This window comes from Artemia sp. Qi Xiang Cuo, chromosome 10 (genome assembly GCF_049724085.1).
Source record: "Artemia sp. Qi Xiang Cuo chromosome 10, ASM4972408v1, whole genome shotgun sequence".
In the NCBI taxonomy this organism is placed as follows: Eukaryota; Metazoa; Arthropoda; class Branchiopoda; order Anostraca; family Artemiidae; genus Artemia; species Artemia sp. Qi Xiang Cuo.
The window spans coordinates 24,041,442-24,095,968 of NC_142803.1; the positions used below are offsets into that span (position 1 = coordinate 24,041,442).

At 36.1% G+C, this 54,527-nt stretch overlaps 2 protein-coding genes across 4 annotated transcripts; one reads left to right on the forward strand and one right to left on the reverse strand.

Moving 5' to 3' along the window:
* Positions 1-11,165: 11,165 nt before the first annotated feature.
* Positions 11,166-46,937, reverse strand: aln (divergent protein kinase domain 1C). Of its 3 annotated transcripts, none has more exons than XM_089096164.1 (3): positions 46,804-46,937; positions 21,815-22,087; positions 11,166-16,213 (listed from the first exon to the last, which is right to left on the reverse strand). In XM_089096164.1, exons 2-3 carry the CDS (start codon positions 21,941-21,943, stop codon positions 15,296-15,298), a joined length of 1,047 nt encoding a protein of 348 aa, XP_088952290.1. In that variant the 5' UTR covers positions 21,944-22,087; positions 46,804-46,937; the 3' UTR covers positions 11,166-15,295. The 3 variants fall into 3 exon arrangements, with proteins under 3 accessions (XP_088952290.1, XP_088952288.1, XP_088952289.1); XM_089096162.1 differs by lacking the exon at positions 46,804-46,937 and adding an exon at positions 46,355-46,401; XM_089096163.1 differs by lacking the exon at positions 46,804-46,937 and adding an exon at positions 46,342-46,397.
* LOC148947604 (uncharacterized) lies at positions 37,547-38,245 on the forward strand. The gene has a single exon (XM_089095948.1). The coding sequence runs from the start codon at positions 37,547-37,549 to the stop codon at positions 38,243-38,245; it is 699 nt and encodes a 232-aa protein (XP_088952074.1).
* Positions 46,938-54,527: the final 7,590 nt, after the last annotated feature.

The following is a 54,527-nucleotide window of genomic DNA, read 5'->3' on the forward strand; positions in this document are numbered from 1 at the left end:
TCATAATATTATATTTGTCGAGGTCAATCTTTATTACCACAATTAACATAGTCCTTTTTTTATCGCTACAAGCCAAGAGTTTGGTGCAATAATGTTAAACAAGTCAATTCCTTGTATAAGTTATATGGATGGATCAATCTTCTTTATTTTATCACAAAATTCTTGCCATATACTATAGCAATAATATATATTTTCCGGGTTCTCGAAAAACATTTTATCTCGGTTTTGAATTACTTTCGTCAAAAGTGTTGTTTTACAAGACATGGATGGTCGGCAAAGAAATGATCTGAAGGGTGTTTTAAATTGATACATACTCTTCCAATGTCAAAATGCAACTAACCTAACCTAACCTCAATCTGTTGAATAAATGCTCCAAAAATAAAATACATAGTTTCTTTAATTCACACACCCACACACACACACACACACACACACACACACACACATATATATATATATATATATATATATATATATATATATATATATATATATATATATATATATATATATATATATATATATATATATATATATATATATATATATATATATATATATATATATATATATATATATATATATATAATAAAAAAAAAAAAAAAAATATATATATATATATATATATATATATATATATATATATATACAAACAATTAAAAAAAACACTGGAATATATTTACAACATTACCAAATAAACACATGAATATACATTTACATTTAAATAGGCACTGGGGGAGCCCCAGCGGCCAGAGGGCGGCAGCCGCGGTCAAGAGGAGCCAAGGGCAGCGAGCGGGCGGTACGGCAGCCAGTGATAATAAATAAATAAATACTTATAAACATTTTAAATTACCACTTTGCGCAATGAAAAAAAAATAAATATAAATGACTAGATAAAAAAATGAACAATGCCGGGCTTGTGACGGAAAAATTATAAAAAATAAAATAACTAGATACAAAAATTCCGTTTTGAGCTTCTGACGGAAAATTTATAAAACATAAACGACTAGATAAAAAAGGTAGTGTTTAGCTACTGACGAAAAAACGGTAAACTTTTTGAAAGTACACTTCCAGACCGGGAAATACACCATGCAATACCAAGTCACTTCCATTTCGGATTTTAATTTTAACAACTGATTTTGGGCCTGGCGTTTCGCCAGTTCCGGATTACGAGACTCATCCCAGTTTGTTTAATCCATCTGAGAGCTGATGTTCTCTCCATTTTCCAAATCTTCCACTAAATTATCGGTATTAACTTTTAACATGATAATGAATCTGTATCCCCATAATAAACTTGAACTTGTCCCTCCCTCGGCCATTGGCGCTTACACACATTGTAATAAAACTCCAACATGAGTTTCTTCGAAATTTTTAAAATGGAACTGCCAGCGGCAATATTTTTAATTAAAATTACATTTCTTTCCTTTCTATTTAGTAGGAACATATTAGAGTCTATGATCGTGAATGATGTGAAGTTTGGATCTGCAATGATTCGGGCACATTTTTTGGGCCGGTCACAACGTCCCAATCACTCCTGTTTCGCACACTCGCGCATCTTACCAAAGGCCGAATTTAAAATGAGTTTAAATATCTCTTTTTCGACCTTTTTTCGCTTGAGAGCTTTTGTTGATAAAAGTGTCAACAAATGTCTTCATGTAAGGTTTCTGATCAAATTGGAGGATTCTAGGAATCTTTGTTACATTATAACCATTGGCAATCATCCACCGCAAAAGAACGTGGTATACAACAATATTCCATTTTGGCTCCAGGTGAGCAATAAGCTTTTGTTTTGAAGATGTCCAAAGCATGCCTTTATTTTCTACTAATGATAAATTGTAGGAATTCAAAGAGTCCCTAGGCAGTCTATTGATGCAGGGGAAAACAAAAGTCCTTTACAGAGCCATGAAGTTTCAGAGGTATTTCACCATCAATTTCAAAAAACCATCCTTGTGGTCCATTTTCCTCAACAGTTTGACTTGACAATTACCAATTGTCAAGCCATTGATAATTCTCACACGGAAAGTAAAAGTGAGACATTGCCAACGGATAAAGGGAATTTATATCCAAGAAAACAGAATCCGACTTTTCACTGGTGCGTTGTCCAGTCGGGTCAGTTTCAAGGATACGGTTCTCATGAAAAATATACCCTCCCCGCATGGATCTCTCTACAAAGAGGTGCTTATCCATGTCGATCAGATCTATTTCTACTCCATTTACTTTAAGAATTAAATCCATCACCAAATGAGGAGTGGAAAAATAATGCCCCAAATCCAACACAAATTCTTCATGACTTTCGTCCGTGTTTTTACAGACAATATCAAACAACGTCAGTACATCACTTGCCAGGTACATTTTACAATAATCCTACCCATTTTTACACCCTCCCTTTGTCCAAACCCTCTTGGCAAATTCATAATCAGTAGTGGTGCATTTACGATCGCGAAATGAATCATAAAACTCCGCGATGGGCAATAATTTTTCCTCGCTTAGCTTCGAGGCAGAACTGTAGTACTCGTACGGGTATATGCCCTTACAAGTTAATAAATCATACTGTTCCTCATCTGGAAAGTGCTGTTTGAGGAGGGAGAAATTATTGAAATCATTGCTTTTCTGTACTTGAATCAATTGACTTAGATATTTAGGGAAAAAACTAAAGGAACCAAGGGAAAACATTTTTTTCAAGTACGTATTACCATTCTCAACTGTTTTCTATTTAAATTCTAAGACTGGCAACTTTTCAGATGATTTCGGTATAATGTTATATGAAAAAGAACCATCTACCCATCAATAACTTCACCTTTCTGCAAGCGTGCCAACGCTGGTAATAGGAATTTCAAATTATAGTTTGATTTGTGCATAAAAACCGGTAAAAACTATTGTTGCTTAACATTTAAATTACACAATTTATGCACAATCTCCCGAAAGTTACTTCCCCTTGACGAACTCTCTTGGCATAAATGATCTTTATCACGCGATTTTCGCATCCCCCTCATTAAGTTTTTTCTTGCAAACCCAACCAATTTTTTATTTTTAATAGCCAACTCGTCCTCTGGTGATAGATTCATTGGATAATGTGAAGGGCGCAGCCGTGAAATTTTCTCATTTGCTGTTTTAATGAGAGCAACCATAGCTGTGCCAACACAATGATTTCCACCCAACGGCTCACAAAAATCTACCAACTGCATGGTGTTACATGAATCTCTCCGTGCTTGCGCAAAAGAGATCGCAATGGTCTTCATGTAAACCGGTAAAAACTATTGTTGCTTAACATTTAAATTACGCAATTTATGCGCAATCCCCCGAAAGTTACTTCCCCTTGACGAAATCTCTTGGCATAAATTATCGTTAACACGGGTTTTCGCATCCCCCTCGTTAAGTTTTTTCTTGCAAACCCAACAAATTATTTTATTTTAAATAGCCAACTCGTCCTCTGGTGATAGATTCATTGGATAATGTGAAGGGCGCAGCCGTGAAATTGTCTCATTTGCTGTTTTAATGAGAGCAACCATAGCTGTGCCAACACAATCTTTTCCACCCAACGGCTCACAAAATCTACCAACTGCATGGTATTACATGAATCTCTCCGCACTTGCGCAAAAGAGATCGCAATGGTCTTCATGTTTTTTCGCATGATTCAAATTTGACGGTTCCGACACATCCCTGAGAGCAGCCTCAATGTCCAATGTCACCTTGTTGATCTGCAACAGTGTGTTCTGAAAGCTTTTGAATCACAAGGTGGTATTGTCCCCTGAAACTGTTTCCACAGACTGGTAACTGTTTCCACAGACTGGTATCCATGACACTTGCAGTGTCTCAAATGATTTTTTAATTTTAAGTCTGTATAAAACCTAGACAGACACATTAGGCAGTAATGACAAGTCTTCTCTTGATTACAATTTTTACCTTCACTTAAAACCCTGCTAGTATGTGGAATAGGAAAGAAATGACCAAATGATTCAGGATCTTTGGCAGGTTCGTAGAGAAGCCATACCCAGTGTTTCACTGAGTCAATGGACAGCGACCTTACGGAATAGGTTACTCCTTTCTTATCACTTAGTCCCCCATCTTCATACTCTTCCTCAAATTGTAAAACTGTAATTCCACTTTTAAATGTTCATTTGCCATTTCAAAAATATCAATCCCCTTAAGCGTAACTAGGTAATGTCCCTTTGAACAATTAAAATTTACTTTTGGATAATCAGAACCCTCCTCACCATTGACTGCCCAATCGTCTAACATTTTCTTACTAACTCCTTGATTTGCCTCGGGCTTATGTCCTGGCACAAGGAAGGAATATTTGAAACACTCCAAGCCTTTGTCAAAACGAAATCGTTGTACACCTTTAGTAGCTTTTAAATTACTAGTATATATTTTAAAGTTACCCTTCCCCAGCCCGCCTCTTAAAGCAAATTCACTTTTAAATTTAGTAATGTTAACCTCTAATTTTTCAATAAATAAAATTACAAACCCGCTCCCATTGTCAATGTATCCCTCCATGGATACAGTAGTGTAGCAGAGTAGCTATACTACTGTAAACCTAACATCGGAGTGCTATTTTATACCCTGTGGAGTGCCACAAAGGTTAATACTGGAACCCCTACTTTTTCTTATTTATGTTGACCAAGTAAAATATTATTTGTCTGAAGCCAACCTAATACTTTTTGCAGAAGATACACTTCTTTTTGATGCATGTGAAGACCTACCTTTTTTGTTTACAAAAATGGAAACAGCTCTCACTGAATTTGTCTCATGGCTGATTCGAACTATTGAACACTGAATTACAGTAAGACAAATTATGTATTATTTTCTAGAATATTGTCAATTGAAACAGATCTAAAATTAAAAATAGCTAATAATGTTATAAATAGAGTAAAAACCAGTAGATATCTTTAATTTCTATTTGACAAGAATCTTTCGTGGAAAGAACATGCAAAATTAGTAGGTAATAAATTTTCAAGGTCCCTTGGAGTCATCCGCCGTCTTAAATTTCGTTTCTCCAACAAAATCCTTAAAATTATTTATTATTCTATTTTTCATCCCCATCTGTCTTACAGGCACTCCATATGGGAAATTAACTTCATTTCTTGTTATAAAAGAGTTCGAATCATCCAAAATAAGGTAGTTCAAATTATATCAGCTGTTCAACACACAGATGACATCAGTATATTTGATGTATCCAAGACTCGAGATTTCCAGATTGCAAATTTTTATTTCAAGTATTTCAATAGCCTCCTTCCACCTTCATTTCAAAATCTGTTTACATTAAAATCAAGATTTGGACACTTACGATATATGACATTCTTGTGACATAGTCCGAGAAGCGCCCTCTACGAAAAGAGCTTCTTTTTAATTAGATTTTTTGCACCGACGATTTGTAATTCACTCCCCTTAGACATCCGGAATTCACAAAATATAATATCCTTTAAGGGAGCAGCGAAGATTCATTACAGAAAAAGTGTTCAGTACTGTCCTCCTCTAGGTTTGTTTTCTCCCCATTTTTATTTTACCTTTTCTTCTCGTTCCCTATTGCTCTCTCTCTCTCTCTTTGTCTTTTTTTTTAACTTTAAAGTGAAACCATAGGTTGATTTATTTACTGGTTTACTTTTCTCCTCTTTTTTTCTTAAAGATAGGTTCAGTTAATTTGTTGTTTCTGTTTGATTTTAACTAATATTAGTTAGCCTAATGTCCTGTCTTAGGCAAGCATATTTTTTGTGCTTTCCTGGCAGGAATGTTATGTCAGTTATGTATTTTGTTTTTAAATAAGATAAATGTAACGAAAATGAAATGAAAGTATGCACATAACATGTTTTGATTCAGTTCAACTTTCCTCAACATCCTCTGTAAGCTTTACTTGAATGCACTTTCTCTTTTTGAACATTAAAGGTTAAACACGCCGTCTTTCCCAAATTGAATAAGAAAAACAAGTTTTTTTAACTGAAAGTTAGGAGCGACATTAAAACTTAAAACGAACAGAAATCATTCCGTATTTGAAAGGGGCTCCCCTCCTCAACGCCTCGCTCTTTAAGCTAAATTTTTTTATTCTTTTAAAAAATAGAGTTGTGAAAAAGAGTCAAACTTCAGCGTAAAGAGCGAGGCGTTTAGGAGGGGACAGTCCCTTTCAAATACGAAATAATTTCTGTTCGTTTTAAGTTTTAATGTCGCTCCTTACTTTCAGTTATAAAAACTTATTTTTTTATTTAATTTCTGAACGTTTTTAAATCAATGCAGGTTTTGATTTTGGCTCACCGTACATGAATAATTAAAACGGAATTTGCATATTAATTTTGCTTTTTTTGGCTAAAAGGCTTCCTCAAAAGTTGTTTAATTTAATTAACGAACGATTTTATAAGTAATAAATATACGTAATTTACGAATTAACTTACGGAATGAACTTCTATATTCGTATATTTTCATTACTTATATTAGGGGGGCTCACCCCCCAGTCAATACCTCGCTCTTTACGCTAAATTTCGAATTTTTTCCCATTCCTAAAGAATGACCCCTTAATAACAATGACCGTTAATTAGAATAAATAGCTCTTATGAAAGCAAGGCCGTACCGAGGATTTTTTTTCGGAGGGGGTTTTACTCAAAGATTTTTTTTCGGGGGGGGGGGGCTTTACACACAAAAAACTCAAAAAACACATACAAAATTTGTTTATATTCATTTTTGCTACTTTTTCACGTGTCAAAAAAGCATTTCGGGGGGGGGGGGATAAAACCCTCCTAACCCCCCCTCCTCTGGGTACGGCCTTGTATGAAAGTACTTAAACAAATTTAGCGTAGAGAGTGGGGTATTGACTACGGGGCGAACCCGATAACATGAGTTATAGTTTCTGTTCGTTTGAAGTTTTGATGTTGAAAAGTTTTCAGTTCGAAAACTTTTTGCAATGAAGCACTCTTCATTGCAATGTCCCTTCCCCCATGGAAAGACCCTCTCACACTACCCCCGATCCATACCCCCCCCCACTACCAGAAAAAATATCCCCCTGAAAACGTCTGTATACTTCCCAATATCCAATATTATATGTAAACACTGGGTAAAGTTCATAACTTTCATAGTTATGAACTATGAAAGTTCATAACCTTCCCCCGGGGACTGTGGGGATTAAGTCATCCTCAAAGACACAGTTTTTATATTTTTCAACCATGCTGAACAAAATGGCTATCTCAAAATTTTTACCAGGTAACTTTGGGGAAAAAATTAGCATGGGAGGGGGCCTAGTTGCCCTCCATTTTTTTACACTTAAAAAGGGCACTAGAACTTTTAATTTCCATTCAGATGAGCCCTCCCATGATATTCTAGGACTACTGGGTTGATACGATCACCCCTGGGGAAAACGAAAAAAAAACAACAAAAAAAAAACAAAAAAACACGCATCCGTGATCTTTCTTCTGGTAAAAAATACAAAATTCCACATTTTCGCAGATAAGAGCTGGAAACGCCTACAGCAGGGTTCTCTGATATGCTGAATCTGATGGTGTGATTTTCATTAAGGTTATATCACTTTTAGAGGGTGTTTCCCACTTTTTTCGAAAAAAAGGCCAATATTCTCAGGTGTGTAACTTTTGATGAGTAAAACTAAACTTAACAAAACTTAAATACTTGAAATCCGCATAAAAATCTGATTCTTTTGATGTGTCTATTGGTATCAAAATTCCTTTTTTTAGGGTTTCGGTTACTATCGAGCCGGGTCGCTCCTTACAGTTCGTTACCACGAACTGTTTGAAACCGATGTTATATACAAACAAGTGGCAAATTGTATAACTTACAGCCCTTTCTCTGGGTTGTGGGGGGGCAAAATCCACAGTATCCCCAAAAACATAGTTACTGAACCTTTCAACTATACTGAACAAAACGGTTATCTCAAAATTTGTATTGGATGTCTTTGGAGAACTAGTGTGCTTGGGAAGGGGTTTCTTGCTTTCCAGTTTCTTTTGCATCTTAAAAAGGGCACTAGAACTTTTCAAAACTAATCGAATGAGCTCCTTTGAAAGTTTCTAAGATAGCGCTGTGCTGCCTATGATATTACTTATATGCCTTTTTAAAAACATATATGTATACAGTTTTTCTTGTTTAATTGACCCGCCCCCCCCCACCACCACCGCCACCAGAAACATTCCCTAAAAGTTTCATCTTAAATGTTCAATCAGACGCATATTATTTTCCTATAAGGCTTTCCCCTCCTCAACGCCTCCCTCTTTACGCTGAAGTTCCCTAAGAGTTTCATCTGAAATGTTCAATCAGACGCATATGAATTTCCTATAAGGTTGAAAGGAAATCCTCAAAGATTGAAAGGAATTTCGTTCAGACATGGTTTTTACAAGTTAGAAAAATTTCAACTCAAAAATCCTATCATCCTTTCAGGAAAACCTCATAAGAATCCTTTCACCCCTTAAGGATTTCGAGAAAATCCACAACGTCTGATTGAACCTTAATAAACTTAGCCTCATTAGCTACAGCAATCGTAGTAGCAGTGTTAGTAGTATACATATAGTGCCTTTTAGTTAGTTCAAAGCCTGCCACAACATACCCTGAAAGCTCCAACTTAATAATGTGAGCTATTCCAGAGATATTACCGTTAAACCCTTTGGACAGACTACATGCTCACAGTTCGTTTCGATTTAGTTCAACATCCATTAAAATTCTTTGAAAGCTTCACTTTAGTACCCTTATATTCAGTAGTAGCAACAGTTGTAGTAGTAGCACAAGCATTAGTAGCAGTATACATAAAGCAACTTTCAGTTTTTCTTTTTTTTTAACATGCCCCTCAATACAAGCTCAAAGTTTCAACTTAATACCATAAACCGTTCCTGGGGCATACAACCTGTATGCGTATAGTGTGTTTTGATTAAGTTCAGCATTCCACAAAAATTTCGCCTTAATACCTTTAGCTTTAGAAGCAGTAGTACCATTAATAATAGTAGTAGCAATAGAATTAGTGGTAGCCATATCTTTTGTAGTAGTAGTAATAGTAGTAATAGTAGCAGGATGCAAATATTGCCTCTTGGTTAGTCCAACATCCCCAATAACAAGCCATGCAAGTTTTAACTTCATGCACAAAGCCGTTCCTAAGATATTGCTGATATGCCCGTTTGACACCCTACACGCACACTGCCTTATGTGATTTTCAACTTCCCTCCTTAATATTCCCTGTTAATTTTACCTTCGTGTACTTAGCCATAGTTACATAAATAGTCACAGTAGTAGTTGTAAAATTAGATGTAGGACTACTAGTGGTGTTAACAGTACTAGATCTAGTACCAGTAGCATTAAAATGGTGACTTTTGGTCAGTTGAACATCTCCCTCATCAAGCCCTGGAGGTTTCAACTTAATACAATTAGCCATTGCAATGATATTGCCGATATGCCCTTTTGATAACCTGTATATCCATAGGGTGTTTTATTTTAGTTGAACTTCCCTCTTGACACTTCCTGAAATTTTCCTTTTAATACTCTTAGCATTAGTAGTAGTTGCAATAGAAGCTGTGGTTAGAGTAGTCGTAGCAGCAGCAGTGGTAGTAGTGTTAGTAGTGGAGTACATATATCACCTTTTAGTCAATTGATCTTCTCCTTTAGGCATTTCCTGAAATTTCAAACTTAAGTCCAATATTCATTCCAGAGATGCGACCTTTTGACAATCTGCATGCGCATGGTGTTTTTTGATTTAGTTGAATTTTCCCCTCTGTATTTTCTTAAGTTTTCATAATAATACCCTTAGTCTTCAGAGTACTAGTATCATAGAAGCGGTGGTAATAGTACTAGTATTAGTAGTGGTTTATTAGTAGCAGCCATATTAATAGTAGTAGTAGTATGCACACGTTGCCTTTTGGCCACTTGAACATCCCTCTTATGATGCCCTGGAAGTTTCAACTTTATACGCTAAGCTGTTCCAAAAGCAATACCGATACGCCCTTTTGACAATCCGTATGCACATAGTATGTTCTGATTTAGTTCAATTTTCCCCTCAACATTTCCTCAAATTTTCACTTGAATGTCCCCAGCCTTGGTAGTACTCGCTACAGTCATTGTAGTGGCGGTAGCAGCATCGTGCAAATATTGGCTTTTGGATAATTGCTCATCATCGTTATTATTTCCTGAAAATTCCAAATTAATATACTCAGTCATTCCCAAGTTACGCCCTTTTGACAACCCGTATGTACATAACGTGTTTTGATTTAGTTCAACACTCCTCTCTATATTGTCTGAAAGGTTCACCTGAATGCCCTTTGCTTATTTGGACACTAAAGGTCAAACAATAAAGGTTAAAGCTCAATAGCAAATACTATATGTAAACATTGGGCGAAATGCATAGCTTATATACCTTGCCCCGACAGCTGTGGGGGGAAGGGGGGTTGACATCCCAAAAGACCTATTTATTGGACTTTTCAACAATGCCGAGCAAAATTCCTATTTTGAAATTTTGATTGAATGTGTTTGGGGAATTGATCGGCGTGGGAGGCGGCCGGTTGCCCTCCAATCACTTTTGAATCTTAAAAAGGGCACTACAACTTTCAATTTTCAATCGAATGAACTCCTTTCGAAGTTTCTACAACTTCTTCAATACGAAGTACATCGGTTAGGAAGAATAAACTATTTAACATTGTGCCAGCCTCGCTCTTTACTATTGTTTTACCTATGAAACAAATACCATGAACTGCTTGAGCTATGCTTGCTGCTATGAGCTGCTTATAGCAGCTAAACGAAAACTCGTAGGAAACCCGGATTTTCAGGTATGACTAGACCTAAAATAGATCAAGAGGGCTAAATATGTTTTCATTTTGGTGTCCTTGGTACTTTAAACAAGGGATAAATTGTTTCCCCATAGGCTTAGTCATTGGACCTTTCTGCTCTGCAGATCAAAACCGCTGTCTCAAATTTGTATTGGATACCCGTGTGGAAAATGGGACGTTAGAGAGGCTTGGTTGCCCTCCAGTCACTTTTGACTCTACTGTCTTTATATCTGTCTTCAGAAAAACCTCTCATTCCGCATTATTACTTACTCTTTTCCCTATCGTAGAAACTACTCATAACACGTACCAGGTCAGAAGCCCTAGCCTTATATTATCTATACCCACATTCAGAGTCTGTAAACCTGTTTATAAAGTAAACTATTTAAAAATAAATTATTCGAACAGCAGTACACCGAGTTAATGAAGTAACACGTTACAAAATGAACTTTATAAAAAATTGAATAACGAACAGAAAAGATTGTAATAAAAGGTGTAAAAACAAGGAAGTAATAAAAAGGTGAAAAAAATATAAAAATGGGGTATATTTTGGAACGAATGACCTCTAGCTTAAACGATACAGCTATATTTGATGGAAGACAGATGAACGGGATTTTTTTTCGGAATGCCTTATTTTCAGACTAAAATACACAAAATAAAAACACAAAAGCAATAAGGGCAATTCATACAATGAAACTTTCTAATTAACAAGAAATAAAATGGAATAAAAAACATCGTTAAAACCCGGATATTTAGAAATAAATGATAACTGGTATTTCTAAAATTAGGAGCCGATTATAAACACATTAGGTTCACAGACCTACAACTTCGAGAGAGAAATGGGGGCTATTGGAAAGGAAAAGGTGTTTTCTAAATATAGCTGAAAACAAATCCTTGTTTTAAAATTAATGCAACAACGTATAACTACAAATAGCAACTGGTGTGGGTACTAAACAGGGCAGAAACTTCGAGGGGGTGTGGGGGGGGGGGGGGTGTTGGGGGTCAACCCTATATGTGGACGAGATCTATCTGAAACAGGAATTTTTGGCCCCATATTAGTTTTTTTTTGTGTTTTGAGATTTTGTTCAAGATATTAGAAGAAGAATATCTTCCGGCTTTACTGGGGAGCGGAATTCCTCACGTCCAAGCAAGTTACTAAAAACAATGGACGCAAAACCTGGTTGAGATTCATAATAAAATCAAAACAAAACTATTTCAGGAACTAATTTAACATTACATCATTTCTAACACACAAAAAATACAATAGTTTTGAAAAAAAGAAGCACAATAATGCACAACTGGGCCTCTTGAGGAGGAAACATCCTGAGAAAACAATTCTTAGTTCATACTATGCAGAAAAATTAAAGTTAACACATTTTGAAGCCACTTTCACTATTATTCACCCCTCATCCCCGCCCCTAACGTGCAAATATATAGCCTAAATTATATATTTCTCATGCATTTGCCAAGAATCGTTCTCGTTTCAACTTAACAGCCATAAATTGAATCAACGGAGAGGAAAAACAAATGGGAAATATATAATTTGGGCTATATATTTGCAATTAGGGGGGAGGGAGGAGTAAAACATAGTTGAAACAACTTCAAAATGTGCCAACTATATTTTTATGTATAGTTGTGTTCAAAATGTGTAATGTGTTCAAAAATGTAATGTTCAAAATGTGTAATGTGCCAACTATATATTTAATGCCTATCCTTTTCAAGAGCCGTTTCCTTTTCAAGAGCCGAGCATTAATACCCATTTTTTAAAAACTAGAAATACAAATATGAACAGGACAAGTTACTGTGATACTTTTCTAAATACAATTTATGAATAAAAATATTGTGATCATGACAACATAACGTCACATACCAGTTAAAGACACCTAAAAGAATAGTTTTGACCATAAATATGCATGCACTGAAAATTTTGAAAATGAATAACTTCCATAAAAACCATATTGCCATCAAATTTGTAGTCGTCCCAAAGATGCTTCCACTGGTGAATCCACAACAAGACCCCGAAAAATCACCAAAAACTATAGCGTTTCGGCAAAAAATGCTAAAAATGAATTCTTAGTTTCGGCCGTCATTGAGAAAATATATGATTCTTAATCTTTAAAAATTTCGCTGGTATGTTCAAGATTTGCATTAACAGTCAGTAAAGCAGAAATAGGAAACAAGCGGAGCTACCGTTTTGTTTTATCTATTTTGATTTTTTAATTCTATCTAAATTTATTTTTTTTACCTATTATTAATGCATATCTGTAAATATTTCAACTATTTTTTTATTGCCATTTTTCTGTTTTTTTTTTATCTATTTTTGATTTTTTATTCTATCTAAATTTATTTATTTTTTACCTATTATTAATGCATATCTGTAAATGTTTCACCTATTTTTTCTATTACCATTTTTCTGTTATTTTTTGTCTATTTTGATTTTTTATCCTATCTAAATTTATTTATTTTTTACCTATTATTAATGCATTTAATGCACATCTGTAAATGTTTCACCTATTTTTCTATTACCATTTTTCTATTATTTGTGTATCTATTTTGATTTTTTATTCTATCTAAATTTATTTATTTTTTACATATTATTAATGCATATCTGTAAATGTTTCAGCTATTTTTCTATTACCATTTTTCTGTAATTTTTTTATCTATTTCGATTTTTTATTCTATCTAAATTAATTTATTTTTGACCTATTATTAATGCATATCTGTAAATGTTTCAGCTATTTTTCTATTTCCATTTTCTGTTATTTTTTTTATCTATTTTGAGTTTTTATTCTATCTAAATTTATTTATTTTTGACCTATTATTAATGCATATCTGTAAATGTTTCAGCTATTTTTCTATTACCATTTTTCTGTTATTTTTTTATCTATTTTGATTTTTTATTCAATCTAAATTTATTCATTTTTGACCTATTATTAATGCATATCTGTAAATATTTCAGCTATTTTTCTATTACCATTTTTCTGTTATTTTTTATCAATTTTGATTTTTTATTCTATCTAAATTTAATTATTTTTGACCTATTATTAATGCATATCTTTAAGTGTTTCAGCTATTTTTCTATTACCATTTTTCTGTTATTTTTTATCTATTTTGATTTTTTATTCTATCTAAATTTATTTATTTTTGACATATTATTAATGCATATCTGTAAATAATTCACCTATTTTTCTATTACCATTTTTCTTTTATTTTTTTTTATCTATTTTGATTTTTTATTCTATCTAAATTTATTTATATTTGACCTATTATTAATGCATATCTGTAAATGTTTCACCTATTTTTCTATTACCATTTTCTGTTATTCTTTATCTATTTTCATACTATGAACGTGATGGCTTTCACTATCAAAATACTTAATCAATAACCATACCGAGACAAAACAAGTTCAAATTAAAAATTTATAGAAAAAAAGGAACAAAATCATGGGGATTACTTAAAGCAAAAAAATATATATACTCAATCATTGTTGTTATTTGGTACTTAATAGTTTCGGCATATTTTACTACACAAAAATTCAAAAATATTCAATTTGAATGTCCATAATGAAAAAACTCCTTAGGTAAAATTACCAGTATATAAACAGCTTATTAATCTTTAGTTTATTTCCTCCAGTTGCCAGCTAATTAATGATCAATACAGATACAAAATATCTTTCCACCTTTCTAAATTATAAGACCATCAAAAATAGTACGTCTAATTCCAACCCAAGTAAAGCAATTCCATGCGTAAAACTAGGACATACTTTTGACAATAAAATAAAAATATCATGTCCCAACTCCTTGCCAATCCAAAAACAGTAATTAAAATAAACAAAAGAAACGTAAAAATAAAAGAAAAATAAAAATAAGAAGAAACGTAAAAATAAAATTAAAAGGGTGCATTCTAAGAGCAGAAAGACAAGCTACACCACGACGAACTAAGATTTTAAATTTTGTTAGAAATTTTATTACAATTTTATACATATATTATTATATATTATAATATTATATACTTTATTATAATAGTTATTTCGCAACGCACTGTTATAGGACCAGAGGTTTGGCAGTTCACTTTAGAGTATTCACCAGCTTTGAATGCTTTCTTCTTGTCTATTTTTGGAAGCCATTCGTCACAATTGGATTTAAGCGATAAGTGATGTTGTGATTTACATCCTTATAACTTGTGACAGGTTTGATTTATTAATATTCTCCAGTTCATACAGAATTAATAACACACATGTGAAAAAGTAATCATTCTTTCATGATTCAGACCAGAGTATCCTCGCCATCAACTATTAGGCAATATTTGATAGTTTTCAAACTTTGTAATAGTTTTTTATCAGGAACTGACACTTCTTGCCACCCCAATTTTACCAATTAAACTAATTAAATTACGGTACTTATTCTCATTGATTACACTAGAAAAAATGTCTAAGTATTGCCAACATTAGATGGCGTTGATAGTTTTTTTCTTCAACACTAGCGCCAGTTCCCACTCTATTAGGTTACCCGTATTCTTCGATTCAGGCGATTAAAATAATAAAAAAGGATGGTAAGTTTATAATCTCAACCTTCAACCATACTTAAAGCATTAATAAGATCTTCTTCAGTAAAAGTGCTATCATTTATGCACCGCAACAATATATCCCTTATTGACTTAGATTTATGCATTTCCAGCAAACCTCCCCCAAACCAAAAACCACCTATAAAAATATTTTTACAAATAACTTGTACATTTGTGGTAATCAAACTCTTACCACACTGCTTTGTATTTTTATTGCATAAAAAAACACAGTCAAAATAACTGCAATCTAAGTCTGTACTACAGCCTGAGCGAAGTTTTACATTTCGGGCTAACATGTCATAGGACAAGACTGCATCTAAATCAACATATTTCCATATTCCATTTAGAGATTCCCCAAAATGACTAGGTTTTACATCGCACAAATACAATTTTTCAGTATCATCTCTAACACGTATCAAAAATTCCGCAATTTTCTTAGCTATTGCTATACTAGAATTAATGTATTTAAAATTATTGAGCGTATCTACATATTCTACAACAAAAAGGGTCCCACAATGACCTAATATACGTGGAAATAATTCTAATGTTTCAAGCATTAACGACAAAACAAATTCATGATCATTAGCTAGATTCCACAGATCGTTACGTATCACAGGAGAAGTGAGATCATATGCGTGAAAATAATCAAATATTTGTTCTGTAGAGCTACCTGGAAAATCAATTCGTAATTTTGCTTCTAGAGTAGCAAGTAGATCATATTGATCAAAATCAGGATTCCAAGCTTCAACATCATGTAGAGAAGAAGTAGATGATTTTATGATAAAAATATTCGAGCCTGTTTGGGCCTTTAGTACTACTGATTTTCCACCATGAAAGCCATTGCAGGTTAAATGTATATCTTCTTGGCAAATGACTTCACACATGTTTCCAGATGTCCGGTTTTTCTGATATTCTGAGCACTAGAAAAAAAAAGTATCATATAATAGTCGATTGTGGGATTTTGTTGGTAATTTTCTTCAAACTGCCTTCATGAATCGATTTTATTGTATTGTGAATAATATTTCAATGGCTCAACCAGCCGGATAGAGAGCAGGAGGAGGGGGGAATAACTCCTTTTTTTGTCAGATATTTCCAAATGTTTCAAGTTCTAATGAAAAATCCTATGGAAGTCTATGTGAATTTTCGACAATCTTACCGTATGCGAGATGATAATTAGGCATGAAAGTTAGGGAATCAGATTATTATCTTAGTGTAATAGGGGAAGAAGAGAGGTCAAAACACCAAAAACACAATACAGTTCCAAGCAAACTCGCCCACCAAAAATTGCCTCACGGCTCTCCCCTGCCTGTAAGAAAGTGGCCATAAAATCTGGTTTCCATCCCCTTGTTTCAAAACATTCTAATTCGATCTTCCCTTCTTATGATTGGACCTTTGCGTAATAATGTACAATATAATACTGAATAGGTAGACAAGATTTTTAGTCTCAAAATTTTCCTTGGAATGGTATTACCTTTCGCCACTATAATACTGCTAAATGATTTTTTTTTTTTTTTTTTTTTTTTTTTTTTTTTTTTTTTTTTAGAAAGAGCTTGGCGTTTTCTCCTGGCAAGGCGAATACACCATCCGGTAAACTGCAATTTTATATTCTCATAAACAGATTAATTATTTTAATTATTTTTTAATATCTAATAATCAGAACTCCTAAATAAAAAAAATCCTCTACTGTGCGACCAGGCATTCCACGAATACTTATCCGACAAGCCCGATTACTTATCCCTAGTGTTTAACAAGACGTTATGACGTTAAACGTTAGGAGGGTTAACACTTGAAATGGTAAGAATTAAATGGTAAATCGTAATTTTTCAAAATTTGAGATTTTGAAAAATTTTGATGAAATGGTAAATGGTAGTCACACCATATGCAAACAAGAATTTCAATTTTTTCAAAAATGGAAAAAAAAATTATGGGATTATATGAAGACAACACGAAAGGACAGTAATTGCAAAATGTGGCACACCTTAGGGGATTTGTAAACAAGCTATGTTTACAGTGAAGAACATGTTGTTATTGCTGAAATTCGCCTGTTTGTCCATAGCATTTCAATTAACAGGTTGCCGGATAATTTTTTATTTTTTTGCTATCTTTTACAAATTACATCTGGTACTTAGCCAGACAAGTCGGATTTGCGGTGCTCGAACGTATTCTTAAAGCAAAGATCCTACCCAACTACAAAAATGCCTTGATTCAGACACCAACTGTCCTAAATTACCCTTATTATACAAGTAGTGGCGTCGATTAGGGAGAGGGTAGGGAATTTATGCCCCTTAGATCCCCCCTAGATTTTGAAAAATACCTTCTTTAGGGATATTTTCATTAAAAAGGGACTTTTGGGAATTTTAGTTAAAGACTTACTTCTTACTTAGACTTAGTTCCTCTCATGCCGGTTGGCGCATGAGGCGACAACGGTGCCTCTACACGACGACCTCTGAAGAGCGGCCACAGGTGAAGCATAGATCTACCCACCAGTTAAGCCTCCCTCTCTAGGCATCCGCCAAGCGACGCTTTTGGCCGTCCATGTATTCTAATGCCAGGGGAAAACCAACACCAAATATCATTAGGGACCCCGCCATCGCCCGTGTGGCCCCAATACCGCCATCTACTACCTCGAATTCTCTGAGATATCAATGTCGCTTCGTTTTTTCACATAAGAAGGTGTTTGTAATCCTGTCAGAGCAGCGCATACCCAGAATACCCCAGAGGCAATTGTTTTCGAAACCTTGTATTCATTTTTCAAGCTATTTTGTCAATGCTCATGTTTTGCATCTATACATTAGTACAGAGAGGACATTACTATATAGGAGTCGGACTTTGGAGTTTGAGCTTTAAAGAGCTTGCAGAGAAAAAACATCATTAAAAATAGCAAAAAAAAGACATTTTGCTCCGTCCCCTTGATACTGAAAAATACATTTTGCCCTCCCCTATTTTTCCGTGAATTGATACCCTTGTATCACTTAAATTAAAGACATAAAAACAAATCCAACACGAAAGAAATGCACTTGCAATTAGCTAAGCGAAATTGACATGAACTTCATTGCCTCAAAGATTCTACAAAAAACAACAGCACCTGGCTTTCTAATTTAGTTTGTTTGAATTGGTCAAATAGATAAGGTGCGTAGTAAATCTTTATCTCATTCTGTACTGTCGTTGATGTATTTTTTTAAGCAATGAGCTAGGAGAAACATAAGCATGATGGATTAAGTGATATAAAATCAGCCAGTTCATAAATTAGAAAAATCAAAAAATAATTAGGAAATTGACCTACTTTCGGAATATTTAGGAAAAAAACGAAATGACTATAGCAGAAACTCTGAGGAAGGGTATTGACAAGTCTTGCTTATCTTACTGAGGAGTCTTAGTTTTAAGACGCACTTATTAACTAGATAATTAATTAACCTTGACAGTTAATTTTGTGTTTCTCTTGAGCCATCTTCAAGCCAGAATTACATAATTTGGATATCAGCTGCAATGATAATCATATCCCAGTATTTTTGTATTATAACTATTTGGATACCAGCTGCAATGATGATTACAACCTAGTATTTTTCTATTATAAATATTTTTGTATTATAACTATTCGGATATCAGCTGCAATGATAATTACAACCTAGTATTTTTGTATTATAAGTATTTTGATACCAGCTGCAATGATGATTACAACCTAGTATTTTTCAATTATAACTATTCTGATGTCAGCTGCAATGATAATTACAACCTAGTATTTTTGTATTATAACTATTTGGATATCAGCTGCAATGATAATCACAACCTCGTATTTTTCTATTTTTGTATTATAACTATTTGGATATCAGCTGCAATGATAATCACAACCTAGTATTTTTGTATTATAAGTATTTTGATACCAACTGCAATGATGATTACAACCTAGTATTTTTTTATTACAACTATTTTTGTATTATAACTATTCGGATATCAGCTGCAATGATATTTACAACCTGGTTTTTTTGTATTATAACTATTTGGATACCAGCTGCAATGATAATCACAACCTAGTATTTTTCTATTTTTGTATTATAACTATTCGGATATCAGCTGCAATGATAATTACAACCTAGTATTTTTGTATTATAAGTATTTTGATACCAGCTGCAATGATGATTACAACCTAGTATTTTTCAATTATAACTATTTTTGTATTATAACTATTCGGATATCAGCTGCAATGATAATTACAACCTAGTATTTTTGTATTATAACTATTTGGATACCAGCTGCAATGATAATCACAAACTAGTATTTTTCTATTTTTGTATTATAACTAACTGGATATCAGCTGCAATGATAATCACAACCTAGTATTTTTGTATTATAAGTATTTTGATACCAACTGCAATGATGATTACAACCTAGTATTTTTCTATTAGAACTATTTTTGTATTATAACTATTCGGATATCAGCTGCAATGATAATTACAACCTAGTATTTTTGTATTATAACTATTTGGATACCAGCTGCAATGATAATCACAACCTAGTATTTTTCTATTTTTGTATTATAACTATTTGGATATCAGCTGCAATGATAATCACAACCTAGTATTTTTGTATTATAAGTATTTTGATACCAACTGCAATGATGATTACAACCTAGTATTTTTCTATTACTACTATTTTTGTATTATAACTATTCGGATATCAGCTGCAATGATATTACAACCTAGTATTTTTGTATTATAAGTATTTTGATACCAGCTGCAATGATGATTACAACCTAGTATTTTTCTATTATAACTATTTTTGCATTATAATTATTCGGATATCAGCTGCAATGATAATTACAACCTAGTATTTTTGTATTATAACTATTTGGATACCAGCTGCAATGATAATCACAACCTAGTATGTTTCTATTTTTGTATTATAACAATTTGGATATCAGCTGCAATGATAAACACAACCTAGTATTTTTTTATTATAAGTATTTTGATACCAACTGCAATGATGATTACAACCTAGTATTTTTCTATTATAACTATTTTTGTATTATAACTAGTTGGATATCAGCTGCAATGATAATTACAACCTAGTATTTTTGTATTATAAGTATTTTGATACCAACTGCAATGATGATTACAACCTAGTATTTTTCTATTATATCTATTTTTGTATTATAACTATTCGGATATCAGCTGCAATGATAATTACAACCTAGTATTTTTGTATTATAAGTATTTTGATACCAGCTGCAATGATGATTACAACCTAGTATTTTTCAATTATAACTATTTTTGTATTATAAATATTCGGATGTCAGCTGCAATGATAATTACAACCTAGTATTTTTGTATTATAACTATTTGGATACCAGCTGCAATGATAATCACAACCTAGTATTTTTCTATTTTTGTATTATAACTATTTGGATATCAGCTGCAATGATAATCACAACCTAGTATTTTTGTATTATAAGTATTTTGATACCAACTGCAATGATGATTACAACCTAGTATTTTTCTATTATAACTATTTTTGTATTATAACTAGTTGGATATCAGCTGCAATGATAATTACAACCTAGTATTTTTGTATTACAACTTTAAATTAGGTTAATGTCACTATGGTAATGTAATAGGGCAAACTAGGGTAATGTCACGCTAGCAACCTTGTTCATATACTAGATATTACTTTAAAAAACAATTACGGAAAAAAAGGTTTTAAAAGTTTTAAAAAAAGGTTTTTTATACAAAAAGTAAAGGCCATATTAAACTTAAAATCAGAAGAAATAAATTCCTATAATAATTCAAATCCAAAACAACCATAAATTACTATTAAAGAATAAATGAAACCCGAAACGTACAGAAATTGAATAAGCAATCATCGAAAAAAAACATACAACAAATACTATATAAATGAATAAATAAATCTTAAAACAAGGAAAACTTAAATTGAAACTGAAAGTCAAGATTAAAACGAACGAAAATCACTACAAACAAGAGTTTAAAGTTTAAAGCCTAATTATAAAAGGTACTTTACTAAAAACGAATTATATTGCAAATACTTTCTTTTGTAGTTATTATAACATTGAAATTAAAAATAAAACTGGAGTGAAATAGAAGCGAAAGACTTTTTATCGCAGTATATTATTAATATTATTAAATGAAATCTTGAGCTGACGAGCTTTCATCAATTAATATCATTATATATTCAACATTCAGTTTGATTATATTAGTTTTTTCCTATACACAAATAGTTTTCAGTATAGCACCAATGACGCAGCAGGCGTAGACTTTTACAGTTAGGGAAGGGGACATAACATTTTTTGTTACTTCTTTTTTCAACTCCTCTTCCCAAGCCCAGGAATTTTCCAATTAAAGTTTTGGCAAAAACGAAGTCAATCGGTAGGACCCCCCCTTAAAAAATTTCCCTACGAAACAAAAACACTACTTCTACTTGTAAAAAGAAAAACGTTGTGACTCAAAGATTTTCAAACTCAAACATTTTATAATATAGGCCAACTTTAAATATATGAGTACAAATATTACCAGCACACGCAAAATCTCCATTCCTTTCCTTTCACTACAGTAAAGCGACTGAAATCTTAAACATATCCAAGCAATGGAACACAGTGCAAGGATGAGTAATGCTCGTTTCTTTCGACACCTGACTACCATCTCATGTATTACCGTCCTATTCTACAATATTAGCATCAGAACATTGAACATGATTTGGGTTAGTAATTGTTCCGTCATAGAATCAGTTTTGTCAGTCAACACTTTTGTGAAAAGATGTGATGTTACATGCCAAATCTGAAGACACTAAAAAAATAAATATGATTACAGAGTGCATAATATAAAGTGTATGCGTGTGACCAAAATATATTTATATATATATATATATGTTACTGTGAATGTCCGAAATCTGGTGACTATCGACACTCACTGGTGAATTTCAACAAAAACATAGTCCTTTGGTGTATTTCCAAAATATTTGTTAAATATTATTATTTCTGACTTTCACCAGGAAATGTCGACATTCATCATACACTAATAGTGAATGTTGGGCATTTCTGAGATTTATATTTCCTTTTCTTTTCTGTAAAAGAAGCGGCTTGTACAAGAATTATCTTAGTGATAGATCATACAATGACAAAAGGAATGTAAAGAAAGTGGAGAAAGCATTAAAATATGAACTAAGGAGGGGTGAAGTGGAGGTTATGGATTAAATTGCCGCGGATCTAGAAGATGCAGCTAGACGGCATAATAGTAAAATATTGTACTGGCATGTTTATAAATTTAGAGGGAGTAGTCAGTCTGGACATGTCCAGTTAAAGATAAGAACGGGGCCACAATTAGTGATAATGAAAGAGTTAAAGAGAGATAGGCAAAAATTTTTGAGAATTTGCTAAACCGGGATACAGTTACTGGAAAAGATATAGAGGAGAATGAAAAATTTTGTGGTACTTTAGATGTAAAGGAAGATTTTTTTGTGAGGAAGAATTAGTGACAGTACTAAAAGGATTAAAAAATAATAAGGCTCTAGGTGCTGACAGTGTGGTAAATGAGTTTTTTTTTAATGGCGGCTCTGAGGTTAGAAATAAGTTGCTGAAGATTATGAATATGATTTTCGAAAAACGCGAAGTACCTACCGATTTCAGGAAAACCATAATGAAACCACTGTAGGTGATAAGAGTGAGTGTAATAATTATCGAGGCATTAGTTTGGTCTCTGTAGGTAGCAAACTACTTAGTAATATGATACTTTTTAGACTGAGAGATGCTGTGGATGAAGTTTTAAGAGAGGAAAAGTGCGGTTTTAGAAAAGATAGAGGATGTGTCGACCAAATCTTCACTCTTAGGTTAATAATTGAGAAGTACCTGAGTTATCAAACACCTTTGGTCCTCAGTTTTATGGATTATGAGCAAGCATTCAATTCTGTTGAGAGAAAAACTTTAGCAAAGGTCTTATCCTTGTATGGTATACCAGACAAATACATTTAAGTGATTAGTGCTATATACGAATATAACACTGCTACGGTTAAGGTAGGAAATGAGGTTAGCAGCTGGTTTTGTATTAAATCAGGAGTTCTGCAGGGTTGTGTTCTATCCCCTTTTATATGGATCATTTTGATGGATTTTGTCTTAAGAAGCACAGGAAAGCAATGGGAGACGATGGAATCAAATTGGGAGGAGAACTTTCCGGACCTAGATTATGCTGATGATTTAACCATCCTACATAAAAGTGTGAGCCAAATGAATGAACTTTTAGAGGTTTTGTGAATTCAGGGTGTTAGAATAGGCATGAAAATAGATGTTAAGAAGCCTAAGTCACGAAGGCTAGGAACAAGTGAAGTTGAAAAGGTGACGTTGTGTAACGAAAGGATTGATCAGGTGGACAGCTTCACTTACCTTAGTAGAATTATAAGTAAAGACGGTGGGAGCAGTGAAAATGTTAAAAGTAGAATAACCAAGGCTCAGGGTGTTTTTCACAGTTAAAAAAAAGTTTATAAGAACAGGAAGATAAGTCTGCAAACCAAAATTAGAATATTTGAAGCTACAGTGATGACAGCAGTCAAATATGTCAAATATGGCTCTGAAGCGTGGGCGCTCCGAAAAGCGGATGAAGATTTGCTAGATGTTTTCCAGAGAAACTGCCTGCGGATTGTTCTGGGTACCCGGCTGACTGAACGTATTTCAAACAGTAGGCTGTGCGAATAATGAGAGAAAGGTTGAGATGGCTAGTTCACATTCTGCAAATGAAAGATGACAAATTGCCAAAGATTGTCCTTTTTGGCCAACCGTCTAGGGCTAAACGAAAAGCAGGTTTTCCGCGGTTGGGGTGGAAGGATGTCATAAAGAAAGATTTAAAGGAAACAGGAACTTCCTGGGAGGGTGAAGAGGGAGGATTTGAGTTAACTGGGATAGAGGAGGAGCGTATGTGGCTGTGTTGGCCTCAGGCGGCTTGGTGGTGCAGCGAGTTGTTAGTAGTAGTAGTTTCTGTAATTCAGTCGCGATAGATTTTTCGCCGCTCTTTCTGGGAGGAATGACTAAGAACGTAAAACACAAAGTACATTTTTAATGAGAAGAAAAGAAAACAATATTAATCAAAAATTTGACATAGCACAAATTTTGGATATGACCTGATTGACTGTATTCTCTACCATTATCTGATTACAATATTATAACGTCAAACGTTTAACAGATCTGATAGCAATATTCGTAACGTCAAAAAGTTTAAATCCTCTGGAGTCCAAAGGTGGGTTGCACTTAATTTTGGCAGAAACCACTTCAGAAAGTATTTTTGAGCACTTTTCTTGAGAAAAATAAAAGCATTTTTCAAAAAAAACACGATTCATTGCAGCATCCATTCTGTATAAATCAGGGTATTGGAAAAAAATTAACAAAAAGTTCCTGTCACCATCAAACTTTGCATAAGACTGACACAAACTTTGCATAAAGACCGACAAAGCTGACTGAATCCAAGCAGAGCTTATTCGTTTTTTTCTTATAATGTTTTAGAGGTAATTACTTGGCTATAGGACAATCTCTTGAAAGGCTCTTCTGAATTAAATATTTAATATTTCGCAAACTTGTGGATCAATACCAAAGAAAACCTAAAAAAAAAAAAAGGTTTCTCGTGATTGTACTCCTTAGGAGCTCCATATTGGTGTATAATAGGTATAGTGAAGTTGAGTGTTGCATGCTTCGGAATAAGTGTTTTTGCTTGGCTTGCTTCTTATTACGTAGTGCTTTAATGCTTGTTTTATTGCTATTTATTGCTTTAGTGCTTGCTTTGTTGTGCTTATTTATTTGCTTTTTAGGCTATTTCCTATATAGGTTATTGACAATTTCTCTATTGACATGGGTGAGCCTTCTGCTCACCCACTAGTGTGATGGGGCCCCTGGAGCTGGGACTGGCGGTCAGGCTAACAGTGTCCTGGTGTGTGGTTAGACTGCTGACAATATAGACAATGGACCTTTACCCAGGACATGCATAGGATACATAGGAAAGCTACTGTCACAAAATATATGCAGGGATTTTGGGGTGGTTCACCCTAATATAACACTTAGTGGTGATGTGGAGGTACTTGCCAAGAACAAGGAAATTGCTTCTAAGATTATGCTGCTTAGAGGACTAAAAGTTAACAATACTGAAGTAGTCTTCAAAGAGAGAGTTCATGGAAAAATATGGAAAAGAAAATGTTTCCTTCCCTGAGCAGTTGGGCTAAAAGAAGAGGTCTTGGAAGAAGTAAAGGCTCAACCAATAAACAATGCCAAAATTGCAAATGAAGAGGATATATCAAAGAGTGGTAAAAGCCAAGAGTCATATATGATCTTAATTAACTTCCATAATGATGTACCAATCCCAGCAAGAATTGCTGTATGGGGTGCCCAGATATATGTTCATGAACATATGTACGAAACCCAAGGCAATGCTACAAATGTTTGAAATTTGGCCTTATAGCTGTAAACTGCTGGGGAAAAGAGAGATGCTTAATTTGTGCAGAAGCCCATAATTTCATAATATACCCCACAAAAGATGAATCAACCCCCCCCCCCCCCTCTCAAAAAATGCAGCAACTGTAATGAGGCTCATACAGCCAATAGCAGAGACTGCAAGCTCTACAAAGAGAAGGCCAATAAATTAAGATCATCAGTAATTTAATGGAAGGAGTTTTAGCCAGGTCACCACTGGCCAAACAACCCAAGCCACAAGACCTACTGGATTGGCAAACCCACAAATATCCTGTAATGCATTCCCACCTCTAATATGTAACCATGAAGAAGAGATCCTTAAGTTGAGAAAATCTGTTGAGAAGTTAATAAAGCTGGTAACCTCCCTCTGCTCGATCCTCCTAGCCTACAACAAAAAATTCAGATGAAACAAACAAAGAACTCATTAGGGACACGGCTGATGAGCTCAGTTCTGATGAAGACCCCTCAGACGTTGTCATGAGTACATCCGAAGATAAAAAAGGAGTAGGAAATGCCTCCAAGAGGGCAAAACTAGGAAACAACGGTAAAGGAAAAGAGAAGATGTTGAAAAAAAAAATGATCAAAGGAAAAGAGGAAAAAACACCCATGCAATATGAAGGTCCTACAGCTAAATACACCGCGTTTGGGAAGGACAAAGGTAATTGAGCTCCGTAATCTCATCCTTAGGCTACAACCACATTTGGTTTTGCTACAAGAAACATTCCTTACTGCAGAAAAATCTACACCTAAGTCCCAAGGATATACTACAGAAAAGTGGGACAGGGACCAAGGAACTGGGGCTGGGCTCAAAACCTTGGTTAAAGATTGCCTTGCCCATATTGTGCAGCCTCGTGTACCAGGAAGAAATGAAATCGGATCTATTAAAGTAAAGTTCAAGGAAAATTGGGTAAGCATTGTCAACTATTATAACAGTTCTACAGGAAATTTTGATGTGAAACAACTAAAGGAGGTTCTGAATAGTTGTGAAGATTCAAAAATATTGGCTGGAGATTTCAACCTCCACAATCCCATGTGGGATACAGTATCACCTCAAGATTACAAGTCAAATGAACTGACCAACATTATTATTGATCCTGCATTCTTGACATGCTTACTCACCCCCCTGGATCTTGGTACAAGACTTGATAAAACAACTGGAAGAACATATACAATTGACTTGACCTTGGCTTCCCCAAACCTATCAACTGACTTAATCATTAAAATCCCATACGCTTTCTCATCAGATGAATATCCAGTGTTAACTACCTTTCACACGCTTGAGGAGTATAGGCACAAATACCAACTACAAGAAACGGAACTATTGAGTTTTAAAGAAGAGATGCGGCCAGCCTGGAGATATGAAGTTGACCAGCGAGTATGAACATGTTTCTTGCCAAGGTAATTACCGACATTAACATCGTCCCATCTCAGTCACCAGCAGCTAACAGAATTCAAAACTCAAGCACTGTCACAGTTAGCGTTCTACTGCAAGCCGAAAAAGAGAAGAAACTACAGGAGGAGAAAAGTATGAACATTGTAATATCTGGCATTCTAGAATCCGACGACGAGTCTGATGCTGAGAAAGTTGTGCGGCTGGTCTCTAGCAATGACCTTGGTGCTCAACTACAACAGACAGAAATCCTAGAAACAGCAAGACTGGGCCACCCCCCTCTCAGACACAGACAACGTACGAGGTCCAAGGTGCCTACTCGTGAAGCTGCGCAAGGACTGCGAAGAAACCCGAAGAAAGCGATAAAAAATCTTGAAGGGTGCGCCAAATCTGTGAAGATCCACTGACAACCATGACCGACAATACGTCTACGTAAACGAACTGAACAAGCTGCTAGACGCCAAGCAAAGAGATTACAGTCCTCCGACAACCGACCGGATGCCGGCTCTTCAGCTGCTGGTCGACGCTATCCCAGCCCACGTCGTCAGTGACATGGCGTAAGCCGCAGGTTCCAGAAAAAGGCCTTGAATGGAATTTAATGCCTTTATTTTAATTCTGATTCCCTGCCAAACAAGATGGATGAAGTGAGACAGATTGCAAGCGCTGAAAATCCCCATATAGTCGAAATAGCTGAGATGAAACCGAAAAACAGCAGATACCTGCCTACACTCCCAGAGCTACATATTCCAAATTACAAGGTCCTAGAGAGAAACATTGAACAGCGAACTGGAAAGGGAATCCTCTGCTATTACAGACAGGACGTCAAAGCTACCCCAGTAAGTCCCAGAGGAAATGAACTATCCCAAGAAAGTATCTGATTAACAATAACAGCAGCTGATGGAGTAAATATCAAACTCTCAATCTACTACAAAAGTCCCAATAGCAGTCTTGAAAATGACTCACACTTGCTTGCAGAAATTACTGAGATCTGCAGTGAAAACTTATCAAATGTAGTCATCGTGGGCGATTTCAACCTACCGAAAATAAACTGATGAAGACAGCACATGCACTTGCACAACCCAACATCACCCGAGACGAAATTCTTAGAAGTGGTGAATGTTGGAACACTTGGTCCCAGTTTGTTTAGATAAATGTCCCTCCCAGATTCCTTTCTTTTGGCCCCTTAATTATTTTCCTTCCCCGAGTAATAAATATTAATTTTCCTTTTATTTTGTGACGCCATTTTGGGTCCTCTTAACTGCGTACGTGCTTATTAGACCACGAGGTAAAGAATTGCGCAGTTAGGGAGGTTGAACAGTAAATTAGTAAGTCCTAGGTTTAGATGGAAAGATTCATTTACCACCCTCGTAATCCCTGCCGCAGCACGCGACTAGCAGGCTGTGAGAAAGAGTCTTTTTGAAATCAGTTCTTTTGTACAACGTGGAGTGAATACAGTAAGATTTGTTTTTATGTACTCTTTTAACTTTTCAGCTTAGGTCGATTCTAAAAGAGATAGGAATCTTATCGGTAAACTTTGGCTTTAAATGTGGCCATAGACCATCCGATCACGTTAATATATACGGAACCGTTGGAGTAACCGCGGAGATCCCACTAATTTGGGGCCGACGAGGGATCTCCCCCTCCAGTAAGTGGCATAGCAACTCTTTGCGCAATTTTTTGCCTTTAAAAATGGCGACCCCCGCACGTTAAACATCCAATAAGTGGTGCCAGCGGTACTTACACTCCAATAAGTGGTGGCAGCAATTTAAGGTCCTATCAGTAAATCTGATAATAAAAGAATTCCGCGTTTTCGAAGAGACGGGTTAATTTGACTTAGAAAGTTCCCTATTGTGGGTACATGTATAAAAATCGCAACGAGTAAATTTTTATCTGAGCTGTGCCTAGTCGGATAATAATAAGTAATAAAATTTAAGAATCAATAAATCACGCGAAAAATTAACTGGTGAGACAAGGGAGGCTGCGCCACCCACAGATAATCGACAAATTAAAAGGAAATAATTTTTCACGAAAGGATAAAAAGACATTGATAAAAAAAAATTTCATTTGAACAAAAGACGTTAAACAAAGCGTAAAATAATGGCGGACAAACGAAGAATTCAGACAAGATCTACCGCGGTAAAACAAAAATCGGATTCAGACACACAATTGTATGCGACTACCACTGGAAATACCATAAGAAAAACACCATCAAATAGAACCATATATCACTCAACAGGTGAAATAGACATTTCTGGGACGTGTGAAGAGGAAATCTTCAAAACAAAATCAGTAATAGATCGATCTCCGGTACGAACCAGAGAAGAAGAGAAAAGTCTAAGACAAATGCAGAAAGAATTACTCGCAGATAGAGAAACCCGAAGAAAGGAAACAGTGGCGATAATACATGGAGAAAAATCATTGCATGAAAGAACGGGTATAACAAAACAAACTCACCCTTCAGAGAAGGTACAAAAAGTAGGGGACTTGCGGGGAGAAGAAAATATTATACAACGATTAGACTCAGAAAACGAATTAAGAGAATATAAAGACAGTGAGATTCAAAGTAGGCCAAGTAGCAGAAGTAGTAGAAGTTCAATTTCCAGCAGGAGCTCACGAAAAAGCACTCAAATAGATATGACGCAACAAGTTTTAAATTTCATAGAGAATGAAAGATTAGACAGAGTACGAAAAGAAAAGGAAGATAGAGAACAAAGAGAAAGAGATAGAGTTGCCAAAGAAAAAAAGGAAGAGGCTGATAGGATAGCCAGAGAAAAAAAGGAGGAGGCAGACAGAGAGGAAAGAAAACACATAATGGAAATGATTACAGGGATAAATTCCGAAGAGCCTGAGAAATCTTCTACAATAGAGGTAATGCAGGTAATAAACCTTCGACCAATGAAAGGAAATGAATATGTACATTTATACATATACAATTTTGAAAAAACGGCGGAATTAAGCGGGTTGCCGAGAGAAAATTGGGTGACAAGAATACAGCCCCTCCTTAACTACAAAGCACAACTTGCATATAAAGCATTACCAATGGAATGCTCAAAAGATTTTGAAAGACCAAAACAAGCCATTTTTGAAAAATTTCAACTCTTCCCCGAGCACTTTCAAAGAAGGTTTAGAAGCGAAAGAAAGCGAGACAACGAAACTTATAAAGAACACGGATACAAATTGAAAGATATGTGTTTAAAATGGCTAGATATAGAAAATTATACAATATTAGAAGACCCGGAAGAAATAAAAGATAAAGATAACGGGAATAGTGAATAAAACAGCGATGGAACAATTCTTAGAAAATACCCATCCAAATATGAGAATTTACTTAAAAGAGAAAAACCCGCAAACAATTGAAGAAATGTCCAAGTTAGCAGACATGCACACTGGAATTAGAAGGGAGGCATTCCCACAAAAACCAAAGCTAGGAGGAAATCGTAGAAAAGAATACCCGTAGACAGAGAATGAAAAGAATACTAGCCAAATATGGCAAACACAAGGAGAAGTAACATGCTACCACTGTAACTTAGGCGGCCACTATAGCACCAATTGCCCAAATAAAGACGGTAGAAAATACGGCCAAAAACAGGAACAGTATGACGTTACCTGTTATAACTGTAATAAACGAGGACATTACGCCTCAGATTGCCGAAGCGCGAAAAAGAATTACGAAATAACTACAGAACAAGGGACGATGGGGCAAATGGAAGACAGGACAATCCGAGAAATGATCGATCCCGAGAGAATTGGAAAAAGTTTCAAACGTATAAGCGAACCGCATGGGTTAAAAGCCCGGAGAATATGAAAACTAGCGCGTTAGCAGAATGACACAAAGTATGTGGCGAACTAAATGGAAAATCGGTGGAAATAGCTATTGATTCCTGCAGCGACCCAACCTATGTACGGGAAGACTTGATAAAGAAAACCGACATAAATTACAAAAATAAAGTGGCATCGCTATGCTACTATGGAGCAGAACATAAATGTCCGACAGCTCAGGTCATAATAGAATTAGCCAATAAAGAGGGAAATACAGTTAAAAAGGAATTAAAAGTAGGGGTTGTACCTACTCTTGCAGTAGACGTTTTATTAGGGGGAGAGTTCAGAAATATCAAAAACTTTCTTGCACTAAAAGCAACCTACATGATAAAAGAGTAAATGCGGTGACACGGAGTCAAAGAAAAAATAAAAGGGAGGCTATGTCGCCCACTAATGAAAATGATAATAATTGTATAAAAAACCCACTTCGGTTCAACGAAGAAATTTTCAGAAAAAATACAGAACCGAGAAAACTTAAAAGAAAAAGAAGGGTGAATGAAAAGGAATCGAACCAAAAACAAGAGAAATTATCGACCGTAGAAAAAGAACCAGAAAGGACCGAAGAAGAACTAACCGAAACACTCAGAATAACTTCCGAAAAATTCGCAGAATTACAAACAAATGATAGAGATTGCAAAAAAATTAAAAGTAACACTAACGAATCCAAAGAATCCACGATCTAAACAGTTTTCCAGTAATGGAAACCTACTTTACAAAATAATGGAGACAGGGGAAAACGCTAGAAAACTACAACTTTTGGTACCACATGAATTAAGGAAAGCGGTAATAAAGTTGGCTCACTCAAGCCCAACGGGGGGACACATGGGATCCCAAAGAACAAGAGATAGAGTCTTGCAGCGTTTTTGGTGGAAAGGATTAAAAAAAGATATTATCAACTTTTGTAAGAGATGCAAAGATTGTCCATTAGTTGCATACAAAAAACCAAATGAGAAAGTTCCAATGAAAAAAATGCCCATTTTCGGCAAACCTTTTGAGAGAATTTCAATGGACAGTGTAGGCCCACTTACAAAATCTAGCGCGGGAAATAGATTCATTTTAGTTATTAATGATCTGGCCACGAGATACCCAGAAGCTCTCCCGATGCGAACAGTAAAATCACCGAAAGTCCCAGAAGAATTAGCAAAATATATCTCGCGTCACGGAATCCCGAAGGAAATGTTAACAGATAAAGGAACCAATTTTATATCGACATACATTCGAAAATTATACGAAATTCTCGGTATTAAGCAAGTATTAACTACTCCATTCCATGCTCAGACAAATGGAGTGACAGAAAGATTTAACGAAACCCTAATTAGTATGTTGACACGTTTTGTAAGAGATGATGTAAACCAATGGGACAAAATGCTTCCTTATGTCCTTTTTTCACACAGAGAAACTCCACACCAAGCTACAGGGTTCTCGCCATTTGAATTACTATATGGAAAAAACCCAGGGGGTGTGTTAGACGTTTTAAAGGAATCATGGAAGAATGAAGATAAAAATGAAGAAACAGTAATAACCCACTTGCTATCACTATGAGAGAAGCTGTATAGATACCATGAAATAGCCAGGCAAGCACAGGAGGAATATGCAAAGAAAACGAAAACCCGGTACAATAAATCCGCCCGAATGCGCGAATTCAAGGAAGGGGAGGAAATCCTCATTTTATTACCGGACGGAAATAATAAATTGGAAGTAAGATGGAAGGGACCGTTTAAGGTGAAAAAGAAAATGAATTATATAAATTATATGATAGAATTTAATGGAGCAAGAAAAAAAGAAGAAGTTTACCATGTGAATTTACTGAGGAAATTTAACAAGGAAAATGAAAAAGAAAACCTCAAGGATCCGCAAAAGCGCTGTCTCATGATTTCGACCTCAGAACATGACGAGGAAAGTGCCCCTTTAGGTACAATAGACCCGGCAGAAACACATATAAACGCCATTGAAAGGGTTTCGGCAGAAACATATCTGAGCCAGGCTCAGAAATCCCAAATAAATTAGTTATTCACGGAATTTGCAGACGTATTAACAGACCAAATCGGAAAAACAGAAAATGTAGTGCATAAGATACTATTAAAGGACAAGAAACCAATAAAACAATACCCGTACCGAATACCGGAAGCAAAAAGGAAAGAAATGAAAACAGAAATTGACCGAATGCTCGAGTTAGGGGTGATAGAACCATCAAATTCAGAATATGCAGCACCAGTCGTATTAGTCCCGAAGAAAGACGGCTCCATTAGATTTTGCGTAGACTACAGAAAACTGAATAATATATCCGAATCAGACGCGTACCCAATACCAAGAATGGATGAAATTCTAGAGTCAGTTGCCTTCGCAAAATTTATATCAATTTTAGACTTGAGAAGGGGATATTGGCAAGTAAAAATAGACCCAGATGATTCAGCCAAAACTGCCTTTATTACTCTATTGGGGTTATACCAATTTAGATACATGCCATTCGGACTAAAAGGAGCACCAGCAAGATTCCAAAGGCTAGTAGATTATATTTTAAATTCCTTACCCTATACAAGAGCCTACTTGGATGATATTATAGTATTTTCGAACTCGTTCAATGAGCATCTAATCCATATGGAACAAGTATTAACCAGGCTGAGGAGGGCAGGACTAACTTTGAATGTAGAAAAATGTAAATTAGTACAGACACAGACAGAATACCTGGGACACAAAATAGGAAACGGTATAATAGCCCCATTAAGGGAAAAAACAGAAAAAATTAGAAACGTAGCAGCTCCGACCACAAAGAAAAAAGTTCGGTCATTTTTGGGGTTGGCAGGATATTATCAAAAATTTATACCAAATTTGGCAAAGATTGCTACACCTTTGACGGAGTTAACAAGGAAGGGGGCCGTAGACCCCGTTAAATGGTCACAAATTGAAAAAAACGCATTTGATACACTAAAAGATGCTCTTTGTAGAGAGAGGATACTGAGAAATCCAGATTTTTGCCTTACCATTTGTGCTACAAACTGACAGTTCAAATTACGGATTAGGGGCAGTTTTATCCCAAAATTTTGAAGATGGGGAACATCCAATCACATTTATATCCAGAAAACTATCAAAATCAGAATTAGATTATTGCACAATTGAAAAAGAATGCCTTGCGATAATTTATGAGGTAAAAAAACTGGACTACTATGTATATGGACGAAAATTTACAATAGTGACAGATCACAACCCATTGAAATGGCTAAATATAATGAAGCCAGATAACCGACGATTAGCACGGTGGGCCCTGTGCCTACAAGAATACGACTTCGAAATAAAGTCAAGACCAGGGACAGATACCGGGAACGCTGACGGCATGTCCCGATTGGAATCAAGAGATATATAAATAATAGGGAGAAAAATAAAATGTTGGATGGGCTGTGCCTTGAAAACATATATAATAAGAGGGGAAAAAGAGGGAAAAGACCCATGGGGAATAAATCAAGATGGTTACAAAATAGAGATGGATGACCTACAACGGGTTGGGGGAAAGTTGGGAGATATTAAATGTCGAGTCGGATTGAAAAAATTTGGAAATGAATTTGAGATTAGTATTATCAATTCAAAAGATATATAGATCCTTTATGAGGGGGAGGAATCCCTTGGGGAAGATCCCCTGCGGGAAGTCGCGAAAGATAGCCCTTTTTCCTCAATGCACAACTGGCTGGCAAGTTGTGATCCCTTTACCGGGATTTTGCATTTCTGATCTGGAGTCCTTGGGGGATACTCTCTCCCAGTCACTTCATACTTCACCCAAACCTTTGTCCAGTAACCCTATTCATAGTTATTATTCTTCATGGGAATCGACAATTATTTCCAGCAAATTGTATTCAGTGGGAGATGTACCCAAATTTCACTTTCAATTAGCATCAACGAATATTCTTCATTAATTGTCCCAGGGGAGGGAACCCAGAGAAAAAAAAGGCGATTCATGGTTTGCTCAAAATTTTACTACATTCCCAGTACCCTTATTGCTTTCACAAGCCTTTGCATTTTCGGCCTTAAATTATTTGAAATTATGCCAAGGGGCAATTTACTTTTTGATTGAAATATGGGGTTGCTTCCACAGATGGAAATTAAGAGGCTAGTACAGCCAAATTTTTCACGATGGCTGGCATCATCATATGTTCCAGAAATTGATTCTCTGCTCCTCTAAAATATAAATTCGTGAGAGCAAGAAAATTTTTGTTTTTGATTGTGCTGTGCACAATGAATTTCTACGAATCTTGGGGACGTCAACTTTGAAAACCAAATGCGGATGTTAGACGATCTAGACCATGGTGGTCCTACAGTAGAAGACTTGTCGAGGACGACCGATCCAGAGCCAAGCGGAGGAAGCACAGGCATTGGTAGAAGAGAAGATAAACAAGTGTAGTGATTTTAAGTTTGGTGATATTTATGTTATGTCTGAGTTTCCAGCCAATCCACCGGAGATGCGGGCCATTTATCTTAGGAGGGAGGTGTTGGAACCCTTGGTCCCAGTTTGTTTAGATAAATGTCCCTCCCAGATTCATTTCTTTTGGACCCTTAATTATTTTCCTTCCCCGAGTTATAAATATTAATTTTCCTTTTATTTTGTGACGCCATTTTGGATCCTCTTAACTGCGTACGTGCTTAATAGACCACGAGGTAAAGAATTGCGCAGTTAGGGAAGTCGGCCAGTAAATTAGTAAGTCCTAGGATTGGCTGGAAAGATTCATTTACCACCCTCGTAACACCTGTCGCAGCACGCGGCTAGCAGAGCGGGCTGGGAGAAAGAGTCTTTTTGAAATCAGTTCTTTTATACAACGTGGAGTGAATACAGTAAGATTTGTTTTTATGTACTCTTTTAACTTTTCAGCTTAGGTCGATTCTAAAAGAGATAGTTAGAAATCTTATCGGTAAACTTTGGCTTTAAATGTGGCCATAGACCATCCGATCACGTTAATATATACGGAACCGTTGGAGTAACCGCGGAGATCCCACTAATTTGGGGCCGACGAGGGATCTCCCCCTAAAGTAAGTGGCATAGCAACTCTTTGCGCCATTTTTTGCCTTTAAAAGTGGTGACCCCCGCACGTTAAACATCCAATAAGTGGTGCCAGCGGTACTTACACTCCAACAGTGAATAACTCATCTGAACTAATTGATCTTAGAGCCCACACAAACCAGAGGTACGGACAAACCAAGCATATTGGATCTGCTGCTGATAAACGATTCTGAACTGATAGAGGATATCTGCCTACTAGCACTGGTGGCAAAGTCTTATCACTGTATCGTAGGCTTCCAGATTTTGCCCAGTGGCAGCAAAGAAAAAAAAACACCAAGAAAAAATTACAACAGACCAGACTTCGCTGCGATCCGCAATGACCTCAGCACAGTGGATTGGGAAAAAGAGTTCAGTTCAACTGAAAGTTGTGACGAAATGTACTCCAATTTTTTCTCCGTCATGCTTCAGGCTGAGGAGAAACACGTATCAGTTGCCAAACAATATAAAAGACCAACCCTACCGCGCTCTGTTTTGGACCTTATCAAGGAAAAGCAAGCCTATTGGAAAAATTACGTAGCTGACAAGTCGAGTCCTCTCAAAGCAAGAGCATACCGAAGGCTAAGAAACAAAGTGAGGTGACAAACCAGGCAAGCAGCTAACAGGCAAGAGCAAAACCTTGCAGAATCTGTCAAGGCCAACCTCAGAATGTTTTGGAACCACATAAATTCTAAACGCATTGCGAAGCCAGGTATTCCAAGCTTAAAGGACCGTACGACTGGTCTCCTGATTAAAAGATCTGAAGAAAAAGCAGATTTACTCAACACGTATTACACTGCCGTCTTCACCCAGGAGCCTATTCAGTCATCACTACTAACCCTGCAAACCATAATCTCTAACCAAACACTAAGGGTCGAGAGAGCTCCACACGTGGTCCTGAAGAAACTCAAAAAGCTAAGGATAAGCAAATAGCCAGGTCCGGACGGTTTTCACCCCAGAGTGTTAAAAGAAACCACAGATCTAATTGCAGAGCCCCTATCGATGACTTTTCAAAAATCCCTACGGTAGAATGAACTTCCTAGTATCTGGAAATGGCAACGATGATACCATTGCACAAAATGGGAAACCGCCAAGATCCACTAAACTACCGCCCAATCAGTCTAACCTGCATAACCTGCAAAATACTGGAATCTATCATATTTGACCACATCCTTGAGCACCTGCGCAAAAGAAAGATAATCACTAGCTTTAATAGTTTTAATAGACCTTAAAAAGGTCTTTGACAAAGTACCTCATTGTCACCTCTAATACAAACTCCACCACCTTGGTCTGGGAACCTCAGTTGATTGGATGGAACAGTTTCTAATTGGAAGGTCTCAAACAGTATCAGTAGACGGAGTTCCGAGCACACTCGAAGTCAAGGTAATCAGCGATGTTCCCCAGGCCTCGGTCCTTGACCCTGTGTATCTCAACAATCTAGTAGAAGGCATCAACTCAGAGATTCCACTGTGTGCAGACAACACCAAACTGTATAAAGTAATCAAAAAAGCTGCCAATTCACAGTCTCTACAAGAGGATCTTGAAAAGCTCAATAGATGGTTGTCCAATGGCTAATGGAAATCAATATTGACAAAAGCCATAAGTTAACAATAGGGAAACCTACTATCCACTATGAATGTAGACTAGGAGACTTACCGATCACATCATGCCAGGAGGAGCGCGACTGGGGAGTTGTCATTGACAGCAACCTCGACTTCCAGGCCCTCTGTAACAGCATTATTGGGAAAGCAAATCGTGTAGCAGGATTTTTAAGGCGCAACTTCACTTCTGGAAGTGATAAGACCCTTTGCCTTCTCTACAAAGCTCTAGTACGGCCAATTCTTGTATACGGTCATTGCACTACACGTTCCTTTTACAACAAAGACATCAAAGCTCTCAAAAAAGTTCAAAGCCGAATAACAAAGTTCTGTCCGACTCTGAGAAACTTACCTTACGAAGAAAGGCTCCGCAAGCTCAAGCTACCTTCACTAGCTTATCAACTGCACCGAAGAGACCTCCTTGAGGTATACAAACTTTGCTACGACGCCTACGAAAACATCCAGGCTACCAATATTCTCAATTTCACAAACCTTCGTGGTCACAACCTCAAGCTTCAAGAGCAGATGTTCCAAAAGAATATTGGCCGATGGGCGATCAAGAACCGAGTAACACAACACTGGAACAAGCTCCCCTTCGAAGTCATCACTGCCAGCTCATTAAACTCGTTCAAGCAGGAAATGGACAAATACTATGGTGAAAGTGAATATAAATAGGCCTTGTGGCCTATTTGTTTTGCATTATATTATTATTAGTATTAGTATTATTGACCAGCAGCTTAACACAATCTAAGATACAGTTGCCATGACTACAGATGAACTGACAGAAACAATCACCAACACCATAATCAGTGCAGGTCAGAGGGTATTTGGTTTTAAGAAAATTAAGGAAAAAAAGCTCAGCTCAATCCCTGGATGGAATTCAATATGCCAAAAATCCCACACTGAGAAGAAAGAAGCTGAGAACAATGTCAAGCAGAACCCTAGCACTGAAAAGCGTACGGTATTGAACTGAATAAAAAGTTAGCAAAATTCCGCCAGACCATAATCCAAGAAACAAATGCAAGCTGGACCTCTCTAATTGAGACAAAGTTCAAAAAGTCAACTTCCATTACAGATCTGTAGCAAAAATTCCAAGCATTTTGTGGAAAAAGAAAACAAGGAAGGAGCCCCTCTCCTGAGAAACAGCATCCCAGTTACCTCAACCCAAGAAAAATTCAATGTTCTTCTGGACCAGTTCACTGAACAAGCACCTGAAAGTGCAAGACAACAACATCAACTCACTCTGCTAAATACAACATACCTTTTGAGCCTTTTGCTGCATCAGAAATTATTCAGCAAAGTAGGAGACTGAAATCAGGTGCAATGGGACATGACTTGTTACACAATCAAATGTTAAGAAACCTTAGCCCCAAAACAGTAGACATCATTATAGCTTTGTTCAACAAGTCTGCAGCAACATCAACAGTCCCAAAGCAGCGGAAGAAAGCCACAGTAATTCCTGTATTGAAGACAGGAAAGGATCCAAAACTCCCAGCCTCCTACAGACCTATAGCCCTCACATCATGCCTTTGCAAACTTATGGACCACCTTGTTTAGTTAAGAATCATCCCAGAACTATCAAATTCACTCCAGCATGAACAATTTGGTTTTCTCCCTAATAGAGGAACCACAGATGCACTTCTAAGGCTAGAACACCAGATTAAATTCTGGTTTCAAGCAGGTAAGGACTCACTAGCAGCCTTCTTGGATATGAGGGCTGCTTTTGATAGGGTTAGTGTGGATAAACTGATGGGAAAGTTACAGTATTTCCGAATCTGGCTAGAGCTGAGGATGTGGATTGAAGATTACTTGAGAAGCCAGGAACTGGAGATCCGTATGGGGGAGAGTGAATCTCCATCAAGAACTAATCCAGATGAGGAAGTACCTCAAGGGGGGGGGGGGGGTACTAAGCCAACTCCTTTTCCTTGTTTATTACAGTGATACTAGTTTTGAACATATTCTGGGATTCAATCTGTATATGTATGCTAATAATATTGCACTTCTTGCAACATTAAGAGATAAGCATGTCATGCAAACTGCTGTCCAGAAGGGTATTGATTATCTTAGTTTATGGGCAAGTGTCAACAACATGGAATTCTCTCCTGCTAAGTCAGCAGTGCTCCTCTTCACAAGGACAAAGATTCATTCAATGCCAAGGCTTTCAATCAATGGCACCTCTGTCCCAGCAGTTGAACAGTTCTGCTACCTTGGGGTGATTCTTGACACTTCACTCTCATGGACTCAACATGTCAATTATTTGATTGGAAACCTCAAGAGTAGAGCCAACTTTGTCAATGCTATTTGCTTATCCAAGAGAGGAGCCCCTTTCTCTGTTGCCACCCAGCTTGTGAGAGCAGCTGTAATAAGCAAGCTGGATTATGTCTGCCTCCTATACCAAGAAGCATCTGCCCAACTCCTGAAAAAACTGGATACAGCCCTGCATTGCATACTGAGGAAAATTCTTGGATGCCTAAAATCAACCCCCTACCTGCAATATACTGTGAACTAGGACTGACAACATTCGAAAGTAGAATGAAGAAATTAGAAGCACAATATTTTACACGGAAGATGTTGATCCCAAATGACATTATCTACAAAGAATTTATTGAAACATATGATCAGAACCAAAGATTACAATCAAAATCAACCCCACCATACTGTCAAATTGTGAAACACATCTCTGAAACACCTGCTCCTATCCCAACTCCTGATGTCATTGATGAGGTAGGTTCGGCTTCTAGTACAGGTATATTCTTATATAAGCTAAAGTTTATATAATATCTTATATAAGCTAAAGTTTATATATAATCTTATATAAGCTAAAGTTTATATAAGCTAAGAATATATAAGTCTTATATAAGCTAAGCTAAAGTTTTTGAGCTAATCCTTTCAAAAAATTCCCGCTAGATGCCCTTCATGTAACGCTCATTTGGCGCAAGTTTTAAATTTTGGAGAAAAGAGACAGCCGAGAAAAGAGGTAAGGAAGTTTTTATATGCTTGCTGGAAATCCTGACACATGTAGTATTTGTCAAATATTTTCTAAGTTTTTGTAGCTCCTGAGCCGTGAGTTAGCAGGATCAGACAAGGTATACCCCTGCTATTTGTATGGTAATTTTCATCAGTATATATCAGGACGTTATCTACGAAAAAAAAATATTTCAAAATGGCGTCAACATAGGGTAACTCTAGACACTTTTTTGGGGGCAATTATAGACACTTTTCGCGGTGTCCGGTTTCGCCTTGTACTGACGGAAGTCTTTCATAAGTTGGAAAATGGAACTATGTGTAGCTCGAAGCAGAATATTGGTAAAATTGACTGTATTCCTGTTGTCTTATAGAGAAACTGAAGTGATTTGTTTTGACTATCAAACTTTGTTTTCAACATTTACACTTAGACAAAAGTTACCCCTTGCCTTACAGCCTAGCCTATTTAAACACAACTACTCTATGTAACAATCTTTGTCTTGAATAAAAGTTGTCCAAGATTAAGTCTGCCTATTATTTAGATACTTTGTTCCAACTTTAAGATCCTGTGTTCAAGATTGGACAGCATTTTCTATGATTTGGCTAAGCTTAACCTTTAATTTCTATCCGAAATTAAGGCGTACTTTTGACTGTCTATGCGTTTAAAATAGTCTCGGCATGTCACTGTTTATGGCAAAAAATATTCAAGCTAATCTTAATCGAATATTCTTCAATACTTTCTCACTGGTGTACGGTACCAATAAACCTTACCCCCCCCCCACCCCTCCTTGTTTAAAATACAGACTATGAATTGTATACATTCAATGGATTATTGTCTTATATATTATAATGTTTAGTTTTATAATATATGTGATTGGAACTTTTAATTAGACAGTGATAATTCAAAAGGAGTCATGTGAGATTTATATAAGCTTAGATTTACAGTACACCTTCACAGCTATGCAGATCAGTTCAATTCATTTTCACCCATCATATTTAAAAATAATACTTATTATTAAATGATTTACTATTATGTTGAACAATAAACATTTGTTCAATGCCTACTTATATCAGAAAGATAAACAGTAGTGTCTAAGGCTGTATCCAAGGGGGTAGAGGGTTTGAAACCCCCCGAAATGTTTGTCCGACTTGTAGAAACATAACAAAAGTGAACATAAACAAATGATTGATGTGTTTTTTTAAGTTTGTTTGTTTAATGTTTTGTATTATAATGTTAAACTAAACATTACGCTGCCTGCAGGCACCTTTCCATTCTATGCCTCAAAGCATGGCGTGACCTGTGTTAATTTCCATATTGTTCTCTTGAGGTTCTGACAATTATAATTTTCTTTTACAGATGGTTCGCACCTACATTCGAAAGGGAGTGGTCCTCCTGATCCAGAATTAGTCAGGCGTGCTGTTATTCAACTTATACATGGGAAGTTGTCTTTCCGAGCAACCGCAGAAGAATTTTCCCTGAAGAAGAGTACCCTTGCAGATGCCATGAAACAATACAAGGCAAAAATGCAAATTCTCGAGCAGAGTGGTAGCAATTTTGACAATGACATTGTTCAAGAGAGCACTAAGTGTTTTTTCTTCCAAACAAGAGAAAGAGCTTGCTGCATACCTCGAAAAATGTTCATTACTTAACCATGGGCTGACTCCCTATGCAACAAGAAAGTTAGCCTACCAATGGGCAATAGCATTGAAGATAAAATTTCCATCAAGCTGGAAACTGAATGAGAGAGCAGGAGTGGATTGGCTAAGAGGTTTCATCAAGCGGAACGCCAGTTTGTCCATCAGAAAACCCGAAAATAACAGCCAGGCTCGTGCTGCCGGCTTTAACGCCGTTGTAATTGGTGTCTTCTTTAGAAATCTTCAGGATTTATATTGCAAGTATCATTTTCCTCCTGGTCGAATTTGGAACTGTGATGAAACAGGAGTACCCACAGTTGTTCAGGCCCCAAAGGTGATTGCTAAAAGGGGAGCAAAACAGGTGGCACAAACTGTGTCAGCAGAAAGAGGGGAAAATACCACAATGCTATGCTTTGTATCTGCAATTGGTCAGCCAATTCCACCAGTGTTTGTTTTTACAAGAGTCAAAGCTCCAGAAAGGATGTATCGAGATGGACCACCAGGATGCATTGCCTTAGCCCATCCCAGTGGATGGATGACTTTGGACAATTTCCTTTGTTCCATGGAACACTTTCTAAAAGAGGTCGAACCCAGCAAAAAAGACCCTGTTTTACTCTTGTTTGACAATCATGAAAGCCATATTTCAGTAGAATTAGTTTCCTTCTGTAAAGATAACGGCTTCCATCTCCTACCCTTTACGCCCCATTGCTCCCATCGTCTCCAACCCCTTGATGTTTCAGTGTATGCACCATTGAAGTATGCTATCAGGGAGTCGTTTGACAATTGGATGCAATTAAATCCAGGCCAGAGAATTTTGATACATGAAATAGCAAAATTGTGCAAGTATCCCTTTCTGGAAAAGCTGAATCCTCAAAACATCACAGCTGGTTTTGAGAAGGCAGGAATTTGGCCTTTAAATCCAAATGTGTTCACAGAAGTCGATTTTCGGCCAGCTGAGGTGACAAACTGCCCAGATCCAGCTGAACAGAATGCCCCAGAAACTTCCAATATGGATGATCCTCACCCTAGTTTATTTTGTGATTCATCTCCTGTCATGATGGGTCAACAGCAGTCAAACTTGCCTACGGCAGTAACTCCTGAAAGTATCAGACCATATCCACAGGCAAAAATGCAAGTGGGTCCGCGCAAAAACCGTAAAAAAGGCAAAAGTAGAATTCTGACAGAAACGCCAGAAAAAAGAGCACTAGAAGAAGAGACTGAGCTAAGGCTTGCTAAGAAAATGAAAAAGTCGCTGAAAAAGTCAAAGGTTTCACTCATTACTGACAAAACTAGAGACAGCATTTCAGACATAGATATACAGCTCAATGACGAGTCAGATGACGAGTCTTTACATTTTGGAAGTATCAGTGAGTTTGAGACAGATGAAGAATTATCTTGTGGAAATTTTGTGCTTGTGAGGTTTATGGTTGGTAAGAAGCAAAACTCTGCTGTTTACTATGTTGGTGAAATTGAAGAAATAAGTGGCAGGGTAGCAAAAATAAACTACCTGCGCAAGTCTTGTAGGCAGTTCATCTTTCCTGAATGTCAAGATTGTGCAGAAACTGACTTTCAAGACATTATTATGAAGCTTCCCACACCGGTATCAGTAGGGGGAACTGGGCAAACAGCCAAAGCTCTTGTAGTTGGCTCTGATTTGGCCCAATTTCCCATAAAATAAATTTAATGTTACATTTAACTTGTATATTATCTGAATTAAATGTTAATAATATCTGAATCAATAATTACAAGCATTAATTAATGAATGTACGGAAATGCCCCACGTGTGTCCAAAGTCACCCCCTGGTTGGGGTGACTTTGGACACTTGAAGAGGTCACACATTTTTGGGTCTCACCAAGAAAGAACTTGATGGATGTCATTGAAAAAAAATCACCAAGAAAAGTGAATAATTGAGCTATCTATTCATGTAAAAAGGAAGTTTGTATCTTTAGAAATACGCTTTTTAGGGGTCAAAATCCTCAAAATGTACGGTTTCACCCCTCTCTCCCCTACATAATGACAAAGCTTAAGAAGGATTTTGTGACATATGTAAAATTTGATTTCAAGAAATGATGAAATAAAAATGAAAAGAAAATAAAAAGCAGAGAAAATAAAAAGAGTATGGAAAAGAAGACCTTATTAAAGGGAAAAAAGAAAAAAATAATGATGAAAGATGGCATGTCTTTACTGATTTTAGATGGGTTTTTTTTTTGTAATTTTTAGATACTGACAAAGTTGATACTAGTAAGTGAAAAAGTGTTGGTGTGGAAATAATGTAGTCAAGAGACACAGCTATATTTGGTGAATCTAGAAGTGAATGAAAATAAAAGTGGAAAAAATTACATATCCTCTCTGTAAAAAGTTGTCTATCAAACCCCCATGTATAAAATTATAGTGTAAATAATATAGAAAACAACCTCAATTGTCAACTCTGGTGCTTCACATGGTGTAATCCTTAGATTGTTCTAAACTACAATTTAAGGTAAACAAAGGAATAAGGGCCATGTGCATCAAGAGCATGTTATATTGCTTGTATACACTCTCTTATCAACAGGATTTCCCTAAGACTTCTCTCATATTTACAAAATATATTTCATTTACCTATTTTTTTTAGCTCATTGACATTATATAATATGGATACATATATGCACAGAGGGGTAACAGGGAAGGGTAATCTTCTACCATTTCTACAGCAACTCTGGAGGTGACATGACCCCTTACAGCCCATGGGGCAAGGACTGTAAGTTATTTAATTTGCCCCTTGTTTACTAATCAGGTTTATAATTGGGAAAGATGAGTATAGGGTATGTTTGACCCCAGGTCTCCAAAAAGACTTAGGGTAAAAGTGTGAAACTCTTAGGACATGTTGATGGGATGTTGAACAAAATCAAAACACACTATGTGCATGCAGGTTGTGAAAATAGTGTATCAGCAATATTCCAGATACAGCTGAAGGTAATTTTGGAGGAAATTGAAGTTCCTTATTCAACAGGGGATTGAAAGTTCTAATGCTCTTTTTCAAAATAATAACAAAACAGGTAGAATCTTTTATTGAGATAGTGAAAAATTCTTAATTTCTGTTTAAACTTCCTCCTACCTCTCAAGAGATGTGTGTTGTCCCCTGTGTCAGCCATGAAAGCTTTAAATTTTTAAGCCAACTGGGCCAAAAAGTTTGGAAGGGACAATGCCCCTGACCAGAAAGTTGTTGTCCATTAGGGCCCACCTAGTCTAGGGACTTAAAGCTTTAAATTTCAATCTGTTAAGAAAAAAATTCAGCCTTTTTTAAGGGAGAAATGAAACTTTCCCTTCTGGTGGGGAATGAGTTTTACTCCCCAAACTCAACTACTTCCAAGATATCAAAAAGCCCCTAAAATAGAATTTTACTTGACATTAGCAAAGAGTTAGGCCTACTAAAAAGGAAATACAATAAAATTCTGAAAACAACTTTAAATATTCAGTTATATAATTCTAAAAACACTTCACTTTACTTTATTATCCCCCCCCCCTCCCTAAAAATATTGGGCAAATATGTAGCCCAAATTATATATTTTCTTTGCTGTCTTCTGTTTCTTGATTTCATTGATGTTGGTTCTTTACCATTAGCCTATATCTAGTTGAAGAAAAGGGTGACATAGGCTATGGTAAAATTCATGGAACATACAATCTTGCCTATTTATTTGTACATTAAAAAGGAGGAGGTAAAGTAAAGTGAAGTGCTTTAAGGAATGATACCAGTAAATATGTTAAAGTTTTAAAGTTATTTTCAGAATTTTGCAATGTTTCTATTTCAGCGGACCAAACCATACAATTGTACCTTTGACCATGTTTTTTTTTACTTTTTTTTAGTGCAATGGATATATGTTTTGACCTAATCAGAAGAAAAAAAATTGTTTGGCCCTTTGGGGGTCCCACTTTTAGGGGACCACTAACCTAGAAATTTTCTGTACCAGCCTCCTCTTGTATAGCAGTTTCCAGCTCATCAGAGAAAGCAAAATTTTTAGCCCATTACTGCACTAAATCGGAATGAAGTTCCCCAGAAAAAAATTTCAGCTTTAAGAGCCACTTTGAGAGGCATAGCCTAATAAAACAGATAAAAACTTTTAAAGCTAGAGTAAAGCCTCTATATTTTCATCATTTGCATACATTATAGTGATTATGCTAGTGCTGAATTCACCTCAAGAGCTTACTTTCTCATAAACTACTCATTTTAAATTTGTACTTCACACAAACTGACAAACATTGCCATAGATTTTTGAATTTAACTTTTTTTATGCCATCTATTCTGAAAAATCAAATAGCAAATTCCAATTCAGGTAATTTTTTATGTACTATTTACTGTTTGGCTCTTGATAAAAGCAGGCATAAAGTTATGCAGGGGGGGGGGCAAATGCCAAAATAGTAGTGGTGATTGGGTGAAAGGGAATATGTTCCAGGATATTTTTGTAGGAATAAGTTTATTTTTAAATATTTTTAGGGAAAAACTCTCAAATAAAATAACAATTAAATTGCATGCAAAATGAAGCACAATACAGTAAATTTTAAACAACAAGGATTCCTGTCAAAGAGATCACTTTATTTAATCAATAGTATATTTAATGATTATGCATTTAATCTTAAAAGAAAATCAGATTCTAACCAGAATTCCAGAACGATTTATTGCTGACGCAGATTATAACAGATGTAGACTTGTCTTAATGCAATTTCCTATTCCTTAGAATAGTTTACAGAAAAAATAGAAAAACTCAAAAATCATCCTGCCGGCATAGATACCACGTCTTGATTTTCTACCGGCCATGTAAAATGTACTTCTTTCATAACAGGACAATTCTCCGCCTCAAACTTAAATCCCTTATATATTTGGACATTTATAAAATTACAGAATAACGAATGAAAAACAAAATTTAAACTTACTATCCAGCTGTCAAATTGAACCTTTTTTTATTGGCCTATTCGACTAAATAAAATGGACAGGCTAAAAAAAATTCTTCAGAGGAGAATCTTATGGAGTAGTTTGGGATCAAAAAAAATGGAAGTAAAAAGTGACTTGGGAAAATATTCACCAAAACTAAAAATTGAATTATCTTGATAAATGCTAGACCGAAAGTATTGGCTTTTTATGCTGATTCTAAATATATAAAATTATTTCAGTTTATTGTTACCCACCCAAAACTAAAAATTTGAGAAAATTTGCCTGATTTTTTAAAAAAAAAGGAGGAACACCCACAGAAAAGTGAGCGATCTTATTGAAAATCCCTTTATTAGATACATCATATCAGAAAACCCTACCAAGAGGTTTCAAGCTCCAATCTTCAAAATGTGTAGTTTCGCATTTCTTAAGAAAAAACATCGTCGATGCATGTTGATTTGTTTTGCTTTTTTCCAGGGATGATTGTATCAAAATGAAGGTCTAAAATAATGGGGAGGGAGTTCATTCAAATGTAAATTGAAAGCTTTTTTAAGTATCCATACTGGTTGGGCCAGGGGAACGTCTTGTTTTCTGCCGTTTTAGGGCACCACACTGCGACTTTACCCCAAATAGGACGCAATTGCAATCAATTTACAATTCTGAGAAGCTAATTGATTTAAAAGTATCAACAACGATATTTTACGCTTCCCAGTTGCAAAAGAAGTAATACCACACGGTGGCAGTACTGAATTCAATTAAGTTGATTCGCTTTATTTGTAATGAAATTAGGCTATGTTTTGTAATCTGTAATAGTATATTAGCTATAATGAAGGAGATTGAGTCATTGTTTAAGTGAGGATAGGATAAATCCCTAAAACAGTACATCTTATAGACACACTGTTTATTCTTCACGAGGCTTCTAATAAATGTTGAAAGAGGTAGGGGGAAGTTGGAATTAATTAAAATGTTTCTCTATACAGCTAAAATATTACATTCCCATATCTACCGGCATAGAGGTGGAAAAGGCAAGGCAGGTCATCATCAACCCCGCCAGGAAATTTCTCTGGGGTGGCAAATACTGCTAGACACTTAGGTTTCAGCAATTTCAAAGGGTTATATTTTTTTTTTCTATTTATAAGAAGTACTTCAATGTATTTAAACAAATGTATTTAATGTATTTATCGATAAGAAAATCCTATCGTAGAGGTTGTAATGGCTTCAGTTATGTAGAAGATCAAAAGTCTGTCTCCTCCTTAGGTCCTAACTCTTTAGTGGGAAGTTTGGCTTTTATCCAAATTTTTAAAGAAAAATCTGCAATTGATAAAAAAAGATTTTTTAAAGCGCTAAAAAACTTTTGTTTAATGAGCAAGGTGTTGAAAAGGGGGCAGTCCCCCTTTCATACAAAGTAATTTCAATTTGTTTTAAGTTTTAAACTTCCTCCTAACTTTGGCTGAAAAACCTTTTTATATTTGTTTAATTACATTTCATGAAACTGTAAAGAATTTTGAATACAATACTTTTGGTAACGCAGAATAAAGATCAATATTCTCGTTTTCAGTCGGTAAGTTCAATGATAAACAAGCACACAAACAAGACTGCCAGTGAAATCTTAATCAGTTGACATCACGTTTTCAGTCGGTAAGTTCAATGATAAACAAGCACACAAACAAGACTGCCAGTGAAATCTTAATCAGTTGACATCTCGTTTTCAGTCGGTAAATTTAATGATAAACAAGCACACAAACAAGACTGCCTGTGAAATCTTAAATCAGTTGACATCTCGTTATCAGTCGGTAAATGCAATGATAATAGCAACTCAATTTTTAAATTAGGTATAATATAAATACAATAAATAAAAGGATAAGAATGATCAAATAGATGAAAAAATGACTGAATATTTACCACTATCTTGTTCTGTAATTACAGTTGTTTCGCCAGCCAGACACAACAGACAATTTCATTAAAACTTCAGCATTCAAAAGGAACTGTTCCGCAGAAACTGATTGGCAAACTGCCAACTAGTGTAATATTAGGGGTCAATCTTAGTAATAATTAAAATTTCAAAAGAGTAAATTAATTAACGAAAATAAATATGTCATTAAGCAGCAATCGAGAAAAAATAAAGCTTTGGAAGTGCCCAAAAACACTTAGTTCGTTTGATGTAGCAATTCCTGATAAAATTAACTACTGTAGTTTCGTATATTTACATTCTATAGAATATGTATGAATAGAATATGAATAGATTAGATAATAGGATAAGAATACTCACATCGATGAAAATATGACAGTATATTTACCTTTATCTTGTTAAGTAATTACAGCCGTTTTGCAAACCAGACACAACAGATAATTTCATGAAAACTTTAGTATTCCAAAGAAACTGATCCGTAGAAACTGACAGCTAGAGTAATAATAGGCAATCTTAGTAATGATTTAAATTTCAAAAGAGCAAATTAATTAAAGAAAATAAATGTGTCGAGTTTAAGCAACAATCGAATAAAAAAGTTCCATTGTAACTGAACCACCGTGTAAATGAACCCCTGTAACTGAACCACTGTGCAAGTGAACCACCGTACAACTTTACCACCGTGCAATTGAACCACCGTGCAACTGAACCCCCGTGCAACTGAACCACCGTGCAACTGAACCCTCGTGCTACTGAGCCCTCATGCAACTGAACCCCCTTTAACTGAACCCTCGTGCAACTCACCCCCCGTGCAACTCAACCCCATTTAACTAATCCCCTGTGTAACCGAACCACAATGTAACTGAACCCCCGTGCAAGTGAACCACCGTACAACTGAACCATCGTTAAACTGAACCACCGTGCAACTGAACCACCATGCAACCGAACCACCGTGCAACTGAATCATCGTGCAACTGAACCACCGTGCAACTGAAACTCTTAAATCCAGATTTATTTCTCTTTTTTATGTCTGTTAATGGGGGGTTCCCTTCACCCCGTCACTTTCTACGGGTCTAAGCGTTTACCCTCTCCTCCACGAAAAATTTCCCCCCTCCTCCACAGACGGAAACCCCATCACCTGGAAAATACCCCCTGGCGGAAATTATGGTTTTCAAAATTTAAAAATCTTCTTTGAGTCGTGTTATTTTTAAACGGCGGCTCTCACCGTCTACATACTGTAAATTTTGTTTTACCACTTTGCTTATTTTGTTGTTTTCATTTTTTGGTACTTTCTACGCTCGTAGTTCTTTATCGTTTGGTTTAAAAAAGGTTAATTACCTGCTTCGGTGAAGCTGACACAAAAGCTACTTTCTCTTTGTGTTTGGAAACTTTTGGTATGATTTTTTTCTTGCGTAGATGAAATCAGGCCTTTCCTGAACGATGAGTAATAAAAATCTGTGCTAAAAATATCAGAACTTTGAGAATTTAGATAACAAAAAAAAATCCCTTTTTGTTGCGCTTTCTTTAAATTAATTAAAAAGATTCTTTCGAAAAACAATTTTTCAAATAAAAATAAAGAGCCATATTAAACCAAAGACTAGCATAAATAAATTCCTATAATAATTCAAACCCAAAATGATAAGAAATTACTACAAAAAAAGCATCCTTTCAATAAGAACCATATATTCCCCCAGGGCATAACTTACAACGCCTGCCCTCGGGCCCTGGGGGGCTGTGTCGACCCTGGAGTTTTTGTTATATGGTATTTGAAATATTTCTTTTCTTTTTACAAAAAAGGCTATCTCAAAGTTCTTATCGGATGAACTTTTATCGGAAAAAAGGGCGTGGCGGGGGGGGGGGCTAGGTGCCCTCCAATCTCTTTTGAATCTTAAAAAGTGAACTAGAACTTTCAATTTCCATTCAAATGAGTAAAGTTAATACGAGCATCCCTTCCATAAGACCCATATGCACCACCAGGGCATATCTTACAACCCATGCCCTTGGGCCTGGGGGGGTCATGTCGACACCGGAATTTTTTTTATATGATCTTTGAACTATCTTTAACAAAATAGCTATCTCAAAATTTTATCGAATATATTTGGGAAAAAAGGGTTTGGGGGGGGGGGGTGGAGCTGGTTACCCTCCGATATCTTTAGACGCTTAAAAAGTAAACTAGAACTTTCAATTTCCAATCAAATCAGTCCCCTCTGAAGTTTATGCGAGCATTCCTTCCATAAGAAACATATATGCCCCAGGCCATAACTTATAACTCTTGCCCTGAACACTATGTGAGGAGTGCTATATCAAAATGGCTATATCAAAATTTTGATTGGATGTGTTTGGGGATATGGTGGGCGTGGAAGGGGTGTTAGTTGCCTTCCAATCACTTTCGACTATTAAAAAGGGAACTAGCCATTTACTTTTCCAATAGAATGAGCCCCATTGTGAAGTTTCTACGACAACGCTTTCTATAAAAACCTTATATGCCCCAGGGCATAATTTACAACCCTTGCACTGAGGGCTGCGGGGGGGGGGTTGTTATCCTCAAAGACCTAATTTCCTGAATTTTCAACTACATTGAACAAAATGGCTATCTCGAAATTTTGATTGGACGTGTTTGGGAAAAGGTGGGCATGAGAGGTGGGTTAGTTGCCCTCCAATCGTTTTCAACTATTAAAAAGGGCACTAGCCCTTTGAATCTCCAATCGAATAAGCCTTATTTGAAGTTTCTACGACAAAGCCTTCTATAAAATTTATATGCCCCCAGGGCAAAACTTACAACCCTTGCCCTGAGGGATGTGGCGGAGTGTTCTCCTCAAAAACATAATTTCTACGTGGAAATCAACTACGCTGAACAAAATGGCTATCTCAAAATTTTGTTCGGATGAGTTTGGGAAACTGGTGGGCGTTGAAGGGGTGTTAGTTGCCTTCCAGTCTCTTTTGACCCTTAAAAAGGGCACTAGAAATCTCGATTTCCAATCGAATGAGCCCCCTTTGAAGTTTCTACGACGACCCCTTCCATGTGAAGTGCCTCTGAGGAAAAAATATAATAAATAATAAAACATTGGAGCCGTATGGCCTTTATTACAGGCAACGGTATAGCGTGGCTACTGATATATAGGATATAGCAATACATGCCAATTAGCTGGAACCCACGCAAGAAATGAAGTTTGGTTAATGCTAATGAAATAAGACAAAACAGGATGAAAATATAATAGTTTTGAAACAAATTTCGGCTATATATTTGCACATTAGGGGTGGGGGGTAAAGCATAGCACATATTAAATATGCAACCTAACCTAGGTACCTTTTTCCCCCTAAACCCCAAAAAACAAAAGTTTAAATATTGTAAACGCAGTGACAAACCACGGTCTGCAATCCAATTCTCTATTAAAAGAAACCCGTTTGACTAGTTTCTTAAGCATCTTCTCTATATAATATATCGTATGCTTTCCAGCTAATTGACAAGTACCGACATCGCTTATATGCCCTTTCGAAAACCTGCGTGCAAATAATATTTTGTTTAATTAAAACATCCTCTAAACGTTCCTTAAAAGTTTCACTTTAATACTCTTAGCTTTATTAGCTACAGTAATCGTAGTAGTAATATTAGTAGCATATACATGGAGCCTTCTGGCTAGTTCGAAGTCCCCCACCCACAACTTATCCTGAAAGGTCTAATTTATTAATGGAAGCCGTTCTTGAGATATTGCTGTGTAACCCTTTTGAGAATGTGCATAACCATAGTCAGTTTGATTCAGTTTAATATCTACCGAAATATTCCTTGACAGCTTCACCTTAATACCCTTAGCTTGCGTATTAGCAGTAGAAGAAATAGTAGCAGTATGCACATGCACCTTTTATTTTCTTCAACACACCAAACTGTCCCTAGGATATTGCTGATGCGCCCTTTGGCAACCTGTATACAGATGGCGTGATGTGATTCAGTTCACCTTCCACCCTCAATATTTACTGAAAATTCCACCTTCACACCGTTCATTACCGTCAAGTACAGCTGTAATGGTATTCCCGGTAATAGTAGTATTATTAATAGCAATAGCACTAGTGCTAGTAGCAGCAGTAGTATTAACATATGGGCTTTTGGTCAGCTGAAGATTCCTCTCATCAAGTTCTAGAAGTTTCAACGTAATACAATTAGCTATTCCTATCCCATTGCCGATACATCCTTTTGATAACCTATATGTTCATGTAGTCGCTTAATTTTCATCTTAATACTTTTAGCTTACAAATGGTTGCAATAGAAGTAGCAGTCGAGCTAGTAGTAGTAGAAGTTGTTGTAGTAGCAGTAGTAGTAAATGTAATTAAAATAGTAATAGCATTAGCAGTAGCGTGCACAGGGCCGGATTTAAAGCTTTAACGCTTAAGAACCAAGCGTTTTTGCAAGATTTTCGGGGTTATTCCCGAAAATTCGGGGTTTCTTGGAAGCAATTAACAGAACACAACTGATGAACGAAAAGTGATGAAAGAGAGGGGTAATACCAAACCCTCAACTATCATTCTCGGGAGACATCCGACAGTTTATAAGTGACCATGGAATTCCTGTGACGTTTTAAAGTCACTTTTCTGTGAATAGGCAGCGTGGCGGCAGAGTGCACCTGGCGACGATAAATCACATCAGTCCAGTTTTTGTCAGGAAAAAATTACTCAGTGATAATTTATTGCTCCCCCTGGCATTATTCGCCCCTAGGTCCGGGCCTAGGGACCTAGCGGTAAATCCCGTCCTGAGCATGCACATATTTCTTTTGGTGAATTGACTTCCCCTTTGAGACTCTTTGAAAGTTCCAACTTAATACACAAATCCCTTTTTGAGATACACCATTTTGAAAATCTGCATGCACATAGTGTCTTTTGATTTACTTAAAGTTCCACCTCAAATACCCCATTCTGTCCAATTTTTAACTTGATATGCGTAGCTTTAATAGTGCTAGTTTAATAGTAGCAGAGGTCGTAGTAGGAGCAGTAGTAGTAATAAAAGTCTTGAATTAGTAGTAGTAGCAACATTAGTAGCAGCAGTATTAATAGCAGTAGTAGCAAGTAGATGCCCCAAAAGTTTCATCTTGATACGCTAAGCTATTCAAAAAAAAAAATTGCTGAGACACATGTATCAGCAATCTGTATGTTATTGCAAGTTCTCAATTGTTAAAATTTAAGGTTTTTATAGAAGGGATGGTCGTAAAAACTTTGAAGGAGGCTCATTCGATTGGAAATTGAAAGTTCAAGTTCAATTTTTAAGAATCAAAGGTAAACAGAGGACAATCAGCCTTTCCCTCTTAACCGACACCCCCCCCCCCCCAAATACATCCGATCAAAATAAAAATAAACGTTTTGTTCAAAATAGTCTGAAGGTCAAATAACCATGCCTTTGGGGTTATCAACCCCACCAGCAGCATCTGGGGCAAGGGCTGTCAGTTAATCAATTAGTCAAATAACCATGCCTTTGGGGTTAACAACCCCACCAGCAGCATCTAGAGCAAAGGGCTGTCACACAAATCAATTGTGTGAACTTTGGGGGGGGGGGCTCATTCGA

What these genes read in the sequence shown, in the direction of transcription:
- aln (XM_089096164.1), bottom strand. Translation starts at nt 21,943, where the DNA reads ATGGTAGTCAGGTGTCGAAAGAAACGAGCATTACTCATCCTTGCACTG. An exon ending in TGGAGATTTTGCGTGTGCTG is followed by an intron (nt 16,214 to 21,814) that starts GTAATATTTGTA and finishes TTTTTTTTCTAG; the next exon opens with TGCTCAGAATATCAGAAAAA.
- LOC148947604 (XM_089095948.1), top strand. Translation starts at nt 37,547, where the DNA reads ATGGAAATCAATATTGACAAAAGCCATAAGTTAACAATAGGGAAACCT.